The sequence below is a fragment of the Saccopteryx bilineata genome, chromosome 2 (genome assembly GCF_036850765.1).
Source record: "Saccopteryx bilineata isolate mSacBil1 chromosome 2, mSacBil1_pri_phased_curated, whole genome shotgun sequence".
NCBI classification, from domain to species: domain Eukaryota; kingdom Metazoa; phylum Chordata; class Mammalia; order Chiroptera; family Emballonuridae; genus Saccopteryx; species Saccopteryx bilineata.
Genome location: NC_089491.1, coordinates 117,398,031 through 117,458,978, shown reverse-complemented (window position 1 = coordinate 117,458,978; position 60,948 = coordinate 117,398,031). Strand labels below are relative to the sequence as shown.

Sequence of the window (60,948 nt, the reverse complement as noted above, 5' to 3'; positions counted from 1 at the left end):
ATAAAACCATTGAAAACTGGAACCAGGAGTGTCTCAGAATGTGGGATAGGTTGTATTGTTGAAGGAATATTAGGATATGAGATCATATGCCATTTTTTCTTGCCGATGCCCTTTGTATGGATCAGACAGAAATAACAGTCACTGCTGTGGTCCTTAGGTTCACACCAAACCATGGAAATATCAAAAGGCATTCCTTTGCGTTTTCCTTTTGTCCAGTCACGAAACATTTCCTCACAATTATAACACACAATATGAGGAGCCCAATTCTTGTCTTGATCGCCAAGGGGAACTTGAAAATAGGCAATATATGCACGTGTCACAAATGATGAAATATTGTGCCTTTGATGTTGAAGTGTGTAACATCCATATATATAACAGAAAGTGTCAGGACTATTCTTACATTTATGCCTACTCAAAGAAGCCATGATTTAATCTTAAAACAAAATAAGAGGGTGTTTTTATCAGATAATAATTTTTTACATTTAAAAACAACTACAATTATGTAAAAGCGATGTTTGTAAAACATTAATTGCCTTGTGGGTATGTTCAGTCCAAGAGTCATTGCCCTTTAACTCCAATTTAAAAACCAATGCATGCCATTAACTGTAACAAAAAGAAATTAAAATTGCATAGAAACTGGAGCATGCACCAAGAAACATTTCAGATTTGGAATCAGTGATGCAGAAATATATAGAAACAGTTCTAAAACCTCATGCAACAGAAAATGAAAAAAAAATTGTTCCCCAGTGTATTTTATGACCTTCCTTTTATTATTTGACATTTCAAAGCCATATTTTAATTAACTTTCTTAAAACATAATTTACATAAAGTAAAATATAGTTATTTTAATTATACTGTTTCATAAGTTTTGAAAAATGTGCATCTTTGGCCCTGGCTGGTTGGCTCAGTGGATAGAGTGTCAGTCTGTCATATCGATGTCCCAGGTTTGATTTCTTGTCAGGATACACATAAAAAGTGACCATCTGCTTCTCTCCCTCTCCTTCTCCCCCTTCTCTTACTCTTCCACTCCTGCAGCCAGTGACTTGGCTGGTTTGAGCGTCAGGCCAGTTGCTGAAAATAGCTTGGTAGGTCCAAGTGTTGGTCTCAGACGCTAAAAACTGCTTGATTGATTCGAGCATTGGTCCCAGACAGGAGTTGCAGGGTGGATCCCGGTTGGGGTGCATGTGAGAGTATGTCTCACTATCTCCCCTCCTCTCACTTAAATTTTTTAAAAAAAGAAAAAAACTGCAACCTCCACCACAGTCAAGACAGAGAACATTGCCATCCCCTCAAAATGTCCCCTCATGCCCCTTTGCAGTCACTCTTCATCACTCCTGGCTCAGGGCACTACTGATCTGCTTTCTAATTGTTATTATTTGCATTTTACTTAAAATATGGAATCATAAAATATATGTGAATTTCCTGCCTACCACACCCATGGCCGGTTCCAGCACCATTTGTTGAACTGCCTTGGTGTCTTTGCCGGAATCAGTTGTTTGTGTATGTGTGGATCCACTCCTGGTCTCTATTCAGCTCATTAATCTATATATCTGTCTTGTCCCAATACCTCATCCTCTTGATTTCTGCGGCTTTATACAAGTCTTGAAGTCAAGTAATGTAAGTTTCCAGCTTTGTTCTTTCCTTTCAAAAATTTTTTGCTATTCTAGGACCTTTGTATTTTATATAAATTTTAGAGGCAAATCATTAATTTCTATGAAAAGCCCTCCTATTTTTGAACAGCTTTACTAAGATGCCATTTGCTATCATAAATTTTACCCATAAGTATGAAATTCAAAGACTTTTAGCAGCTTACAGAATTGTGCAGCCATCACCACGATTCAATTTTAGAACATTTCATCACCCCCAGAAGATCCTTCATGTGCACTTGCATTGATGCCTCTTTCCCACTCCCCAGCCCAGCACAACAGCTAATCACTCCCTGTCTCTATAATCTGCCTTTTAGATACATTTCAGGTAAATAGAATCTTATAATATGTGATCTCTTCTGTCTGGCTTCTTTCATTTAGCAGGCTTCTGAGATGCTATCTTGTAGCCTGTATTAGTACTTTGTAACGCTTTGTCATACTAGGGACAAATAGCATTTCATTGTAAGAATAGACCACATTTTGTTCAGGCATTTCATCAGTTGATGGATATTTGATTGCTTCCATTTTGGGCTTACTATGAATGTTACTGCTATGAGTATTCATATACAAATGTTTTTATGGACATATGTTTTCATTTATCTTTATATTAAACTTTCTGATGATCTGCCAAACTTTTTTTAAAAAATTGGTTTGAGAGAGAGAGGAAGAGAGAGAGAGACAGGAACACTTATCTGTTTCTGCATGTGCCCTGACCAGGGATCAAACTAGGTTCTCAAACCAACTGAGTTATCCGGCCAGGGCCCAAACTGTTTTTTAAAGGTTACATTATTTTACATTTCCACCAGCAGTGTATGAGTCTAAATTCTGGTCACCTAATTCCAACATATGGAGGGGGTGTAGTTTTGCCTCACCACCAAGCATTTCTCAGTTACTAACTGGCTGTTCTACAACTCAACTCAATTCTGACACTATCTCCCTAGACATAGGGTCAGATCCCACAGGTTAAGTACTACAAGACGGTCCCCATGCAACTTCCCCAACACATATACATGCCCTTCAGCTGCCAATTGCAAACCCAGGTTGTCACCTGGGCTTCTGGCTGAATGGTTATAAATCAGAGGTTCTAGCTACTCCCCAGCCAGGTTCAATTAATTTGCTAGAGTGACTCACAGAACTCTGAGGAACTTTTTATTTACTAGATTACTGGTTCATTCTAAAGGGGCATAACTCAGGAACAAGCCAGATGGAAGAGATGCGTAGGGCAAGGTTAGAGAAAGGGCTCAGAGCTTCTATACCCTCTCCCCAAATCTCCAAGTGTTCACCAACTTGAAAACTCTCTTGATGTTTACGGAGGCTTCATTACATAGACATGATTGATTGAATCATTGGTCATTGATGATTGAATTCAATCACCAGCCCCTCCTCATTCCCCAGAGATCATATGGGTATCACATGGTTGGCTCTCCTGGCAACCAGCAATCATCCTTTGACTCAGTCCCTAACTCACCTCATTCACATAACAAAAGACACCTTTGCTGCTATTGTCACTTAGGAAATTCAAAAGGATTTAGGAAGTGTGCCAAAAATGGGACGAAGACCAAATACAAATATTTTTTATTATAAATAACAATATCAAGTGAGGTTTCCAGTTGCTCCATAGTATCACAGACCTTTGTTATTTTTTTGTCCTTTTCATTGTAGTGTTATCCTGGTGGATATGAATGGGTTTTAATTTGCATTTTTCTCATGAATAATAATCTTGAACATGTTTTCATTTGCTTCTTGGCTATTCCTATATCTTCTTCAGTAACATGTCTACCAATATCATTTGGCTATTTTTTTATTATAGAAATTTTGCTTGTTTTTTAAAATTGTGTTATTTGTATTCTTATTGGGTTATTTGTCTCTGACCTTTGTAAAAGTTTTTAATATATTCTGGGTATAAGTCATTTATCAGATATATGATTTGTAAATATTTCCTCCCAGTCTGTGGCTACTTTTAGTTTCTTAATGGTGTCTTTTTAAACACAAAGTTTTACTTTTGATGGATTTCAGTTAATCAGCTCTTTAAAGTTAATTTTTGCGTATGATGTGAGGTAAAAGTCTAAATCTATGTTCTCACATGTGAACATCAAATTGTCTCAGAAACATCTGTTGAAAAGATGATCCCCTCACCACCATTGAATTTCTTTGACAGTTTTGTCTAAATTTAACTGGCCATAAATATATAAATTTATTTCTAGACTTTCAATTCTATCTTATTGATTTATATGTCTATCTTTATGATGCAATGTATCTGGGAAAAAAACCTTAATAAAAAGCTCATCTTGTTATCAAGATGGTAAGTTTTTGGTAAAGGAGAGGTTTTATTACTTTTATGTACAGAAAACTCAACAGTGTACACTTAGCCCAATTTGGTGGTCAGTTCTTTAGCCTTTGCCCTTCCAGCTTGGCAATACAAGGCATCATCCTTGAACCCAGGATGTTGCCTCTGCAGTTGAGGCAGATCTCACCTTACCTGTCTCTATAATTGATCCAGAGTGCTTCCATTAGCTTAGCTAGAGCTCCTTGTCTTCCGAGTTAATCAGTGTGAAGGTGACGGTGGTGCAGGTCTCCCTGTGCACTAGCTGCCCCAGCCAGCCTTCCCCTGGATAGTGCAGTAGGGAACCCCCATCTCCAGCACAGGGCAGGCAAGAAGATGACCAGCTCAATGGGAACCAGACCGTGTGCAGTCACCACCAGCTGTGCCTCCTTGTTCTCCACCAGGGTGGTGACAGTATTAGCACCTGCTCGAAGGACAGATGGCCTCTTGGTGGGGACATCCCCTTTGCCGGCAGCTGTTTTCTCAGCCTGGGCCAACAGCCTCTGCTTCTTCTCTTGCTTTGTCTCTGGTCTGTGCTTGTGGGCCAGCTTATGCAGTTGAAGAGCTGTTTGGCGGTCCAAGGCCTGGGTGACCTGGTTAATGTCAGGAGGCACTTTCAGAGGCTTACCCAGAACAGCCCATTGCCGCTGCAGCTGAATGCAGCGGGGCCATCTGACAAAGCAGGTGGTCCCTTTTGGGCTGGACGTCCTGCCCAATGCCAGACCTCTTGGGCCTTTCCTCAGTCAGGGGATCTACCACCCTCTTCGCCTCCTACTTCTTCACAACAGCAGGGCAGGCACTGCCTTCTTCCCTGTAGCCTTCTTTCCTTTCAGCATCTTGGGTAAGTCTCAAAATCAAGAAGTCCTTCAATTTTGTTCTTTCTAAAAAATTTTATTGATTACGTGGGTCTTTTGGATTTTCATTAGTTCAAAGCACTTTTTAATTTCCCTTTGGATTTACTCTTTTACACTTTGATTATTTAGAAATGGGTCATTTACTTTTCAAACATTTGGAAATTACCCATATATTTTCCTGTTACAGATTTCTAATTATATGGTCAGAGAACATGCATTTTTTTTGTTTTGTTTTGTTTTAGCTTTCCATCAAAGTGCAAAATACAGAGTGTAAAGATTAAGAGATTAAGAGTGAACCTTGGCCAGTGGCTCAGTGGATAGAGTGTCCGTCCAGCATGTGGATGTTTCAGGTTTGATGCCCGGTCAGGTCACACAAGAGAAGCAGCCATCTACTTCTCTCCCCATCCCGCTCCCCTTCTTTTTCCTTTCCCCTCTCACAGCCAGTCGCTCGATTGGTTCAAGCATATCCCTGGGCACTGAGGATAGCTTAGTTGGTCTGAGTATGTCAGCCTCAGGCACTAAAAATAGCTCAGTTGATTTGAGCACCAGCCTCAAATGGGGGTTACTGGGTGGATCTCACTAGGAGCACATGCAGGAGTCTATCTCACTATCTCCCCTTCTGTCACTTAAAAAGGGGATTAAGAGTGAATTTAAGGCGAGAGATGTTGGAGTCTGGACCTGCCTTTGACCAAAGACAGAGAAAAAACATCTCCCCTGTATTCCAAACCACCTGGCACTAAGAAGAGCACATTAAAGTGTCTTTGTCAATATGTACAGCCACAGCAATGACATTGGAGAGAGGAAGGCAGTCCATTCCAGATAAATGCGCTCTAAAATGGTTCTGAGAATTGGACTTCCACAGCTTTGATTCTCCTCCAGCAGTTTGGTCCCCCAGTATTAGGGGGTAAAAAGAATGAAAGCTGGTAGCACCCTGCTCTTCTGCATACCTTCACATCCTACTTACAGAACTAACGCTAGTACACCCAGGACTTCTGTCTCCCTTGCCAAACATCCAGTAACTAAAGCTCAGATTCCATTTTGGGGCTCTGTAGGAAAGGTGGTGGCTCTCAAGAGGAAATCTGTACTGAGCACATTTATGTATAAGAGCAGGCCAGAGATAGTAAAGGCAAAGATAGTCAAGGCAAGCATAGGCAAGGATAATCAAGTTCATCAAGTCACCGTGGGTGGAGAACTAAGGAACGTACTACCAGATTCCACTTCAAGGAAAGAGAATATACTTTATATGACTCAAATCCCATCAAGGTTTGTTTTCTAGCCCACAATATAATCTATCTTGGTAAATGTACCATGTGTCATTGAAAATAATGGGAAGTCTGCTATCTTTGGATGGATAGTTTTATAAATGTCAACTAGGTCAGGCTGATTGATAGTGTTGTTCAGGTCTTCTCCTGACTTACTGACTTTCAGTCTACTTGCTTCATGAACTGTTGAGATAGGGTATTGAAATCTCTGTAATTATAGATTTGTCTATTTTTACTTGTAGTAATATCAATTTTTGATTCATGTTTTCTGAAATTCTAATTCCAGGTACATAATTATTTATGATTGATATGTCCTCTTAATTAATTGTTCCTTTTCCATTATGAAATAAATGCTTTCATTGTTTATACTATTCTTTGATGTGAAATTTATTTTTTCTGATATCAATATAGGCATTCGAGTATTGATTTATTTTTATTGTACTTGTATTTTTATATTTGCAGTGGGTTTTTTTTTCCAGGCAGGACACATTGAGCCATGCTTTTTTATCCAGTATGACAATTTCTCTCTGTTAATGGACATATTTAGACAATTTGTATTTAATAATCACATTAAACACAGGTTAAATCTAGTATCCTACTACTTGTTTGCTTTGCTATATTTTTGCTTTTTCTTCCTTCTTTTGAGCTAACTCAGTGTGCTTTTCAGGATTCTCTCAAGCATTTGTCAACTCATTTGTTAGCTTGTTAGTTATAACTCTTTGATTTTCTTCTTTTAGTGGTTACTTTAAGGTTTATAGAGTACATTTTTTTAACTTAATATACTCTGCCTTCCAGTGATGTTATCCTACCTCATGTATAGCAAAAGAACTTGGCAACATTTCTCTCCTACTCTTTAGCTGTGTTGTCACACATTTTATTTCTGCATATATTGTTATAAACCCTACACTACATTGTTATTGTGTGTAATCAGTCAATTATCTTTTAAAGATATTTAAATAAGTTAAAAATCATCTATTTACCAACATATTCGCCATTTCCAGCACTCCTCAATTCTGTAGGAAGATTCATACTTCCATATGGTATCATTTTTCTTTTTTCCTCAGAGATTTACTTTAACATTTCTTGTAGTGTGAGTCTGTTGGAAAAAAATTCTTTCAGCTTTTGTTGACTGAAAATGATATTATTTTGCCTTTTATTCTAAAAAAAAATGTATATTTACTGACTATAGAATTCTAGATTGCCCTGGCCGGTTGGCTCAGCGGTAGAGCATCGGCCTGGTGTGCGGGGAACCCGGGTTCGATTCCCGGCCAGGGCACATAGGAGAAGCGCCCATTTGCTTCTCCACCCCCCCCCCTTCCTCTCTGTCTCTCTCTTCCCCACCCGCGGCCAAGGCTCCATTGGAGCAAAGATGGCCCGGGCGCTGGGGATGGCTTCTTGGCCTCTGCCCCAGGCACTAGAGTGGCTCTGGTCGCGGCAGAGCGACGCCATGGAGGGGCAGAGCATCGCCCCCTGGTGGGCAGAGTGTCGCCCCTGGTGGGCGTGCCAGGTGGATCCCGGTCGGGCGCATGCGGGAGTCTGTCTGACTGTCTCTTCCCGTTTCCAGCTTCAGAAAAATACAAAAAAAAAAAAAAGAATTCTAGATTGATAGTGTTTCCTTTCAGTATTTTAAAGATATTGGTTCACTGTCCTCTCATTTGCAATATTTTCTACAAAAAAAAAATCTGCTGGCATTCTTACCTTTCTTTGTGCATATGTGCTTTCTTTCCCCTTTGGCTACCTTTCACCCCCTCTTGTCGTGGTCTTTATTTTTTTAATATTTTTTTCAATTTTTAAATTATAATTTATATTCAATATTATTTTGTACTGGTTTCAGATTTACAGCAAGGTGGCTAGGTAATCATATACTTTATAAAGTGTTTCGCCTGATATTTTCAGTATCCAATGGGCAATTCTTGGCTGATTTCAAGATTTTCTATTTGCTACTGTTTTCCAGTAATTTGATTAATATTGCTTTGTAGTTTTTTGTTTGTTTGTTTGTTTTTTGTATTTTTCTGAAGTTGGAAACGGGGAGGCAGTCAGAAAGACTCCTGCATGCGCCCGACTGGGATCCACCCAGCACGCCCACCAGGGGGTGATGCTCTGCCCATCTGGGGCATTGCTCTGTTGTGACCAGAGCCATTCTAGCACCTGAGGCAGAGGCCAAGGAGCCATCCCCAGTGCCTGGGGCCAACTTTGCTCCAGTGGAGCCTTGGCTGCAGGAGGGGAAGAGAGAGACAGAGAGGAAGGAGAGGGGGAGGGGTGGAGAAGCAGATGGGCGCTTCTCCTGTGTCCCCTGGCCGGGAAGCAAACCCGGGACTCCTGCACGCCAGGCAGACGCTCTACCACTGAGCAACCAGCCAGGGCCTGTAGTTTTCTTTATATTGGGGTTTATTGAGCTTCTTGGGTTTGTGACTTTATAGTTTTCCTCAAATTTGGAATAATTTTAGTCATTTTTTTCTCAAAAATATTTTTTTGTCTCTTCCCCTTAATTAGAGACTCCAATTATACATATCTTAGGTTGCTTGAATGATACCTTTTTTAAATAATTATTTTATCTCTCTGTGATTCATTTTATATAGTTTCCATTGTTATGTCTTCAGTTTTACTCATCTTTTCTTCTGCAATGTCTAATCTGTTACTAATACTATCTAGTGTACTTTGCCTCTCAAGCAGTGTGGTTTTCATCGCTAGAAGTTCAATAGCCTCTATGTCTCTACTTAACAGGACTGATATTTCCTATAGCTTTTTGAAGGTATAAAATACAATTATAGTAAGTGCCTTAATGTCCTTGTTTTATGAGTCTAACATCCATGTCAGTTTCCAGGGTGGTTTCAACTTTTTAAGTTTTTCTCCTTAACATGATTCATATTCATTTTCTTTTCTGTATTACTGGTAATTTTTTATTGTATATCAGTCATTTAAATTTTGCCCTATTGCTGTCTGGATGTTTTTGTATTTTTATGAATATTTTTTTTATTGATTTTTAGAGAGAGGAAAGAAGAGAGAGAGAAACATCCATTTATTATTTCATTTATTCATACTGTCATTAATTGATTCTTTTTTTTTTCTGAGTGTCCTAAATTGTTTATTAGGTAAGAATTTTACAAGCATTACTTATATTAGCGATAATGGTGGAGCTGGAGAGGATTGTGCCTTCTCCATGCCGCAGGGCGAGAACCACCAATAGTGTGGTGGGACTTGTGGCCCTTTCTAAGGTCATGGCTCTTGTGGTCTGCAGATGTCTAGCCTCATATCTCTCTGTGCTTGTGGAGCGGTTTAGTGATCCATTAGGTGTCAGGATTCCTTCTGACAGCCTTATGGATCAATGAGGATGACCTCAAAGAATCTTCACCAACCCCATAGGAATTCAAGTCTCTCAGGACCCCACTGTGGCGTCCAGCTCGTTCCTTGGCAACAGAATGAAGGCTTCCAGCAAACTTTAACTGGTTAACATCATGATGGACAAGCTTGCCATAGACCACACTCTTAGGAACAGGGTGTTTGTGGCCACCAAGGTGCACAAGAATCTGATGTATGACCTAACCTTGCTTGGCCTTCTATCCCAGCCTTCATGCTATATCAGGAATATGGGGTGAAGGCCTTGAGGAGCACAGAGAGCTGGAAGCACTGCCAGCAGCTTATCCTGAGAAAGAAGCACATCACATCGGACTGTTTCTTCCTCCATAACCCCTGGATGTATTTCTGTCTATTCACAGCCTTCAGGTAAGCCAAAAGTACCCATTTTGGCTTACCTGAAGGTTGTGAACAGACAGAAAGAGAAATGGTTAATTGTTGTTTGTGCCCTGACAGGAGATCAAACCTGCAACCTCAGCATGTAGGGATGACACTCTAAACAATGAGCTACCTGGTCAAGGCCATGAATATTCTTGAGTTTTTACCCCCAGTGACTTTATTTTTTATTTATTATTTATATATAATAAATAAAAAATTATTTATTTATTAATTATTATTATTATTATTATTTATTTTGCATTTCTCTGAAGCGAGAAGCAGGGAGGCAGAGAGACAGACTCCTATATGCGTCTGACCGGGTCCATCCAGCATGCCCACCAGGGGGTGATGCTCTGCCCATCTGGGGTGTTGCTCTGCTGCAATTGGAGCCATTCTAGCACCAGAGGCGGAGGCCATGGAGCCATCCTCAGTGCCAGGGCCAACTTTGCTTCAATGGAGCCTGGGCTGTGGGAGGGGAAGAGAGAGATACAGAGAAAGGAGAGGGAGAAGGGTGGAGAAGCAGATGGGCACTTCTCCTGTGTACCCTGACCAGGAATCAAACCTGGGACTTCCGCACGCTGGGCCAGTGCTCTACTGCTGAGACAACTGGCCACGGCTGCAAACAGACTGAAACTTTTGGGTTTTTCTTTTAATATTTTTAGATGGGACCAAAGCAGCATATGATCTGAGGATAATTATTCCCCACTCTTAAAGCAAGACCCTTCTGAGTATTCAACTGAATGTCTATGAATTATTATATTTTTCGGTATGTGCAGTGGCAACAAGCACTGTTTCCAGTCCTGGGTGAGTACCGTTCTCTCTAATTGCTTGGGTAATTCCTTCCCCAGCCTCAGGCAGCTTACATATGTGCTGACACAGACTCTGCTCACCACTCAAGGAGGTCGTCCCCCTGCACATCTCTGAGTTCTCTCTCTGGGCAGCTCTCTCTTCTCTGGTGCTCCGACCTGACAACTTGACCCGGCAAGACTTGAGTTTCCCCTTGTCAGCCTCATACTAAATTCAAGGTGCTTACCTAAATTTCTGCTTCCTATGTCAAAACTGAAAACTCTCTTAAGACAAGAAGCTAAGGCAGTCGTATGATTTACTTTGTTAATTTTTCATTTCTCAGGAATCACTGTCTTTGGTTGCCTGATGTCTAATGTCTCAAAAATTTGTTTGATATATATTTTCCAGTTTTTAAGTTGTTTCAAGCAGACAGGTAAAACTACTTCCTGTTATTGCACTTAGGTGGGAAGTGGAAGTCTTAAAGCTGAGAGGGAGAGGAGCGGAGCCTTACTCCGGGCCTTCCATATTGCCGTTACTAAGGCGTCACTCTCTAGTGGTTGCTGCTGCTCGTCCTGTACTGAGAAAGTCTCATTCTCTCCATTCTGACCAGTCTGAACCCAAACCAACCTGTGGGAGTTCTGCGAATTGTTCAACTCCCAGGTCCCGGGCTGCGGTTTTCCTGGTCCTGTGAAGTGTCGCCCTGTGTGGTGTGGTTAGTATTCAACAACTGACTTGAGGACAAACTTACAGGTTTTGGGGGCTCTTTTTTTACATACACCCTCTTCTTTGGTACTCGACCCTACAAATTCTGGCTGCCTTTGTCTCCTCAAACTTTGTGTCCTTAACTGCTTGTGACCTTTGGCCACCACTTGAGTCCTCCTTTCTTGCTCTGTGTTCTGGAAGCGCATCCAGGAAAGGATCACAGGGTCCACTTCATTTGTTTCCTTCCTCTCAGAGGTCACAGTGCTGCCTGGTACCCAGTATCTAAAGCAAGTCGTTCTATCTAATTGTCCGGTTTTGTTGTTGTTAGTTATGGGAGTATGGATCCAGTACAAGTTGTTGCTGTTAGTTATGGGAGTACGGATCCAGTACAAGTTTCTCCAGTGTGGTGGAAACAGAAGTCACCAATGCAGCTATTTTTTTGAATGACAAAATGCAAATTATAATATTATATAAAAGAGGGTTTTTTTAAAATTAATATGCCCACCCCCACCAAAATTCTGATCACACCTTAACAGAGGGTTTGGCTCTTATTTAAGAATCACTTATCTAATGAAATCCATACATTTACATTTACTCAAACTTTTTTTCTTTTTTTTCTTTTTTTTTTTGAGAGGCAGGGAGAGAGAGACAGGAACATGGAGCTGCTCCTGTATGTGCCCTGACCGGGGAATTGAACTGGCAACCTCCGCGCTCTGGGATGATGTTCAAACCAACTGAGCTATCCGGCCAGGGTTTAATTTTTTTTTTCTTTTTATGCATTGATAGAGACAGAGAGAGGGAAAAGGAGGAAAGGAAGCATCCATTTGTTGTTCCACTTAGTCGTGTATTCATTGGTTGCTTCCCATGTGTGCCCTGACCATGGGATAGAACTCACAACCTTGTCATTTCGGGATGAGGCTCTTAGCTGACTGAGCTAACCAGCCAGGGCCTACTGAAACATCCCATATACCTTATTCTGTGGCAGGAGCTGTGCTAGGTTTTGAACATACAGAAATGAATAAGACACCACTGCTGCCTCAAAGATTTTGCTCTCAGAATGACAACCGAATCAGATTATTATCCTCTAACCTGCTAAGGGTAGTGATAGAGATATGCACAGAACATTAATGAGGTAAGGTAAGGAGGGAAGACAGGGACACCAGACCCAGCTTAGAGATAGCTGGAAGGTTGACAGAGATTGCTTCCGGAGGTGACATTTAAGCTTTAAGTCTTTAAAGATGGGAAGCAATTCACCAGGCAAAGAGAGGACAGAGCAGAGACGCGAAGGCAGAAGCAGCCCAGAGCCTGCCTGAGAACGGCAGACCACGTGAGTTTGCTGAAGCAAACATTCCCCGAGAGGGAGAGGCCGTGGATGGAGCTGGAGAGGATGGCAGAGGTCAGGACACGGAGGGCCTGTCATGCCACACTGGGGAGCCTGCCATTAGGGCTGAGTCTTTTACATAACTCTGCATGGTGGCTGGCAGGGTGCATGACTGCCTCAGCATGCAGTAGGTATTATTAGATGATGATCATGAAAGGCAAATCTGAGAAACTGAAAAACTCTGAGCAGAGCCAAAGTCTCTTATGTTCTGAGACTCCAGAAAGTTATCTGACTCCTCCGCCCCTTTGCAAATTCAGCTGAGATGTGTGGCCATGGTGATCGGCTAAACCCGAGATGCTGCTTCCTTGGCAGTTAGCTAACCCTCTAGGTGTGTCTCCATGGCTGGAGAACAGTGAGGGGAGGAAGGGGAGAGGGTGGGGAGAGGAGAGAGCGAGCAAGACAGAAAGAGAAGACAGCTGGGAGACAGGAAGTCACACTGAGACAGCCAGATTGGGGGATCAGATTGAAGAAATAGATCACAAAGAACTTTAAACCAAGATGATTTCTGGGGTGGAGAGGAGAATATGGCCTCCTCCCAGCAGCAGATTCTGCAAATCCTTGGAGGCCCAGGCCACAAAGCTGATTGGCCAGGGCCTCCCCTCCTGCTCACTAGAAGGACTCCTGGGAGTGCAACAGGCTCTCTGTTCTGAACTTGTGCCAGGATTCACCCATACTAGACAGCCCATGGTTTCCCCAAGTGGAAGTCTATTTGCCTAGAAGTGAGGAGCTACTGCAAAAAAACCCAACCTGAAGGCAGAGGGAATCCAACTTGATGGCCTTGACTCATTGCAAAGACTTAATCTTCTGCAGGCAAAAGTCTAAAGTAAAATCCGAATGAGTAAATCACCAGGGCACAAAGAGTACTGGTCAGACATTTCTTTAACAAGCATCACTATGGGAAGGGACTAAAATATTCATCCTTGCTTTGAAACAGAACACAAGGCAGCTTTGGCTCCTCAAGGTCTTCAGGTCCTGAGCTATCATGAGAAACATAACAAAGTAGTTCCCCCTTATCCACGCGAGATGCATTCCAAGACTCCCAGTGGATGCCTGAATCCGCAGATAGTACTGAACCCTAATTCACTTAGACTCTGCCAAAATTATGGCAGGCGCATCTTCATCGGCAGAGACAGCCTCTCACTAATTTTTATATTTCTCAGTCCAGATCTATCCCTGAGTCTGTGTGACCATCCCTTACCTGCAGTAAATGGTTTGCTGTCACTTGTTCGGGGGGTCCCCTGCAGAAGTCTTGCACAGGCTCAGTGCTTTCCGGCACAGCACGCTGCCATCAGTCGGAACACGTTTTCCGCTTGTGTTTCCCACCCACACATTGTATGCCTTTTCTGTCCTAACTAAGCACTTGTCATGCACTATCACATTTGCAGTCAGAGGTGTGGCAGCAAAATTAGCACAAATTTCTTTTTCCTTTTTTAGAATTTCACAGAAGATTTGTCTTTACTGTAGATCTTAGCAATCTCAGCTTTAAAATGTTTTCTTTCTTTATTAAATCAAGAGCTTCCACCTATTCACGTAACAGAAGCACTTTACGGCTGCTCTCTGGCCTGTCTGAATTGCCAGCATCACTACGCTTGTGCTTTCAGGCTGTTGTTGAGCGACAGAAAGATTATTTAAACATCAGCACTGTGACGTCTCGACAGTTGACTCAATCACCAAGATGGCTGCTCAGTGACTAAGGGCTGACACTGTGGATTCACTTGTCAAAGGGATGATTCACATCCTGGATGGGACGGAGTGGGATGGCATGAGATTTCATTATACTATTCAGAACGGTGTGCAGTTTAAAACTTACGAACTATTTCTAAAACTTTCATTTAGTATATTTGGACGGCACTTGCCCACAGGTAACTGAAATTACAGAAAGTAAAATTGCTTATAGGGAGCACTGCTGGACCTGTCTGCTGCCCAGGAGGAGTAGGAAGCTGGGGGACAGGGCGGTCCACGCAGCTTCCCCGCGGCGGTCCCACGCAGGGGAAGTCGCACACTCACCAACACAGGCGAGACGTGCTCTGGGACTCCAGAAACCACGCGGGGGTAACTTAGAGCAGGAAGACGTTCCACAGGAGCTGGTCGAGGCAGAAACGAGGGAGATTTGAGTTAAGATGCTAATGGCTCCCACTGGTACGGGTGAGACCCGGGGAGAGTTGACGTTCACCAGGAAAGTATGAAGTATGAATTCCTCCAGCTAGCAAAATCATTCCTGATCCTCCTCGGAGATCTTTGTCGTAGTAGAAATTTTTTCCCTTGAATCTTCCCGCGTAAGGTTTCGTGGGCCCTAAATGCCCCTCTTTGCTCAGCTCTCGAGCCTCTCCTCTGCACAGGCCCGTCTCCTGCCCATCAAGGTCCCTGAGAAAACTCTGCCACCAAACACCCGTGTCGCCGCCCAGGTGCCTGTCTGAGCAGGAGGGAGGGCCAGACCAAGGGCGGCAGCCAGGCCCCTGTGCCAGGAGAGCTCAAAGAAAGCCCAGGATAGAAGGATAACGCTAAGCACAGGTGCTATTTTATTCTCTACCTTATCATTTCCTGTATTTTACCAGATTATCTGTAGAAAAAAGCAAATGCTTTTCGAAATCAAGTGTAAAAAGTGTAAAAAGAAAGCACAGCTTCCCACAGTCTGCACGAGCTTGGTGTGTTCTCCCTGTGGTCACTGTGGAGGCATTCGACCTTTATTATGTAATGAACAGCCCTCACAGAAGGCAACCTGCCTGGCCGGGACAGGGGCAGTACCACTGTACAGGTAGAATTTGGCCGACATGGACTGCAGGGTGCCCCACTCGGGGACAAGGACCCCGTCATGGAAGGAGACAAACGTTAACATTTTTCCCATTCACCTCCACTAACTCTTGGCTCATCCAGAGAAAGTGATTGACAACCCCACAGGCTGCTGGACAACTATTTGAAAGAGGGGTCCACGGAGAGGCCTCCTCCACCTGTTACTCTTTTCTTTATCACTTCACATCCATAGGGGTCCCTAAGCCCCAAGAGAGGGGTCAAGTGCAAATCTGGTAAACCAAGAAGCCCTAGCAGTTGTCAACTTAATTAGCCTCCAGGAAAAATATATGGCTATCTGAGCACAATGGAGTTGCTATAGAGACAAGCCCAGGAGGCGCATTTAGAACAGGGCCTCATCACATCACCCGATAAAAATAAGACCTAGGCTTTTTAATAGAATGAATTACTTAAGTTTTATATTTAACAGGGGACGATACCAAGGCTATTACTGGTTTTCAGAATATTTTAGGAATCTAGGCTGCCTGCTTCTACATATGTTAACAGCCATCACAACATATGGTCTGGTGGCTGGCAGTTAAGAACTAGAAGCTTATGTGTCTCTCACCCCATGAGATGAGAGAAGGTCCTTCTCACTTTGGGTTTGTCCTTCTTTAATTGGTTAAAAGGTTTTCACAACATTTCAGGGAAAGATGGGGAAGAGCTCTATGTATTGTGTTTTGCAGCAGGATATTTGCATATATTATTGATAATGCCTATAACAGCCCTATGAAATGATGATCTCACTTTGCAGATGAAAAACCTGAGGCTCAGAGAGGTTCAACATTTTCCCAAGGTCACACAGCTAATAAATGTGTAGCAGAGTAAGAACTCAAATCCAAGTATCCCCCGTTCCAAAGCCCATTGCTTTATGACACCAACCAATCTCTGCACAGAAAGGGATCTGGCATGAGGTGAATTTAAAGAGATTTAACATTTTATTAATATATAGCATGGACTCTGTTATTGTTTAATCTCTCCTCTAGGGAGGCCCCAAAGTGGATGGGCTTCAAGAAGAATTCCAGAGATCCTAACCTCTGCTGATGCACGTCGCCCCATTTATCCAAGGCAAGTGTTCATATCAGACCAACATTTCTGATCATCCAGCATGCTTCAGGGGAGCCTCCTCCCTAGGTCATTCCAGCAAGTGTAGTTGACACAAGATTCCAAAGTAAACCTCATCGATGGAGTGTCTCCCCTGCTCTTGCATACATGAAAGCTTAAACATAGGAAATCAAGCTGGGAATCCAAAGTGAAGGGTTTGGTTTTTATTTCATTTTTTAAATGACAGTTTTGTGATTGCATTATTCACGACTCTCTTACTCTACATAGAGATGCTTGCTTGCTTTCTGTTTATGTATTTATTTACCATTTTCCTAGAAAGGCCTACACAGTAGACTCAATCTGTGCCCGCAAGGTGCCAGTCCTTCCTTGTGGTGGGAAGTGGTGGTGTTGGTGATGCTAAGGCTGGGCATAAGGCCATGGATGGGACGGGGAGGGGAAAGGTGGTCAAAGCGAGCCCAATAGGGAGAATAATACTAAGCAGGGGTACACATGACCCTCCCTGCTGTCCACTCAGTTTATCGGCTAAAAGTAGGGACAGAAGATGTCTGGGTTCCAGGGCACCTGAGAGAACTTATCAAGGGCAGCACTGTCATGTGTGGCTTGGCGGAAAGCTAACCCAAGCATCACTCTGCATGAATGAGGCAGAGAGGCAGAAGGTAGGTAGAAGCCTCAGACTGGAGAGTGAGACCCAAGCCAGAGCAGAAGACTTGGAATCAGAGAGCAGGGAGTGGTGTCTCAGAAGAGTCACTGAGCAGTGGCCTCACCCTGGGAGCTTTCTCCAAGCTGCCTGCAGCCCCCAGTCTGTGTATATGAGTGGATTATTTTGTTGAAATACTCCTGTGATGTACTCAGCATGTCATGAGCTCAGGAGTCCCTGTGGGCCAGCCTGGAAATCTAACTTCTATCATGGGCAATCACACAGAGGTTAAAGGAACATAAGCTTTCGATTCAGCCCAACTTTATGTTCCAGCTTTGCCACTTAGGAGCTATGGCGACTCAGGCAAGACATTTGAGTTCTCTATGCTTGAACTTTCTTGTCTGTAAAACGGAAGTAACATCAATCAGATATCAAATGGCCAGGTAGGAAAATGGCCAGTGGGCTATGTCAGGGGCCAGAGACCACTTCTCCTCCATTGGCTGGGTCAATGCCATGGCCAGGACAGTGAGCCGACACCAGATTCTAGCCTCCCCCACACTGTGACCCTCACACTCCCTGGATAGTCCTCTACCCACTGCTGCCAATCTCTGTCTTCTCCTCCTACAACGGTCCAGACTTTCGATGTCCCCTGAGCCTCTCTTGCCATCAACTGTGAGCTCTTTCCATGAAAAGTTCTCTAGGGTAACTCATAGGCCCTGGTCATCACCTGCCACCGAGCCTTCCCCTATCCCTGTCTTTACCCTTTGCCCTCTAAATAAGGAAGCTAGCCCTGCCAGGCCAAGAACTTCTGCCCAATTTGGGTTCTGGGTAGCCTCTTGCCTCCGTCTTTTCCCGGGCCCCCAGCCAATTCCTCCCTCCCTCAGAGATGCTCCCTGGTCACTTCATTCCTGCCTCATAGTTGGAATGACAGCGGCTCCCAGAATCCCTGGGGCACGGGGAGGGTGATGGGGGTCTGGGGAGGCAGCCAGCTCAGGAGCAGGTTAATGTTACAGCCCTGGATAAGTGAGCTGGGCCAGTTGACGTCAGGGTGATGATGGGTGGAGGGGAGGGCCAGGCTGCTGCACTATAAAGATAGGTCAAATCAAATATAATCAACCCGGGACAGAGCTAGCGGGCGAGCTAGACAGCGTCCCCAAGCCATGGTCCCTACCAGCCACGGCTCAGCCTGGGTCCCTCTGCTCCCAACCCGAGCATCCGAAGCAGGCTTTGGTTTTATGTCAGCAGCCTTCATCTGCCTTCCAAAAATAAGCCCCTGCCGCCATGCCGAGGGGAGAAAAACAAGAAGGGCGGTATTTTTAGGGCCATTAATTCTGACCACGTGCCTGAGAGGCAAGGTGGATGGCCCTGGGACAGAGGCTGTTCATCGCTATGTCCCGGGGAGCAGGACGTCTTCAGGGCACGCTGCAGGCTCTCATCTTTCTAGGCGTCCTAGTGGGCATGGTGGTGCCCTCACCTGCAGGCACCCACGCCAACAGCACGCTGCTGGACTCAAGGGGCTGGGGCACCTTGCTGTCCAGGTCCCGAGCTGGGCTAGCTGGAGAGATTGCTGGGGTGAATTGGAAAAGTGGCTATTTGGTGGGGATCAAGCGGCAGCGGAGGCTCTACTGCAACGTGGGCATCGGCTTTCACCTCCAGGTGCCCCCCGACGGCCGGATCAGCGGGACCCACGAGGAGAACCCCTACAGTGAGTGCCAGTTGCAGCCAGTTGGGAAGCTGGGAACTTGAGACCAAGCAGGGCTGAAAGATGGAGGGGCCTTGCTCTAATGTGTGGGGTCCTATATAAAGGGGAGAGAAATGCTGCTGTCCATTTGGACGCCCGTAACGGAGCCACCCCTCCCAGAGTCGCTTTGACCCTTCCTAGGTGCAGGCTCAGTATGCTGAGGCCCAAGCATCCCGGTGTGCTTTGTCATTACCCCATGGAGCCCCTGTGGCACTCGCTACTTCAGCATGACAGGGCCATCTGTGGCCATATAAGATCCCTGGGAGCCATCAGCCTGAGAAGACGTAAAGTGAGGATGGGGAGAATGAGCGAAGATACTTGGACCAAATTAGACACGGCTTCTTTTTATTTAGCTTTCCCCTTTGAGAAGGAAAGGCAACTGGTTTGCACAATTTCCAGCTGAAGCACATCCTTCTTTTTATTTCACCCTGCTCCCTCTGTCCCCAAGTCTGCAAGTTGATGGGTTGCTGCATAGATAGGTTGTGCCACCCAAGAGTGGGGCAGGGGCAGGGGCTGCAGGACCCAGGCCCACCGTCAGCCTCTGCTGATGATGCATTTGCAAGATTGAATGGGCTGAGATTTGTTGAAACAAGTTGAGTATACTTTTTTAACAAAACTAGTCAGAGGTCATTTTTTTACTCACCTCAAGGGTTTAAGTCAGTAAAAGCCCATATTCAAAGCTCATCTGAAATAGATACCTGAGTGGACGCTGTGACCCCTAACTCTGAAGTCAGAGCTTCCCTTGCAGAACTGAATTTTTGACAGTACAGTGGCAAGACCTGCTGGGTCTAGCTGCCGGACTTCCTGAAAGGAGAGTGCTTGGGGACAGAGCTGATGGGGGGGTCTGTCTTTCTAGGGGCAGGGGGGTGGGCCGAGGTGCCCTGCAGGGTCACCTTAGGTGGAGGTCCCACACCAGCCTCAAGTAACACAGCCCGCATTTCCTTGTCAGGCCTGCTGGAGATTTCCACAGTGGAGCGAGGTGTGGTGAGTCTCTTCGGAGTGCGAAGTGGCCTCTTCATTGCCATGAACAGTAAAGGAAGATTATACACAACGGTGAGTTCATCAGGCCAGGCTGTGGGAGACCTGAAGCTTACACAGCTGAAGAAATCAATACAAAATATTGAGCATAGAAATGAATATGTATCTAGAAGGTGAAGGAAGGGAGGCCGTGGGAGGAGCCTGGGAAGGTGAGAGGCCTTGAAGCTCAGGCTTTGTTTGGAAGCTTCACGGTACATCGGCCTCTGCACTGGGCCGTGGTTTCCCTGACCCTACCCACCAGAGCCTTTGTAATTCAGCAGGGCTGTGGGTCAGAGGAAAGCCTGCATTCTGGCCTACAGCCGTCATCCAGGCGCTGGTGGGTCCACCCCTGGCCGGGAGAGGCCCACAGAAGCAAGCCTGTAGAGTGCTCCACGCTTTGCTCCACGGCCCATCCTCCAGGAGGCGCCCGCAGCCTCAGAGCGGTTGAGGGAGGAGAAATGGATGCTCTTTCCCTCACCTCCATCAGGGCAGGGACACTTTGGTTTAGGTTTTAAGTCTTCTAGTCCTAGATCCCAGAGGCTGGAGAAGCATCTTCCTAGGCGGGTACAGGCCCACCCCCTACTCACTAGCACAGAGTACCCCCTGCAAGGTTTACCTTGCCCACCGACCCCTGAGCACAGTCACCAAAACTCTGCCCTCTGAAGCCCTTCACCCAGGGTCTCAGCCACAATTCAGCCGACTTCCACATACAGGCTGGGGAAGCGTCCCCATGATGCGCAAGAAACGAGGAGTGTTTTTGACAGAACTAAGCGGGCTAAAGAGGAAGAACTCCGAGCAATCAGCAAGGAATAGCGGGGTTACTTGTGGGAAGGATGTGAAGGGCTGCTCTGCCTCTCCTTGGAGACAGACTGAGGACCAGGACGTGAACAGAGAGATCTGGGACTGGTGCCGGCTTCCGGGGAGACTGTCCCAACAGAGGAGGTCTGTTAAATATCTGAACAGGATGCTCCGGCCCTTGAACTTGAGCACTAGCACCTCTCAGTCTGGGCTGGTTTGCATGGAGACGGGGCATGGGTTAAATTCAGTGGGTCTCTGAGATGAAACGAGACACAGAGGGTCCATGGGGCTGGAGCTGGAACACAGGTCTCGGTCTGCACACCTCATGTCCTTCTGCGGTGGGCCTTGTGTGCATTGCCTGCCGCGTTCTGAGGCGGTCCACACACAGCCATGACTGACACAAGGCCTGGGAGGCCTGGTCTCTCAGCTGTAAAGTGAGGATGAAGATCCAATGCGCCTCCCAGGGTGCTGGGGGGTAATGCTCAGAAAGCACTCTGCAGGGCACCCACAAACAGTAGGTGCTCAGCATGGGGAAGCTATTTATATTGTCTGAGGACTCCTCTGAGGAGGGCAAGGCACCTGCCGAGGCTGGAGGCTCTGCACCCCTCCTTCCTAGAGATGAGATGCAAGGGAGGACTATTTGCATTCACATCACCTTGGTAACTTGTTAAAGGCACAGATTTCCAGCGACCTCCCTGATGCTTTATCCTGTAGGGGTGACTGAGGGCCTGGAAATCAGCTTGTTTGTTTTGTTTGTTAAGTTGTTGTGTTTTGTTTTATTTTGTTTTGGTGTTTCTGAGGCAGAGGGAGGCTTCGGGGCCACCAAGCTCCACGGCCTCTCCCCTGATCCAGGGTCACCCCAGCCTGAGAGCTGGAGGGCTGGGAGGTGACGGCAGCATGGGGTCCTCAGATGCCCTCCGTGACTCTCTGCAAAGGTGATGGAGAGGACCGGAGGCGGCTAGGACCAACCTGGGTTTCAGTGGAGTAGGTCCCCCCTCTGTGAGTGAGTCATCCCCAAAGCCCTTCTCAGCAGCCAGCACGGTGCTTGGAGTCCCACCCGCTGGAGCGCGGCTCTCAGGGTGTTAGCCACGGGACCCAACTCAAGGGCTCTTTGGCAAGTACATGTTCTGGGAGTCAAGTACACCTTTATTAACAAACTGTTCAGTATTTCTCCTTACCCAGAAAGGAATTCACTTGTGAGGCGGGGAAACGGTACAAATATAGCGTGTGTTTATCCACTTCCCACTTTAAGTCCACGATCGGTAGGGAGAAGCCAGGGAGGGCTGGGAACGTGAGCTCTGGCAGGAGAGGAAGTGCTGCAAAGGGGCAAAGCGCTCAGAGTAACGGGGAAGGGCGCCATCTCTCTGAAGTGCGGACTGACTCCTCAGGTAGGAGACACGCCCGGCCCTCACCCTAGGCACAGGACTTCAAAGGGGCCAAACGGGGCTCACTAAGTGAACAGAGTTTAGGAAGAAAGGGACTTTTCTGAGAACAGACAGGTCCCCCAGCCCCGCACACCCCAGGAGCATTTGGCCAGGTCGTACCTCCAAGGAGGGAGAGTCCCCTCCGTGGAGCCCAGGGCCAGGCAGGAGTGGGGCTAGACAGGGGCGTCGCTGCGCTGTGCCCCAAGCCAGGGCACCTGGAGCTGTGTGTGGCCAGCACCCCTCCTGAGCACCCCTCCTGCTCCAGCAGGGCCGGTGGGGCCAGTTATCACACTCTAAAAAAACAATGACCAACTGATCCCGGAGCCAGGAAGACTCCTGCTGGGTGGTGATTTCATTCACACTATTTCCCTTTAAGCCCCCAGAGCTGCCTTATCCCTGTGGCTCAGCTGCTACTGCCCATAAATGGGACTCTTCATGGGGGGAGGAGAACCACACTGGGCAGGAGACAGGGGACAGTCCGTGGTGGGAGAGTAACTGCCAAAAAACCCACTGAGGAAAAGCAACATCCCAGGCACCTCATCTCTAGGAAAAAGGGGTGCCGGGCCTCGGCAGGGTGCCTCGCCCTCCTCAGACAACATAAGTAGTTATCCCATACTGAGCACCTACTGTTTGTGGGTGCCCTGCAGAGTGCTTTCTGAGCATTACCCCCTGCACCCCGGGAGGCGCATTGGATCTCCATCCTCACTTTACAGCTGAGAGGCCAGGCCTCCAATGCCTTGTGTCAGTCATGGCTGTGTGTGGACCGCCTCAGAACTCGGCAGGCAATGCACACAAGGCCCACCGCAGAAGGGTATTAGGTGTGCAGACGGGGACTCGTGTTTGAATGAGGCAGAATAAGTGAATTCCAATCTCCTTTAAAATTAAAATCAAACAAAAGACACAGCTCTTCACCTGACAGTGGTTCTATTAGAATTCCTTGGCTAAAAAAAAAAAAATTACTGTCAATGAAAGAAAGTCTTGTAAGAGTTTATTTGAGCCAAACTGAGGACCATTGCTGGGAAGCAAAATCTCAATGAATTGAGAAAATGCTCCAGAGAAGGACAGTTTTGCAGCTTACTTTATGCATTAGAATCAAAGGAAGAGACTGTGGGTAGGGGATGTTACATGAAATTCATTGTGGTTGATTCCAGAAGCAGGGAAAACTCTAGGATTGGATGAAGAGTAAAACGAAAACACAGATACCTCTTGTACATGGTGGGTAGAGGATAGTGAGCAACCAACACGTACAGCCCATAGAGGTGGTTTCAGGGAGCAAGAGGACGGTGAGGGGTCTGGGGTCTCACGCGCTGGTGCCCGCGGTGGTGCCTGAGGGGTCTGGACACGGGTGGTGCCCTGAGGGGTCTGGACACGGAGGGACTCGGACATTCCAAAGATATGTATGGTAAATGCCAAAGACAATGGGCAGGCTCACTGAAGCAAAGACTGACCTTTGTCAAGGAAACCACAGGCCTAGGATGTGGCTACCCGCCATAACTCACTTCTAGTTAGAAATTTCTATGTGCAGACCACCCTGTGTGGGTTACTTTTGGCCTCTGAGTTTGTTGAGCCCACCATGCAGGCCGCCCTGAGCCTGTCAGTTCTGGAAAGTGACCCCTTCTCATCCATAGCATACAGTGACAAAAAAGGGACTAGAAATTCAGTTATGCTTTCAAGTGATTTCAGTTTTATTAATTATAACTGCATCTTTTAAATCAATAGTAGCATGGCTATGTGCAAAACACTCTACCCAGAGAGGCCTTTGAGAAGGACACAGGGGAGGGGAGGGCTGTACCTATCCCTCAGTCAGGGCTCTGCTGCTGATCCTCCGGCCGATCCTCCGGCCGATCCTCTCAGCTCAGGTAGCCGAGTCCGGGGTCCTGAGGGGAGGAGAGGGAGGACCTGTCAGCCTCAACCCAGGTGCAGGTTCTGGGCGGTGGGACTGGAGTGCAGGGGAGGCCGGGCTGCGACCAGGGACCTGGAGAGCCTGCAGACAGCCTCACCAACGGCCTTTGCCTGCTACAAAGAGCTACCAGGAATGAGAAGAGGGATGTGCCTGGTGAAAACATTTTCAAACACTTCTAAATTCCCAGTGCGAGTGTGTGTCAGAAATGAGGGCTAACGAACACAGACCTTTCTTCAGAGCTGCGTGATGTTATTTTGTCTTTTCAGCTAAGGACAGGAAGAGAAGCGGTCAAGGGCTGCCGAGGAAGGGGTCTTAGGACAAGCAGTTTTCTTTCTTGTTTCTTACTCCCTACACCACGCACCCCCACCTCCACACACACAACCAGGAATAACAGGGACAAGTGGCCACGGGCAGCCGTGGGAGGAAGAACTGTACAGACAGACCAGACCTCCATCAGCCCAGGTGGCTTAGCTCTGCCTGAAGGCAAGAGATGACTGGTCCACTCCAGACTTTGAGGGGCGTTTTTGCCAGAGGGATCTCATGCTGATACACCCACACATCTACCCCTCTGCTGACGGCCTTCTCCATAGCGAGACCTAAATGCTTTAGAGTTTGGTTCACAGAAGTCTGATTAGACCTAGATGGAATGTAAGGCATTGTCACATTGGGCCTTGAGGCCCGGCAGGCCCAAGAAATGTGAGCTGGTGGAATTATTTTCATTTGTTCAAGTAATGATATATGGGAGCTGCTTTTATTACCACGACATTCACTTGGTATGAGTGCTTTTCTTCTCAGAGCTGAGGAGCCGGTTTTTCTGAGCCCAGAGAACTCAGAGCACAGGGAAATGGTGCAGGTACCTGAATTAAGGGGCTAGGTCCTGGCACCAGTCTGAGCATCAGTCATGGCCGCAGGAAAATCCCACCAGTCTGAAGCATCAGCTGCACCCAGGGGTTCAGGGAAGCTACCCACAGGCCTGTAGCCACCTGAACCCCGAGCACAGGTGGGGGTTGCTCAAAGGAAAGGGTGAGGGAAGGGTAGAGAGGCTTCCAAAACGAACTTCATCCGTTTCCCTTTTCTCGCTTTAGATTCGTGCAGAGTTCTGGGGAAAGCTGGTGATAGGTGATAAGCTAGATAAAAGGGACAGAGTGGAAAAACAACAGAAGTCAGAAACTTTATAAAGAAGGAGGGGGAATGTGAACACTCAAAATCTGACGAGCAGACAATAAAATACAGTGTATAAACCACTATCACACGCATGTAAAGGAATATGTTTTAGGAGACCCGGACACTAAGGAAAGGCTAGATTCTTAAGTTGGACACAGTAGAGTGGGGGATCTGAGCGAATGCCCTCAGAGCTTCTTGCCAGAGCGGCTCAGTTCCATCCCCTTCTCCTCCTCTTTCCCCACCCTCTGCCTCAAGATTTGATTCCCTCTCGGGAGCTTGCAAACCACACATGAAACCTCTCCCCTAACCACCATCCAGCTCAGAAAATGAATTCTCCTGAAAATCAATGGGGCGGTTACTCTCCAGGGACAAAGTCAGAACAGAGGGGAAAGCAGTGGGCGGAGACGCAGCTGTGACAGGAGGACAGGGAGGAGACCACCAGAGTCCGATACCAATGTTTTCTCCACTTCCTGGCCCACCTTCTATCCTGAGTCCCTTTTCCATTTTAAGTAACCTGTTTATATGACTAGGGAATGCACGAACATGGTCTAAAGCGGAAAGCAAATATAGAAGGATATACAGTACCATGGAAATGGTCTCATTCTCACTGCTGTCCTAACACCACCTAACTTCCTCCCCAGAGACGCCACTGTTAGCAGTTTCACGGGTACCATTCCAGGAAGGACCTGTGTCCGTGTCCGTGTGTGTGCACGCGCACCTGCGGGTGTGCACATGCTGGGATCATTGTTTTAAATCACATGGACAGGAGTATACTATAGATACCGTTTGAACCTTATTTCTTTACTTAACAATCCCTCTCTGAGGCCATTTTAAGTCAGTGCACAAGGAGGTTTCTTATATTCTCATGGTTTCTAGTATTCTACGGTGTAGATTGACCACACCTGAGTTAACCACCCCCTCCTAAGAGACACTAAAGCTGATGTAGGTCTCTTATGATTGTAGCAAACCCTGCAATAACTTTCGAACACTTGTGGGAGTGTACTGGTAAGATGAATTTCTAGAAGCAGAATGACTAATCAAAGCTATAATACATTTTAATTTTGATACTGTCAAATTGCTCTTTTTTTTTTTGTATTTTTTGTATTTTTCTGAAGCTGGAAATGGGGAGAGACAGTCAGACAGACTCCCGCATGCGCCCGACGATCCACCCGGCACGCCCACCAGGGGCAAACACTCTGCCCACCAGGGGGCGATGCTCTGCCCCTCTGGGGCGTCATTCTGCCGCGACCAGAGCCACTCCAGTGCCTGGGGCAGAGGCCAAGGAGCCATCCCCAGTGCCTGGGCCATCTTTGCTCCAATGGAGCCTTGGCTACGGGAGGGGAAGAGAGAGACAGAGAGGAAGGAGGGGTGGGAGTGGAGAAGCAAATGGGCACTTCTCCTATGTGCCCTGGCCGGGAATCAAACCAGGGTCCCCTGCACGCCAGGCCGACGCTCTACCACTGAGCCAACCGGCCAGGGCCAATTGCTCTTGATAGTTTGTAACAATTTACACAGCAGCAGATATTAAGTGAGAATTCTTAGTCTCTTGCCCTCAACCAATGAAAGTATATTATCAAATATTGTTCTTTTTTTGTCATCTGACATTAAAAATGGGATCTCACGTTTTTGTGTGATTTATTTTTTTCTACAGGCATTTTTCTTATGTTTAAATGCTGTTTGTATTTCCTTTTTTGTGAGTTGTCTGTTCATTAACATCCATTTTTCAGCAAGTTAAGGGTACTGAACACGGTAACAAAAGTCCTTTTTGCAATATATCACAAAATATATTACAAAATATAACATTGGAATATTTCTTATTCAGTTTGTTATTTATATTTTTATTTTGTTTAAGGTTTTTCAACTTTTTTTCCCAAGATGAGTAGAATGTATTTATTTATTTTTATGGCTTTTAGGGGTTTTTTTGTGTGTGTGTGTGTCCTGCTTAGAAAGCTTTTCCTGACTTAAAAAAATTTTTTTCCTGGATTTTTAAAGTTCTTCTTTTTTACAATTAAATCTTTGCTCCTTTTAGAAATTCCTTTAATATAACGAATGAAGTCATGCATCAAACTATTATTGTCATTGTTATTATTGTTACCAACACCATGTTTTTGCCAGTGATTTGAAATCCTACTTTTATTTTTAGATCTACTTTTAATTGATATTCATTTCAGATCCATTTTTATTATATATTCATGCACTTTGGGCTTGACTTCTTGACTTTCTATTTTGTTCATTGAGCTGCACCTGACTTTTCATCAGTGTAGCTTTGCTTCTCTTTAACTTTTATAATCAGCACTGAGTTTACCTTCTCTTGGTGTTGTTGCTCCAGAACTTGGCCCATCAACAGACTCAGATCTTGTGACTGACTCTACACCGCATGACAGGTACAGAATCCACTGTCTAGAGAGGCCCTGAGGAGGCGGGACCTGAGTCAGCCTCAGCCTCCACTCATGCTCATCCTGGCCCTGCGCCTGCTCACGCAGACTCACCGCCTGCCAGTTCTTCAGGCAGTAATTCCAGAGCTTAAAAACTAAGTTCTCCAATAACCCACAGCAAGTTTTGCAGAAATGGTGATCTAGGGTAAGGCAAAGTCTCTTAGGACTTTTAAGGTTGAGTAACTCATGATTCATTTGGAAAAGCATAATGATAGACATACCAATTTTTTTTTAATTTTACTATGTGCCAGGCATTATACCAAGGACTTTTCATGCATTATCTCAATGAATGCTTACTCCAATTCTACAACATAATTATTCATACTGCTCCCACTTTACAGATGAGGCAACTGAGGTTTAGGAAGTTAGTTTGTCCAAGTTCGCATGGCTAAGTAAGAGGTGAATCATCATCAGTCTAACCGCAAAGCTATTGCTCAAGTACGTTCTTTACCTACTTTGATTTATTTTCCCTATTTGGGGGATGTTCCTTCCTTCACTCATTCCACACATACTTATCAGGCACCCATAAAGAGGGAAAGGAAAGCTTGTGGGGACTCCCCTGAGGATACCAAAGAGCCATTTGATGGTGGCTGGTGAGAGCTTTCACATTTGTCTCAAACAAGTTAACATAAAGTGAAATGCTTTGTAAACTAGGGGCAAGGGAGGGGAAGGGAAATGCATTTGACAGTGGGCCCACCACACCCTCCTGCTCACTCCCATCCTGCATGCAAACAGCCATCCACGTGGGGGTACCTGTGCATTTCAGTGTTGTTTCTATTAAGTCATCATTCATTCAGCACCATCATTCATTCAGCACCATGTCCTCAACAAGGCACAATTCTAGTCTGGAGGAACTTGAAGTCTACTGGGAAAAGAAAGAAACCAGGGCATAGGGATCACACATTGTTTTAAATGCTGTCTGAGAGGTGAACTCAAATGGCTGGGGGAGTCTGGGAGGCCTTATGAGCAAGCTCGTCACCATATGTTCATAACAGGAAGAGGCTCTCCTCCATTGCCCACTGCCAGCCAGGTCAGGGAGTTCATAGTACAATTTCTTTTGAGAAGGTCAGACGACACCCTGGCACAGCCAGTCAGCCATTGAGTGAGGTGTTTTTTTTTTTATAGCTGAGGGCCCCAGTCAGCAGGAAGGAGTCAGAAATTATACTCCACCTATTTCTCTCTATTTCGTTCTTATTATTATTATTTTTTGAATTCTCAGGTCTCCTGAGCCCCACCTCACTCTCTTCCTCTAGCACCCTCCCCCCAGAGTTCTTATTTACCAAAGCACGCAAACCCTTGCAACTACTTTCAGGACAGGAGCTCAGGCAGGCGTGGGGAGCAGAGGGCTCTCTCTTCTAGGAATATAGGACGACTTGGGTGATTTATTGGCAGTGTACTTGCTGATTTGTGACAGGAAGTCCAGAACTCATTTTCTAAATAGGTGGGCCACACACAGTCTTCTACCAAATTAGCAATTTATCGCTGGCCCCAGACTCCATGGCACCACCTGTCACTCAGAGAACCAAGTTCTTTTCCCCATGAAAGCACTGCTCCTCACCACCTCGCTGTTCCCGCACTTCTCTGGAGAATTGTGAATGTCTAGGTGGCAAAGGGCATCTTCTGGACTCAAAGTCAAAATGTCTTTTTTTAAGGGCTAGCAAACTTGGGACTTCAAGTGGGAAAGACAGAGGGAAGAAACACAAGTGGAGAGAGTGAGTTACCATATTCAACAGACAGGATTGGGAAGGACTTTGGGAACTATGTCTCGACCCCTCCACTAGGCATCCCCCAGCACACAGCTTGCACAAAAGGGACCCTGGGACTTCAAGGGGAGGAGTCTGCTCCAGGTCACACAACGAGGAAGTGGAAGAGCCACTAACTAGAACCCTCTCAATCCTGTTCCACTGAACCACCTCTCGCAGGACTGGAAAAAACAGCCTATTCTTCCTCCTTTTCTGGCCCTGGAATAAATGATCATCTAGGTGTGCAATAGAAAATGCTCTGAAAAAAGGAACCCTCATACACTGTTGGTGGGAATGTAAAGTAGTACAACCATTATGGAAGAAAGTATGGTGGTTCCTCAAAAAACTGAAAATAGAACTACCTTATGACCCAGCAATCCCTCTACTGGGTATATACCCCAAAAACTCAGAAACATTGATACGTAAAGACACATGTAGCCCCATGTTTATTGCAGCATTGTTCACAGTGGCCAGAACATGGAAACAACCAAAAAGCCCGTCAATAGATGACTGGATAAAGAAGATGTGGCACATATACACTATGGAATACTACTCAGCCATAAGAAATGATGACATCGGAACATTTACAGCAAAATGGTGGGATCGTGATAACATGATACGAAGCGAAATAAGTAAATCAGAAAAAACCAGGAACTGCATTATTCCATACGTAGGTGGGATATAAAAGTGAAACTAAGAGACATTGATAAGAGTGTGGTGGTTATGGGGGGAGGGGGGAATGGGAGAGGGAAAGGGGGAGGGGGAGGGGCACAAAGAAAACAAGATAGAAGGTGACAGAGGACAATCTGACTTTGGGTGATGGGTATGCAACATAATTGAACGACAAGATAACCTGGACTTGTTATCTTTGAATATATGTATCCTGATTTATTGATGTCACCCCATTAAAAAAATAAAATTAAAAAAATAAATAAATAAATAAATGAAAAGGAAAAAAAAAAAAAAGAAAAGAAAATGCTCTGAACTGAAAGTCAGGAGACTCACCCCATGTGACACCAACCATCCACCTATGTCCCTGAACCTTGGTTTCGTCCTTGTAAAGGTGAGAGGGGACCATGGGAGTTCTGACGTCTCTTGCTGTTCAGACCTTTCATGATTGTGTCCACCTAGGCTGGCTTACATCCCACAGCGGTCGTCGTACAGAGGGCAGGGGAAGGGCTCCTGGCAGAGGGGTCTGCTGTGCCTTGTTTATAATTGACCTTCCGCTGTTTGTCCACTCCTCTGCAGCCCAGCTTCCAGGAGGAATGCAAGTTCAGAGAAACACTCCTGCCCAACAATTACAACGCCTACGAGTCAGACCTGTACCGAGGGACCTACATCGCACTGAGCAAATACGGACGAGTAAAGCGGGGCAGCAAGGTGTCCCCAATCATGACCGTCACTCACTTCCTGCCCAGGCTATAAGGACCCTGAAAGAAGCCTCACAGGTGGAAAGTGACATTTATTTTTCTATTGGAATTTTGCACAAGTGAACAATTCTCCTTACCCCCCATAACTCCTGAGTCAGGTTTTTTCTTGTGCTTGGTGAGACCTGAATTGGTTCCCTTGGCCACTAGACCCCATGACATGTAACCCACACAGTGGGGTTGCTGCCAGCATTCTGGAGTGGCAATAGAGCACATGCTCTGACTGCGCCCAAGGGAAGAAGGTGCAGGTGACACTTGTGGAGTGGGACCTTGTGCCCAAGCACAGGCCAGGGTGGAAACGTGTGTGTGTTGATGTATGTCCATACATCTTTGTACATGTTGTCAGGGCAAAGGCATTTCAGAGCATCAGGTTTCGTTCTTCCAAGATCATCGCTGCCTGCAAGAATGTCACGTATCAGCAGGATGGATGTGCACTCCCACTGCCTCTTTCCAGTCATTTTTCCATTCAGAGGCCCCTGCCTGCATGGGTGGCACGGGTGGCACAGGCGGCACGGGAGGCACGGGAGGCGGGGAGCAGCAGGGTGAGCGGGAGGAAGATTTAACTGCAAACCGGAAAGGAAGTGAGCAGCCCCTGCAGTCTTCCTGCTCTTGAGGGCTCTGGGGACACTGCATTGTCAGGGTGGCTACAGGAGAAGGAATCCCCTTCTTGGAGGAAAGCGGTACGGCCGTTTCTCAAGCAGTCAGGGAAGGCCTGCTGGAGGCAGCAGGAGGGACTGGCCGTGTGGAGAGCCGTCCTGCCTGGAGGGTTCAGTGCTGTGTGGCTCCAAGAACTAGTGGGGCCAGGCTGCCTGCCCGTAACTTTTCCTCACTGTGAACCGGGTCTTATTTTAACCTCAGATGACAAGGATCCTAATAATGGCAACCTCTTTGGCAAGCCGTGAGAGGGTGCAGAATAGGGCACGGAGGAAGTAGAGAGGCTTTGGACTGCAGATGATAATTCCTTTCCAGCGATGTCCAGGAAACTCACCCAAGTTCTCATCTGATACCCGCACTTCCTTCTTGGGCTTCCTCACCTCACATACACGCCGGTGCCTGCATGCAGCAGAACACCACCATGGCGTCCTGGGTATGCCCCCTCTGACCCCCTACAGTCAGAGAAGAGTGTTAATCCTGTAAAATCAAGCGGCCACACTGAAGCAGCTCCTTGCTATTTAATGTCTTCTTGCCTCCTGCCCTTTGAGAGTATTTAAAGCAGAGGTTCCCCAAGTGACTATAAATGTTGTCTGTCCAGAGCCTTCAGATTCCTGAGCCATTGGAACGTTCCTAAATCTGAAACCAGAGAGAGCCATGTCAGAGTGCAAATATTTTCAGCGTACGTGAACCGTGGAGTTACAAAATGACCTGACCCTCTCTGCTACTGTCAGGGGCCCCTGCTTGCAAGACAGCGCCTCATCTGCTGCCAATGCCTTCGTCTTTGGCATACCTCTCTACGTGCAGATGCGCCCCGTCTATACATAGATCTGATCCGAACGACTGTGAGCTGGAGACGGGCGTGGGCAGTCCAAGGGAGAGATGCCATCCTGGCCGCCTCCTCAATTCCAGGACGTGTGCTAGATGAGGAGGAAAAGTCCACACCAAGGTGAGCGAAGATGGAACACACAGTAAGAGCTCAGGAGCAAGAGTGGACGCGGCCAGCCCTTGGATAGAAACTGGAAGGAGCTGAGGTCCTGGTTCAAGTGGAAGGGAGAGAAAATCGGCCCATCTCGACTGGACTACTGGAAGCGCTGGTCTGCTTGGAGGCAGGAACAAAGCTGATTGCTTTTCAGGAGGTTGTCCAGAGTAATCTGTCTCTGTAACGGTTCCTCAGGAACGGACACTTTCAGAACCTGAGGCACGGAGCCGTTCCCGATGGAACGTGGTGGGAGTGGAGGAAGGTCGGGCGGATGGGTGGCCTGGCTGACCTGGAGAGCAGGAGAAAGTGTGAGGTCCCAGATCGCTAGTTCCCTCTGCCTAGAGCTGGGAGCTAACTTGACCTGAGAGGGAGGGGGCTCCGACTGCTGACCTCACCTGCATCTCCCCAGTGGCTCGGGAAAGGGCTCAAGTCCTGACAAGGAGCTTTCCCAAACGCCTGCTCCCATCTTTCATGCTGGGAGTGAGATGCAGAAGCTGTGAAGTGCTGAGGGTCGGGCAGGGTGGACAGTCACTGCCTGGCGGCCACTGCACACTCACTGCCTGTAACTAGAGTCAGTGACAAGCAGCTGGTGTCTGTTCTAACTGGTACCAGGACCAGGCTGCACTAGGAGCTCAGCATTTTGAATATCACTTCTAGAATTCTTCCCATCCAAAGGAATTCTTCCAAGGGCTTTCTCTTTGACCTATAAGTGACCTAGACATAAGAAAAAGCAGTCCCCGTTCACAGAAGGGGGTTAAGGGGGTGGGCAGGGTAAGATCCTCAAGGGCTGCCCGTCCCCGCTCTCCCGCTGCTGTGCCTGTGCCTGGGTGCCCAGAGTCATCGCCTAGCTGACCACCATGTCTGCTGAGTCCCAAATTGGCTCTCAGCCCATCGTATCCAAAAGGCTGCAGAAGACATTCTTACAGAGGCAGGGAACAGGGTCCTCACCTTCCTGCTGACAATGTACTGAGAATGACTGGGTCATCTCTCCCCCAAATCTTGGGCTGTGACCCTGATTTAGAGAGTTTGTACCTAATCAGTCTCTCTTCTAACCTGAACCTTCTCTGGCAGCTCCATGCAAACTCGGGGTCCCGGGAGCCCTGAGACTGCCTTATCCCCTCTTGCAGAGTAGAGGAGAAAGGCAGCAGAATACTGAACTCCTTTGAAGACAGACTCCTCAGACGGGGAGAGGTTAGCTCAGAAACAATGGGGGAGCCACCAGCCCACGTAAAATCTGCACCCTTTCCAGGGGAATGGACAGATCTCCGAAGACACCGGAGACACTGCCTTGCTCCAGCTGTCGGTTATGTCTGCGGCGTCCCTCGCTGCCTTCTTATCTCCCTTCCTCCCCAGCTCCCCTACATTCTGGAACCTCCTTTGGAAAGCAGCATATAATTATGTAATTAATACCCTATCATCATCCTTTGCAGCCTTCCTCCTCCGCCAGCACATCCCACGGTGCCTCCCACACACACTCCAAGCCCCCGGGCAGGGCCCCGGTCCTATGACTTAAGAAAGGGAATATTTTCCCATCCTCTGATCCAGGCTATAAACCTCTCTCCTTTTGAGACATGTAGATTTCTCATCAGGTCAATAATCCTGGCCTGAGATTCTCTTCTGATCCCCATCCTGTCCTGGGCAGTTTGGGAGACTCCTGCCCACGTGGGCTCTGGACCCTTGTCTCGTCCTACGCCGCAGATCCTCGGGTTCTTGGGTATGCAGGTCCTGAGGAGGAAGGAAGGACAAGAGCCCGTGAGCTGGGGTTCTGTCTCCCAGGGCTGTAGGTCACCGCCAACGTCCGGTGCAGCTATAGCTGCCACAGGCTGTCCCCAGGCTGTCCTCTCTGCCCTCTTTTTCCTTCTGTCCCCTTTCATGTGGACACACACTAGAAAACGCCTGCATCTTTCCATCCCAATGCTTGTCCCCAAAGACTCGGAGGGGGTTTGATTGCCACTGGCCACTCCCGTGCCTGCCAAGCAGGTCTCTACTCTGTGTCCCCCTGCCTCCCAGCCAGCACCCAGCCACTCAATCTGCTACCTCCCAGGAAAACTCCAAGGGTCGGAATGCCTGGGCCAAGGCCGGAGAATAGACAGAAACACTCCAGTCTGCATTTGCACCTGAGTTGGGGTTCCTCTTCCCAAAATAATAGGGGTCTGATGCCACCTCAAAGAGACCCCAAATCTAGTCCATCACGCAGATAGGCAACACGGAACCATGTTTGTATACCTCATGAAAGACTGAAATGCCAGCATTCAGACAGCTGTGTCCCCATGTGGTTTTCCCTTTCAATAAGTCAATAAGTACCTCAGGCTGGATCCCAATGCAGGGCTGTCCTCAAGCTTGGGTCTAGTGAGCAGGAAAGCTCAGCATTTTTTCCGCCATGTGCTTGTAAAATATGATGCTTCTATTTTGTTACTATGTATGTGCTATGCACAAACCGTATCATGTTCCAGCAAGAAGTAAAAGGTCTTTTTATACGTTCCTCTAAACTGACTCCACCCTTCCTATTAAAACAGACAACGAATCTCTGGGATGTGGTTGATTTTCATCTTGATTCCTTTTCCTCCCCTCAGGGAGGCAGCAAGGGGAGACAGAAAGCACAGATTCAGGCTGTCGGTATTAACGATTCCTGGTGCTGTGGATTATTAAGGCAGGAAGAAGTTGTGTGGGTCACTTAGTCCCGTTGCTCTGTGTTAGAAAGGGGGAATCTGGCCCAGAAGAGGGAAGAAAGCTACACAGACCACACCGAGGCAGCTGCCCTCTTCCTCTGCTGCGTTGGCCAAAGCCAGGTGCCCACATTTCTGTGACCAAAGCATCCACTCATTCACTTGCCCACCCATCAGGGAATATCCTGATTCTTCAGTCATAGTAGATAAAGTGTTGAGCCTCCCGTCTCCGCTGCACTGGCTAGGTCTTGGGATACGTGGATGAACAAGGTAGACAAAGTCCCCATCCTCTTACAAACACGCATTACAAAAGTCACCCAGGACCATGTTAAAAATGTAGATTCCCCAGCCACACGGCACAGATTTAGATGCACAGTTCTGGTGGAGTCAGGGATCTAGCTTTGTAACACCCTCCCCCCCAGACGACGCTGACACCGATAAGCCCTGTCCTCGCAGGATAACTGGAACTCTGGAGCATCTGAGCTGAGAAAGACTCGAACTTATAGAAAACTCTTCATAGGTTAAAAGAAGAAGATTAGGGAGTTTCAGTGTCTTACCCAGGACCATGCAGCCAGAACCAGAATCCACGACAGCTGTGTGCACCGCCCCTCCTCACGCCTCCCATCATGGGGGTAGGAGGCTGTCATTTTCCCACGATGCTCTGGCACCTTCAGCCCACATCCCTCTTCTACTTCCTCATCCAGTCTCGAGGAGATTAAAATATGCCTTCAGTGGAGCAGTGTGGGTTCTGAATAAATCTATGCGCCCTTGGGAAGAGCTGCCTGCTCCTGGCGCTCCTGCACCAATTTCTTGTGTTTATTAACACAGTATTTCTGGGATCCTGCTGTATGCCAGACACCGTGTTGGGTCCCTGGAATTTCACTGTGATAAATTATTTATGGGTTTATATACTGGCAAAGAAGACAAACACTAAACAAATAATCAGAGCAAAACTTGATGAATGAAAAGATAAAGCTCAGGTGTCCTGTGGGGACACAGAGCGGGGTCTCCACCTGGCCCGCATGGATAAGCGGACATGTCTCAGAGAAAGCTAAGCTCTAAGGTGGTCAACCAGAGTTAGGGCCGACGGGTAGGCTTGCGGGCGTGAGAGGAGGAGTGTTCTGGGGAAGGGGGCACAGGAGGTGCCTGAAGGTACAGGTGGGGGCCGATAAAGAGAACATGGCACCTTGGAGGAGCTGAATGAGGTATAAAGAGTGAGGGATTGCTGGGCAAGATGGGGCTTGAGACAGTCTGTTAACAAGTGTATCATGGAGCACCTGGTAAGTATGGTCAGGTGCTTGAATACTTACAATATTTTTTCCTGTTATACTGTAAAATCTATTATTTTCAAATGTGCAAGTCAGTGATTTTTCAGGCAAAGCTACCTGTTGTACAACCATCACCATAAACCAGTTTTAGAGTATTTTCATTCCTCCAATAAGCTCCTTCATGCTCATACTCTCTTTCTCTCTCTTTTTTTTTATAAGTGAGAGGAGGGTAGGTAGTGAGGCAGATTCCCACATGCACCCCGACCAGGATTCACCCGGCAACCCCTGTCTGGGGCTGATATTTGAGTACTGTTCTATTTGCAGCACCAACCAAGCTATGTTTCAACCAAGCTATCCTCAATGCTCAGGGCCACACTCAAACCAATTGAGCCACTGGCTGCAAGAGAAGTAGAGAGAGAGAAGGGGGAGAGGGAGGAGTAGAAGTAGATGGTCACTTCTCTTGTGTGCCCTGACCAGGAATCGAACTCAGGATGTCCATATGTCGGGCCAATGTTCTATCCACTGAGCCACTGGCAAAGGCCATGCACATACTCATTCCCCACCTCCCACTTCCACCTCGGGCAACTGTTAATCTACTTTCTGTTTGCAGAGTTTGCCTTTTCTGGGTGTTTCATGTCAGGTAGTCACACAATGTGTAGTTTTTTCATTTGGCTTTTTCACTGAAGAAGCTTTTATTTCAACCTTAAAACAATGAGAGGTCCTTGCTTAGTTTAAGAAGTAATAGGGCCAGCCTGACTGGTGGTGGTGGTTCAGTAGATAAAGTGCCAACCCAGAATACATGTACTGGGGTCGCTGGTTCGAAGCCCTGAGGTCACCAGCTCATCAGGGTAGGTTCACTGGCTTGAGCTATCCCAAAGCTCGCCATCTTGAGCCCGAAGGTGGCTGGCATGAATCCCAAGGTTGTTGGTTTGAACAAGGAGACACAGGCTCAGCCCTTGTCAAGGCACATACGAGACACAATCAATGCACAACTAAAGTGAAAGCAACTACAAGTTGATGCTTCTCACCCTCCCTCTCCTTTCCTGTCTCTTTCTCTCACTCTCTCTCTCTCTCAAAAAACAAAAAATTGTCCAGAGTTGACAGTTGGCAGAACCATAGAACCTGGTATCAGATAAGAGTTCTGAGAAAACGGAGCAGCATGGGGGTAGATGACTAAGATCAAAGGGAAATGACATGAAGAAACTTAACAGGCACTCATTCTTCTTTCTCACCAAAATCTTTCAGCTTCTCACACCTGGATCAGGGCTCCAACCCCACGCCCACCCCTCACTAGAGCCAAGCAGGACTCCTCTTCAGAACTTTGGCCATAATTTATTTTTACCTATATAATCTTAACTTTTTTTTATTTTTTCAGAGAATACTGTTTATCTTCATTTTTTAAAGATTATAAAATTAAAACATGTTTATTGTAGAAAATTTCAAAAACCCAGGAAATTTTAAAAATCATCTCTCATCATTCATCATCTCACCACCCAAAGACCACTGAGGTTAAGATTTTATTGTATCTCAGTCTTTCGTGTATAAAACAAACTATGAGTAACAGGCAGAGCTTATGAGATGCTACTGCAAAGTGATTTCAGTTTTGACTCTCCTTGACCTTTTATTTGGCTCCATGGAGGAAAACTCAGGCACTCCCGAGACCTTTCTGGCTACTCTTAGCTAATACAAAAGCATATGGTCATTTAAAGTTGCAAAACATAGCCACAGTTCAGAAATTATAACATCAGGTAACACAAAAATAATCTGCAATTTGGACCTCATTCAAATGTAAGACTTCAACCCTGGTCAGTGGCTCAGTGGATGGAACGTTGGCCGGGGGTATGGACGTCCTGGATTCGATTCCCAGGTCAGGCCCTTGGATTTTCTTACACGGATGCCAACAAGAACAAAGGCATCACCTGGGGAGAGGCTAACTGATGGAGTATTTGGAGAATCCCAAGAAATACATCCCTGGAACAAACGGGATCTTCACTGGTTCAGAAAGGGCAGAACTGATAGATTACCTCAAAAAAGCTATAATAAGTACTAGTTGGCCACTGCCTTCTTTATTACAAAACAAATGTTTAATGACTTTTTTTACGTGTATCATATTTAAATTGATCTCATACTAGATTTCAGATCATGAATGGCTGATGGAACATTTCTTTTGGGCAGTCCAGATTTAAATAAGATTGGCTTGTGATTAAATGAATATGATCAGGCCCTGGCCGATTAGTTTAGTGGTAGTGTCAGAGCATCAGATCAGCATGTGGAAATCCTGGGTTCAATTCCCGGTCAAGACACACAGGAGCAGCAACCATCTGCTTTTCTACCTTCTCTCCCCCCCCCCCTCCTGCAACCATGACTTGAATGGTTTGATCAAAAGTTGGCCCTGGGCGATAAGAATGGCTCCATGGCCTCTGCCTCAGGTACTAAAATAGCTTGGTTGCAATGGAGCAGTGGCTCCAAATGGACAGAGCATCACCCCTGTAGGGGCTTGCTAGGTGGATCCTAGTCGGGGCACATGCAGGAGTCTGTCTCTCTGCCTCCCTGCCTCTCACTTAATTAAAAAAAAATGATCAGTTTTTTGAACTTTGATGCTAAAAATGCGATTGGACTTGATTTGTAATGTTCAGCTTTTCACAGAGATGGTGAACGCCATCTTAAAACCTGTAGGGGATTGGTTTTGTATTTAGATTTATATGATTGGTTATATTGATATGTTTACAAACTGAGGAAGCCCCTTCATGTCTCTTTGAACAGCAAGAGTCACTTGTGTTCCGAGTTGTGTTCATTAACCTGTGACAAGGCGAGGGCTGAAGACACACTGGCAGTGTCCATTTCACCTTTTTAGTTCTAGCTATGCCAATTTAATTAAAACTCCCTGTATCTAATTATCTGTTAAGGGAAGGCATTTTAGTGTGGCTTGTGTATAAAATCAAATAAAGAATATTTAACACTTCTCACATTTTATAGATTATCTATAAAGTCAGATGGCTTTAAAATTGAGCGTGACAAGATTTAGTAGCACACTCTGTGAATTCTTAAAGTCAGACTAAGTTGTAATTGAGGATTGTCTTGAACAACTATTTAAAAACATCTATAGAATTACTACACATGTGTGTGATTGGTAATGGTGCTTTTGCCAACTCACTAGAAGGATTCAAGTAGAGGAGAATCGATCATCAATACAAAATTACAAATTATGTCTTCATAAGGCTTAAGAGAATTAAAAAGAAAATCACAGATTAAAAAATATATATTCAGCAAAATAAGCTATTTCCCCGTTTTCCAAATTTTTGGAAAATTTCAAAAATTAAAACTTTCAAAAAATTATTCTTTTTCTAACTTCTAACTTTCCTCCCATACTTCACATCGTTGTTTACTTTTCTTGACTAAGCATGTTTTAACTATTTTATATCCTGAATTATAAAATAACTCTTCTACAGGGTCTCTTACACAGAATGTTTTACACAGAACAGCAATCTCCCAGAAGGAAGTCAGGGCAATCCATTATCAAGACCTTTGATACTGCCCCCTTGTGGTTACTTCCTTAATAATGATGATTTTTATCATGGGATTTCATCCCAAGCTGTTCAAGAAAGAACCACTTAATGTCCACTGTGAGTTGAAATTTGGATGCTGATTCTACAAATGAAGAGACCACAGTCCTTGCCTAGAAAGAGCTCACAGTCTTGAACGGAGGATAATCACCTGCCCAGCTGATGCTGGTCTTAAATCAAAATATGTTAGAGGTTGTTGAGGAAAAAGTGACTCACTGGATTGGTCGGGATGAGAAGACTCATGGAAGAAAGGCCATGATATGGGATTGCAAGGATGAAAGGCACATGGAGAAGAAGAAGGGATGTTCTAGGCTGGAAAGAGCATGAGAACAGGCCCCAACAGATATAAAAGCATAAGTTAGGTTCAGCTTAGTGTGGGGGTGAAGAGTATAGATTTGGGTGGCGCACAGGTGGGAGGTAGTCTTGGATGTCCATTTAAGAGCTGCATTGTCGGTCAGAGTAATGGCAGGGTAGGAAGCGATACCGATAAATCTCCCCCAAAACTCAACAAGATCTTCAACCAGAAACAGAAAAACCTATACTTGGAGCTTCCAGATGCTTCGCAATACACCCAAAGGTATGATTGAGTGAAAAATTGGCTAAATATATAACCAAACCCCGAAGGAAATAGGGAGTAAGAAATGCTCCTCCTTCCTCACTAACCTAAACAGGGCGGCTTTCTCTGGTAACTGTGAATATAGAAACTGAGGCGGGCAAAGGGGGTGAATAGATCCAGGCCGCCGCAGCACAAACGGCCGAACCAGGCTGTGGCACGGAGATCCTAGCGGAGGAAAATCTGATCCTGTGGCAACCCGGGCAATACAAGCTAACACTTGCACCAAACCCAAACAAAGAAAGAAAAGCAGAGCGGCCATTTTACCCGGTCTCCTGGTCGGTGCGCAGTTAGTGGGCGAGAATTTCTTCCTGGGAAAGCCACGCACGGGAGGGAGTGAGAACTAATTCCAACGGTGGAGATTTTCCGTGCTGGAGGGTGTTTCACTCAGAGGGAACCGCGGCCGGCCTCATATCCTGGTTTGCGCACGCAGATAAGGAGTGAGCAATTCCTCCGAGTGCCTCGGCAGTGCGCGCCCGTGTTATCGCACAGAGGGGCAGAGTCAGGGGCCTTTGTGTGGGCCAAAGCGGAATCTCGAGCCGCCCCAGCACCTTGCAAAAGCCGCGCACGGGGACGGAGCGAGACTCAATTCCAACGGTGGAGATTTTCCGTGCTGGAGGGTGTTTCACTCAGAGGGAACCACGGCCGGCCTCATATCCTGGTTTGCGCGCGCAGATAGTGAGCGAGAGATTCCTCCGAGTGCCTCGGCAGTGCGCGCCCGTGTTATCGCACAGAGGGGCAGAGTCAGGGGCCTTTGTGTGGGCCAAAGTGGAATCTCGAGCCGCTCCAGCGCCTTGCAAAAGCCGTGCACGGGGACGGAGTGAGACTCAATTCCAATGCTACAACTTTTCCCTGCGGTTGGGGGTTTGACTCAGAGCGTGAGACTGCTGGCCGGATATCCTGGTCGCAGACAGTGAGTGAGAGTTTCCTCCAAGCGCCCCAGAAGTGGGCGCCCGCTTGTGTTACCGGACAGAGTGGCAGAGCCAGAGGTCTTTGAGTGGGCAGAAAGCCCGCCTGATTATGCTAGCAGCTCTGACTGACTGAGCCTTACCCAGAGCCCTGTGCTGAGTGGAAATAGAGTGGGGAGTTGCCAGCTCTTTGAGCCTCTTACTATCCAGGCAGAGGCAGCAGCAACCCCATAGCTGGATTATCAGGCTACTAATTAAGGAAGGAAAGACTAGGAGAAAGGCTCCAGGAACATGGACTCTCTCACTGTCGGAGCCTATAAATGCTATTGAGCTTCGACTGCCAACGAGACTAAAGCACAATACATGACATTGCCATAGAGACTTATCAACTGCAAACCTCTACCTGAGCGTGCCAAAGGGGCAGAACCCGGGGTACAGAGTCACCGACCAGGAAGAGGGAGAGAAAAGAAAAAAGCAAGAAGATAACCTCTCAAAATCAAGAATAATCTGCTGACTTTATAACCTATCCCATTTTATTATATTTGTTCGTTTGTTTCTCTTATCTTCATTCTTGATACTTTTTTTTCCTCCTCCAATTTGGCCGATTAACTCTCTACCGGTCTTACTCTCTCCTCTCCTTGAACTACACTACCCATAAGTGTTACATCTCCCATTATCTTTTCTCTTCTCTTCCTTTCTCTCTATGAGGGTTGCACTCCAAAACCCTTAACTCTCTCTCTCTCTCTCTCTCCTTTCTTTTTTCTTCTTTTAGTGGTTCCCTCTTTTTTTCTCTCTCTCTCTTTCTTTTCTCCCTCTATATTAGTTTCTTCCTTTCTCCTTTACATCTCCTCTCATTCAAACCTCAATAACAAACAAATTATCTTATCTGGGACTCAAACCTATGTTTGTGGCATTTTGGGGGGTTTTTACTTCACCTTTTTAACTCACTAGCAGTGCTCTCATCCCTGGTTCTCCATATTATCTAGTTCTTGTTCCACTAAATACAATAGTAATTTTTTAATTTGTCCCCCCATTTTTCCATTTTCCTCTTATTCCTCTCATCATAACTCTTAGACAACCAACACCTAAAAGCAAATCATTTCATTCTTGTCCCAAATTTTTTCCTTATTTGCTTTTTGTGGGTCCATACGCTCTTTTTTTTTCTTTTTTCTTTCCTTTTTTTTTTTTTTTTTGCCCCTTTATTACTTTTCTCCAATTCAGGCCCTCCATCACAGGCATTGTTTGTTATAATTCACAGTCCACCACAAGATTTTCTCAAAAAAGAGGGGAGAAGAGAGGAGAGGAAAAAAAGGAGGGGGGGGAATAATTTCCTTTTTTTTAATTTTTATTTTATTTTTCTTTATTTCATTATTAATTTTTTTAAAAAAAAACAACTCTTTTCCATTTTTTTTATTGTTATTTTTTAAACTTTTTATTCTTTATTAAATCTCATTAATACTATCAACAAAACCACCCTCAGATGCCATTAAGGAAGAGAAAATCGAATATCATGGATACAAAAGAAAGAGAGGTAACACAGCTAGATGAGGAAAAATCTATGGAGAAAAAATTTAATATATTGGAAACCTTGGAGCTAAATGACAGAGAATTCAAGATAGAAATACTAAAAATCCTCCGAGATATACAAGAAAACACAGAAAGGCAATTTAGGGAGCTCAGAAAACAACTCAATGAACACAAAGAATATATGTCCAAGGAAATTGAAACTATAAAAACAAATCAAACAGAGATGAAAAACTCAATTCATGAGCTGAAAAACGAAATAACAAGCTTAGCTAATAGAACAGGTCAGATAGAAGAGAGGATTAGTGAAATAGAAGACAAGCAACTTGAGGCACAACAGAGAGAAGAAGAAAGAGACTCAAAAATTTAAAAAAATGAGATAGCCCTACAAGAATTATCTGACTCCATCAAAAAGAATAACATAAGAATAATAGGTATATCAGAGGGAGAAGAGAGAGAAAATGGAATGGAGAACATACTCAAACAAATAATAGATGAGAACTTCCCAAGCCTGTGGAAAGAACTAAAGCCTCAAGTTCAAGAAGCAAACAGAACTCCGAGTTTTCTTAACCCCAACAAACCTACTCCAAGGCATATCATAATGAAATTGACACAAACCAACAGCAAAGAAAAAATTCTCAAGGCAGCCAGGGAAAAGAAGAATACAACATATAAAGGAAGGCCCATTAGATTATCATCAGATTTCTCAGCAGAAACTCTACAAGCTAGAAGAGAGTGGACCCCAATATTTAAAGTCCTGAAAGAGAGGAACTTTCAGCCACGAATACTATACCCATCAAAGCTATCCTTCAAATACGAAGGAGAAATAAAAACATTCACAGATACAGAAAAGATGAGGGAATTTATCATCAGAAAACCCCCACTCCAGGAATTACTAAAGGGGGTTCTCCAATCAGATACAAAGAACAAAAAAAAACAGAGCCACAAGTAAAAGCTCCAAGAAGAACACAATAAAACCAAATTTAAACTGTGACAACAACAAAAAGAAAGAGGGGGAGAAGATGGAGATTAACAGTAGCAAAGGACGATGGAGTGCAAAAGTACTCACAAAATAGTTCGCTACAATGAACAGGATAGGGACCCTTTTCATTACTCAAAGGTAACCACCATTGAAAAAACCACCACAGAAGCACATGAGATAAAAAAGATAGCAACAGAGGAAAGATGTATGGAATACAACCAAATAAAAACAAAAGATAGAAAAACGAAAGAGAAGGATCAAACAAGACACAAAACTAACAGAAAGCAAGATATAAAATGGCAATAGGGAACTCACAAGTATCAATAATTACACTAAATGTAAACGGATTAAACTCACCAATAAAAAGGCACAGAGTAGCAGAATGGATTAAAAAAGAAAATCCAACTGTATGCTGCCTACAGGAAACACATCTAAGTAACAAGGATAAAAACAAATTCAAAGTGAAAGGCTGGAAAACAATACTCCAAGCAAATAACATCCAAAAAAAAGCAGGTGTAGCAATACTCATATCGGATAATGCTGACTACAAGACAGGAAAAGTACTCAGAGACAAAAATGGCCATTTCATAATGGCTAAGGGGACACTGAATCAAGAAGACATAACAATTCTTAATATATATGCACCAAACCAAGGAGCACCAAAATATATAAAACAGCTACTTATTGATCTTAAAACAAAAACTGACAAAAATACAATCATTCTTGGAGACCTCAATACACCGCTGACGGCTCTAGATCGGTCATCCAAACAGAGAATCAACAAAGACATAGTGGCCTTAAACAAAACACTAGAGCACCTGGATATGATAGACATCTACAGGACATTTCATCCCAAAGTGACTGAGTATACATTTTTCTCCAGTGTACATGGATCATTCTCAAGAATTGACCATATGTTGGGCCACAAAAACAACATCAGCAAATTCAGAAAAATTGAAGTTGTACCAAGCATATTTTCTGATCATAAAGCCTTGAAACTAGAATTCAACTGCAAAAAAAAGGAAAAAAATCCCACAAAAATGTGGAAACTAAACAATATACTTTTAAAAATGAATGGGTCAAAGAAGAAATAAGTGCAGAGATCAAAAGATATATACAGACTAATGAAAATGACAATACGACATATCAGAATCTATGGGATGCAGCAAAAGCAGTGATAAGAGGGAAGTTCATATCACTTCAGGCATATATGAACAAACAAGAGAGAGCCCAAGTGAACCACTTAACTTCTCACCTTAAGGAACTAGAAAAAGAAGAACAAAGACAACCCAAAAGCAGCCGAAGAAAGGAGATAATAAAAATCAGAGCAGAAATAAATGAATTAGAGAACAGAAAAACTATAGAAAAAATTAATAGAACAAGGAGCTGGTTCTTTGAAAAGATCAACAAAATTGACAAACCTTGGCAAGACTTACCAAGGAAAAAAGAGAAAGAACTCATATAAACAAAATCCAAAATGAAAGAGGAGAAATCACCACGGACACCGTAGATATACAAAGAATTATTGTAGAATACTATGAAAAACTTTATGCCACTAAATTCAACAACCTAGAAGAAATGGATAAATTCCTAGAAAAATACAACCTTCCTAGACTGAGTCAAGAAGAAGCAGAAAGCCTAAACAGACCTATCAGTAGAGAAGAAATAGAAAAAACCATTAAAAACCTCCCCAAAAATAAAAGTCCAGGCCCTGACGGCTATACCAGCGAATTTTATCAAACATTCAAAGAAGACTTGGTTCCTATTCTACTCAAAGTCTTCCAAAAAATTGAAGAAGAAGCAATACTTCCAAACACATTTTATGAGGCCAACATAACCCTCATACCAAAACCAGGCAAGGATGGCACAAAAAAAGAAAACTACAGACCATTATCTCTAATGAATACAGAAGAGCTGCATTGTCTTAGGTGAGTTAGTCAAACCTCAGTTTTCTCTTTCACAAAAAAATAGGGCTAATAATATTGCCTATTTCATAGAGTCCTTGTGAAGATGAAATGAAATGATAAACATAAAGTGCTTTGCACAGTACTTGGTCTACATAGGTGTGCAATAAATGTTACTTGCTAAAGGCAAGTAGTTCCAGGTGTTTTAGAGTGTGAGTGACACAGTTGGGTGTGGAGGAGAACGCAAGTTGAAGCCAGATCTTGAACGCCAAACTAAGGAGCTCAAAATTGTCTTGTAGATGGTGGTGAACCACTGCAGGCTTCTGCAAGGGAACTGCTGTAATGAGATCCTATTGTAGGAGGGGAATTCTGTGAAAAGGATGAAAGATTAGAAGCAAGTTAGCTACTAATTCATTTATTAAACAAATACCTATTTTAAACCCATTAGTTCTAAGTAACCGTGCTAGCGCTTGTAAAGATCAATGAACTGGAGGTAGAGGGCTCCTGCCTACTGGGGACTTCCATTCCAGTGGAAACTAGACAGTTCACTAAGTCTCCACACAACGTATAGCATCATTACATGTCATGGGAGGGCTGGCAAGGAAACAAACATAAGACTAAGACAGAGGGTAACCTTGGGTCAGTGAATCGCTTATACTCTCTGTTCCTCAGTTTCTTCATCACTTAAATGCTGCTTACAACCCTGCCTTCCCTACCATACAAAATTAGTGTGTAGGTTCAAATGAAATGGCATGCTGGAAAGAGTTGTGTGAAGCGTAATCACTATAGAAGTAGAAATGAAATCCTTTTTTCCTTGCTGGTGATGGCTTCTTGGGAAGATCTTTGAGGACTTTGCCTTCAGGTTCCGGCAGTTGACTCATCTCGTCCTTCCTTAGCCATTCGACATAACAAGGTAGATACGGTTCTTATTTCCCTTTGTCCCTGCTCTCACTTCTTGGAATCATATGGGAAGAGAAAAGGAGGAAAAGGAAAGGAAATGAAGGGAGGGCAGTAATGTTTCTTTAAATGCCAGACACCTTCAGTCCTGTTATGTTCATGTTATTAATGGGAGATTTTTGGCAATTTCGGAGGATGTTTTCTTATAAAAATGATTAGGGATGCTATTAGCATTATTGGGCAAAGGCCATTGATGAGAGACATCTGCAACATGTAGGATGTCCCCATCACAATGGACTGTCCTGCACTTTACTCAACTATAAAATATCTATAGTACTACGTCAAAAATATAACTAAACTACAAAACAACCATCATTCAGAACCACCTGAAATCTAGCTGAATAGAAGTCCTACCACTAAGGATATAAAGAAGAAGCCTCATCGAGACTGGTAGGAAGGGCAGAGGTGCGGAATGGGCTGGTCCACCCCCATATTTAGTGGATAAAAATTAGGAGGGATATCTCAGCTGGAGGAGTCCTCCCAAGGACCGAGGGGGTCTTAAGCCTACACCCCCCCACCCCAGTCCAGGATTCCAGTGCTGGGAAGAGAAGGAAGTCTCCATAACATCTGACAGTAAAAACTAGCTGGGATTGTGGATAACTGAGACAGAGGGCTGGAATTCTAGGCAGTTCCTCTTAAAAGGCCCACACATGTACTTATTCGGATTCACTCCCTCTGAGCTCCAGCACCAGGGCAGCAGCTTGAAAGGCAACCGGGACATACGAGGAGGAACTGAATTGTCTGGCATCAGAATAAGAACTAGAGGGGCAGCTTTCTTGCAGACAGAAGTGCTAGCAGAGGTTACTGTTCCTTTTCTAAACCCTTCCTCCACAGAGCTGGCAGGCAAGCACTGTATCTGAATCTCCATCAATCTAGGTCAGTAGTCGGCAAACTCACTAGTCAACAGAGCTAAATATCAACAGTACAACAATTGAAATTTCTTTTGAGAGTCAAGTTTTTAAAACTTAAACTATAGAGGTAGGTACATTGTTATTAACTTAATAGAATACTCCTAAGCTGGCATTTGAGCCACACTCAGGGGCTAAAAAGCCGCATGTGGCTCGCGAGCCGCAGTTTGCCTACCACTGACCTAGGTAACCTGGTTCACCTAGTGACCCCCTGAAACCTTGCTTCACTAACTTGAGGGCCCACCCAAGCTGTTTCTAGTGGCTTTTCCATGGCTTTTCTTGGATAATACTTTAATTTTCCTAAAATCTTTCAAATAGGCAGTATCTGGCCTTGGCATGCCCTGTACCTCTTGCTAAGTGGCCCGAGGTCTGGCACTAGCAGCAGCTGGCCTTGATTCACAGCTTGGCCTCTCTGGGCACCTCTAAGCCCAGCACAAGTAGCAGCCATCTGCAGATTGCTTCAGAGCTCATGCCAGGTGGCCTGGGAAGAACACAGGAGGTGGCTGGCCTTGGCCTGCACCCTCTTGGAAGGCTCCCGAACCAGCACATCAGTGAACAGCTTCAGACCACATTGAAGCACCATCCAACCACCTCCACAAGTGACATACTTAAGAAGCAGACTCAGAGGCACCAGATTCCTGCTGGGGTGGACCCCCTCACGGCTTATCTTCTACAGTGGTTGTAGTCAGTCCTTGTAGCCTATCAGCCTGAGGGTAAATACCTCTCATTGATTGGCCAAGAGCAATCAAAGTTCAACTACAACAGGAGGGTGCACACAGCTCACACTGGGGGTGGGGTGCACACAGAGTGCCCAGCTCAGGTGAATGAAGATGTTGTGTCACTAGACCTTATTGGATACCTACTATGTTAGGCTACTCTACCAAACCTGGGAGATGTAGCAGTTCTACCTAATACTTAGAAACAAACAGGCCCTGACTGGTTGGCTCAGCATTAGAGTTTCGGCCTGGCATGTAGATGTCCTGAGTTTCATTCCTGGTCAGAGCACACAGGAGAAGTGACCATCTGTTCTCAGCTTCTCCAACCCTCCCCTTCTCCTTTCTCTTTCTCTATTTCTGTCTCCCCCTCTCACAGCCATGGCTTGGTTGGAGCAAGTTGGCTGTGGGTACTGAGGATGGCTCTATGGCCTCTGCCTTGGGTGCTAAAATAGCTCGATTGCTGAGCAATGGAGCAACAGCCCCAGATGGATAAAGCATCATCCCATAGGGGACTTGCTAGGTGGATCCTGGTTGGGGTGCATGTGGGAATTGGTTTCTCTCCTCCTCGATTCTCACTTAAGGAAACAATAAAAAGAAACAAACCAACATAAGGAGGCAGCCAAAATGAGGAGACAAGAAACACGTCCCAAATGAAAGAACAGAACAAAACTCCAGAAAAAGAACTAAACAAACTGGAGACAAGCAATCTACTAGATGCAGAGTTTAAAACAATCATTACAAGGATGCTTAATGAACTTATGGGAAGAGTAGATAAATTTAGAGAGAACTTCAACAACATAAAAAGGGACATGGAAACCATAAAAAAGAACCAGTAAGAAATGAAGGATACACTAACCAAAATAATTTATAGGGAATCTATAGTAGACGAAACCAAGATTTAAAACAGCAATTTAGAATATAAGGAAGCAACAAATAGCCCATCAGAAAGGCAAAAAAACAAACAAAAAAAACCCCCAAAAATATTAGGATATTATAAGGAGCCTCTGGAACAACTTCAAACATTTCAACATTTGCATCATGGGGGTTCTGAAAAGAAAAGAGAGAGAGCAAGAAATAGAAAACCTATTTTAAAAAATAATTATGGAAAACTTCCTGACCTGGCAAAGAAGATTCAGGAAACTCAGAGAATCCCAAACAAGAGGAACCTAAACAGGCCCCACACCAGACACATCATAATTAAAAAGCAGAAGGGTAAAGACAAAGAGAACATCTTAAAAACAGCAAGAGAAAAGCAGTTAGTTACCCACAAGGGAGCTCCCATAAGACTGTCAGCTGAATTCTCAACAGAAACTCTGCAGGCTAGAAGGGAGTGGTAAGAAACATTCAAAGTGATGAGAAGTGAAGACCTACAGCCAAGTTGCTCTACCCAGCAAAGCTACCATTTGGAATCAAAGGACAGATAAAGAGCTTCCCAGACAAGAAAAAGCTGAAGGAGTGCATCACCACCAAACCAGTATTACGTGAAATGGTAAAGGGTCTTCTTTAAGAGGAAGAAGAAGAAAAGATAAAACAATAAACATTGAACAATAAACATATGAACAATAAAATGGCAATAAATACATATCTATCAACAGTTGACACTAAGAAACAAAATAAATGAACAAGAAGAACAAAAACAGACTCGTAGATACAGAGTACATTCTGACGGTTGCCAAATGGGAGGGTTGTTAAGGGTTTGGGTAAAAACGATGAAGGGATTGAGAAGCACGAATTAACAGGTACAGAATAGTCATGGGGATGTAAAGTACAGCATTTGGAACACAGTCAATAATATTTTGTTTGCTATCAGATGGGTATAAGATTTGGTGAGATGATCACTTAGTAAGGTATATAATGTCTAATTACCAGGGTGTACACCTGAAACTAATATAATACTGTAACTGAGAAAAAAATAGTTTGAAAAATTAAATAAAATAAAATCTCATGTAAGTGAAACACTTGTTTATAACTCTGAGACTGGAATCAAACTGTTTTACTTATGCAAAAAGTGTTTTTCCCATGAATTCAATATACACTGAATTTTCCACTAGGGTGTAAGTCTGAGAAAGACTACTGTTTTTGTTTGGAATTTTTCAATAGCAGTTTATCATTTTAGAAAATCATGTCATGATCATGCTGTCAGAGGTGCTGAATCACCAGTACTCTGCGTCTGTAGCTCCCACATTCATAGTGTATCATATACACACACAGGTACATATATAAGTGTATAGGTACATATACATGTGTACCTATATGCAGATATATGTATTTAACCCTATTCTAATGTCAAAAAGACACATAAATTTTTTTTTCTGTATTTTTCTGAAGTGAGAAGCGGGGAGGCAGAGACAAACTCCCGCATGCGCCTGACCAGGATCCACCCGGTGAGCCCAGCAGGGGGCAATGTTCTGCCCATCTGGGGCATTGCTCCATTGCAACTGGAGCCATTCTAGTGCCTGAGACAGAGGCCATGGGGCCATCCACAATGCCCAGGCCAACTTTGCTCCAGTGGAGCCTTGGCTGCAGGAGGGGAAGAGAGAGAGAGAGAAGAAGAAGAGGCAGAAGGATGGAGAAGCAGATGGGCATCTCTCCTGTATGCCCTGGCCGGGAATCGAACCGGGGACTTCCACACGCTAGGCTGATGCTCACCGCTGAGCCAACCAGCCAGGGCCCATATTGATGTTTTTAATGCTGCATCTATGTTAATTATAAATTTCACTTTAAGATAGTGAAGATGAAGTTATAAAATATTCGTTGTTAAATGTACTGTTTTGTATGATAGGGTAGAGAACTACTCTGAGTTTATTTAACCGGAAAAGGTACTGCTATATCTCCCAGAGTCCCCTGGCAAGCCAAGGCTATTGCAGAATAACTGTCACTATTTAGCTTGTGCCTCCCTGGCCTTGAAGCTTTCTTGTCAGATCTGTCTGAGCAGCAACTCTGTCTGGCCTGAATTTAGCAGAACCTGGGAACCTTTCAGCAAGGACCAGGAAGATGTCCAAATGCCTGCTCATAAAAATTTGTACTCTGTATCCAAAACCCCATGTTAATCCCATTATCGGCCGACGCCGAGCCGCCGCCACGAGCAGCCACGCGCGCGCCCGGTCCAGTTGAGCACCGCTAACGTTCCCAGCGGCCCGCACAATGCGAGTGGGGGTCGCCGGCCACCGGTGCCCGGAGCGCCCCATTCGCGCGCGTGCCTTGGGCATTCCACGCGCCCAGGGCGCCCTGCTGGCTCGCACACCCAGGGGGCCCCATTATCCTGCGCCTGGTGCGGTCCAGCCGCCAGCGGCCGGGCGAGCAGGAGAGGCTTGGGAGATTCTCTCCGTGGGCGGGGCACCTCACCCAGCCATTCAAGCTAACAATCAAGCGTTGGCGGAGGGGCGCGCGCAGGCAGCCTAAAATACCTTCGGAAGCACAGCTGCGACCCAATCACTGAAATTAGCTTAACCCATGAAATCTGCGCACCCTCGGTTCTAATTGATAAGATCTCTCAGTTCAGCGATCCAAGACAAGAGGCATGATATTTTTTAGTGCCTCTCGCTAAAGGGGCGGGGGCAACTTCTGATTGATAGAGCCTCCATATTCAGGGATAAACGCTAACAAGAAGGACTTGGCAGATAATAAGGTCTATACTACACTAGTCGTAAGCAGAGACTAGTGCCTCTTCTACCCTGCAAAAACAGGCTACAAAGTGTGGAAAGCCTGGGTTGAGAGGTCCAACTAAATGCTAGGCACTGAACAGTCACCTTGACAACAATTGACTCCCACCCCCGCCTGATTACACTGGAGGCCCTGACTCTCAGAGCCTTTCCCAAAGCCTTGCACTGAGTGGGGATAGAGTGGGGATTTCCCAGCTCTTTGAGCCTCTTACTCCCCAGGCAGAAGCAGTTGCAGCCTTATAGCTGGATCACCAGGCTGCTAATTCAGAAAGGGGGGACTAGGAGAGGGAATCCAGGAAAGCAAACTCTCTCATCGTTGGACCCTGCAAACGCCAACAAGCCTTTACTTCCAGCAAGACTAAAGCCAAATATATGACATTGCCATAGAATCCCATCAACTGCAAATCCCTACCTAAGAGTGACACAGGGGCAGAGCCTGGGGTACAGAGTCACCGACCAGGAAGAGGGAGAGAAAAGAAAAAGGAAGAAGTTAACCTCTCAAAATCAAGAAAAACCCACAGACTTTACAACTTGATCCATTAATTTTTTGTTGTTGTTGTTGTTGTTTGTTTCTTCTATCTTTTTGCCTTTATTTCCTCCACCTCGGTCCTTCTATTCTCTGCCCATCTTATGCTTCCCCTTTCTTGAACTACACTACCCATGAGTGTTGCATTTTATTTTTCTTCTTCATCCTCACCCTCCTTTAAGGTTATACTCCAAAACACTTAACTCTCACTCTCTCCTCTTTTGTTTTTTTTTTTGTTTTTTTTTTGTCTTGCTTTATTTTGTTTTTTTCTCTTCCTATTTTATTTCTTCCTTCGTTTTTCTCTTTTTCTTATTTTTTCCTTTCTATTCGTTTTTTCTTTTCTCATTTTACTTTCCTCCCATATAATCCTCAATCACGAACAAATTAGTTAATTTGGGACTCAAGACTTTTTTTTGGCTTTATTTCTCTTTTTTGCTTTTGTTTTTATTTTTTTTTCTTGTTTGTTTATTTTTGTGGCATTTTGGGTCCTCCCAACCCAAGGTCTCCATTGTATTTAGTCTTCGCTCCACTTAATACAACAGATTTTTACTTATTATTTTTATTTTTTCTTCTTTATTATTCTTTTTTGGTCCCTTTTTCTGGTTCCCTCTTATCCCTCTCATTATATCTCTTAGTTGACCATCACTTACAAGCAAATCATCTTATGCTTGTCTAAGATTTTCTTCCTTTTTTTTTTTTTTTTGCATTTAGTAGGTCCCTACTCCCTTTTTTTTGACCCTTGAACTCTTCACCCCAAATCAGGCCCTCCATTATAGGCACGATATTTCCCTGAGGAGGGGAGAGGAGGGAAAGAGAAGAGAGAAAAAAGGGGGAAATAATAAATTATTACTGGTTTTTTTTGTGGGGTATTTTACCCTTTTTTTTTTTCTTTTTTTTTTTTTTTTTTACTTTTTACTTTTTATTAATTCTAATTAGTGCTATCAATAAGACCACCCTCAGATGCCGATAAGAAAGAGGAAATCGAATATTATGGATACAAAAGAAACAGAGGTAACACAAATAGATGGGGAAAAATCTATGGAGAAAAGACTTAACATATTGGAAGCCTTGGAGCTAAATGACAGAGAATTTAAAATAGAAATCTTAAAAATACTCAGAGATATACAAGAAAACACAGAAAGGCAATATAGGGAGATCAGAAAACAACTCAATGAACACAAAGAATATATTACCAAGGAAATTGAAACTATAAAAACAAATCAAACAGAAATGAAAAACTCAATCCACGAGCTGAAAAACGAGGTAACAAGCTTAGCTAACAGAACAGCCCAGATTGAAGATAGGATTAGTGAAATAGAAGACAAACAACTTGAGGCACAACAGAGAGAAGAAGAAAGAGACTCAAAATAATAAAAAACGAAAAAGCCCTACAGGAATTGTCTGACTCCATCAGAAAGAATAACATAAGAATAATAGGTATATCAGAGGGAGAAGAGAAAGAAAATGGAATGGAGAATATACTCAAACAAATAATAGATGAGAACTTCCCAAGCCTGTGGAAGGAACTAAAGCCTCAAATTCAAGAAGCAAACAGAACACCAAGTTTTCTTAACCCCAACAAACCCACTCCAAGGTACATCATAATAAAGATGACACAAACCAATGACAAAGAAAAAATTCTCAAGGCAGCCAGGGAAAAGAAGAGTACAACATATAAAGGAAGGCCTATTAGATTATCATCAGATTTCTCAGCAGAAACTCTACAAGCTAGAAGAGAGTGGACCCCAATATTTAAAGCCCTGAAAGAGAGGAACTTTCAGCCAAGAATACTATACCCATCAAAGCTATCCTTCAAGTATGAAGGAGATATAAAAACATTCACAAATACAGAAAAGATGAGAGAATTTATCAACAGAAAGCCCCCACTCCAGGAAATACTAAGGGGGGTTTTCCAACCAGATTCAAAGAACAAAAGAAAACAACACCACAAGTAACAGCTCCACCAAGAACACAATAAAACCAAACTTAAACTGTGACAACAAAGGAAAAAAAGGGGGGAGAGGATGGAGATTAACAGTAGCAAAGGATGATGAAGTGCAGAAATACTTATAAGATAGGGTACTACAATGAATATGGTAGGTACCCTTTTCATTACTTAATGGTAACCACCCTTAAAAAAACCACCACAAAAACACTTGACTTAAAAAAGGTAGCAACAGAGGAAAGAAGTATGGAACACAAACAAACAAAAACAAATGATAGAAAAACAAAAGAGAAGAATCAAACTAGATACAAAACTAACAGAAAGCAATTTATAAAATGGCAGTAGGGAACCCACAAGTGTCAATAATTACACTAAATGTAAATGGATTAAACTTACCAATAAAAAGACACAGAGTAGCAGAATGGATTAAAAAAGAAAATCCAACTATATGCTGCCTACAAGAAACACATCTAAGCAACAAGGATAAAAACAATTCAAAGTGAAAGGCTGGAAAACAATACTCCAAGCAAACAACACCCAAAAAAAAGCAGGCGTAGCAATACTCATATCTAATAATGCTGACTACAAGACAGAAAAAGTACTGAGACAAAAATGGTCATTTCATAATGATTAAGGGGAAGTTGAATCAAGAAGACATAACAATCCTTAATATATATGCACCAAACCAAGGAGCACCAAAATATATAAGACAGCTACTTATTGACCTTAAAACAAAACTAACAAAAATACAATCATACTTGGAGACCTCAATACACCGCTGACGGCTCTAGATCGGTCATCCAAACAGAGAATCAATAAAGATATAGTGGCCTTAAACGAAATACTAGAACACCTGGATATGATAGACATCTACAGGACACTTCATCCCAAAGCGACAGAGTATACATTTTTCTCTAGTGTACATGGAACATTCTCAAGAATTGACCATATGTTGGGCCACAAAGACAATATCAGCAAATTTAGAAAAATTGAAATTGTACCAAGCATATTTTCTGATCATAAAGCCTTGAAACTAGAATTCAACTGCAAAAAAGAGGGGGAAAAACCCACAAAAATGTGGAAACTAAACAACATACTTCTAAAAAATGAATGGGTCAAAGAAGAAATAAGCGCAGAAATCAAAAGATATATACAGACAAATGAAAATGAAAATACGACATATCAGAATCTCTGGGATGCAGCAAAAGCAGTAATAAGAGAAAAGTTCATATCACTTCAGGCCTATATGAACAAACAAGAGAGAGCCCAAGTAAACCACTTAACTTCACACCTTAAGGAACTAGAAAAAGAAGAACAAAGACAACCCAAAACCAGCCGAAGAAAGGAGATAATAAAAATCAGAGCAGAAATAAATGAAATAGAGAACAGAAAAACTATAGAAAAAATCAATAAAACAAGGAGCTGGTTCTTTGAAAAGATCAACAAAATTGACAAACCCTTGGCAAGACTCACCAAGGAAAAAAGACACAGGACTCAAATAAATAAAATCCAAAATGAAAGAGGAGAGATCATCACAGACATCATAGATATACAAAGAATTATTGTAGAATACTATGAAAAACTATATGCCACCAAATACAACAATCTAGAAGAAATGGATAAATTCCTAGAACAATACAACCTTCCTAGACTGAGTCATGAAGAAGCAGAAAGCCTAAACAGACCAATCAGCAGGGAGGAAATAGAAAAAACTATTAAAAACCTCCCCAAAAATAAAAGTCCAGGCCCAGACGGTTATACTAGTGAATTCTATCAAACATTCAAAGAAGACTTGGTTCCTATTCTACTCAAAGTCTTCCAAAAAATTGAAGAAGAAGCAATACTTCCAAACACATTTTATGAGGCCAACATAACCCTCATACCAAAACCTGGCAAGGATGGCACAAAGAAGGAAAACTACAGACCAATATCTCTAATGAATACAGATGCTAAAATACTAAACAAAATACTGGCAAACCGAATACAAAACATATTAAAAAAATAATACATCATGATCAAGTGGGATTCATCCCAGAATCTCAAGGATGGTTCAACATACGCAAAACGGTTAACGTAATACACTATATCAACAAAACAAAGAACAAAAACCACATGATCTTATCAATAGATGCAGAAAAGGCTTTTGATAAAATACAACACAATTTTATGTTTAAGACTCTCAACAAAATGGGTATAGAAGGAAAATATCTCAACATGATAAAGGCCATATATGATAAACCATCAGCCAACATCCTATTAAACGGCATAAAACTGAGGACTTTCTACCTTAAATCAGGAACAAGACAGGGTTGTCCACTCTCTCCACTCTTATTCAACGTGGCTAGAAGTTCTGGCCAGAGCAATCAGACAAGACAAAGAAATAAAAGGCATCCATATCGGAAAAGAAGAAGTAAAGCTATCACTTTTTGCTGATGATATGATCCTATACATCGAAAACCCGAAGGACTCCACAAAAAGATTATTAGAAACAATAAACCAATACAGTAAGGTCGCAGGATACAAAATTAACATACAAAAGTCCATAGCCTTTCTATATGCCAACAATGAAATATTAGAAAACGAACTCAAAAAAATAATCCCCTTCACGATTGCAACAAAAAAAATAAAATACCTAGGAATAAACATAACAAAGAACGTAAAGGACCTATATAATGAAAATTACAAAGCATTGTTAAGGGAAATCGAAAAAGATACAATGAGATGGAAAAATATTCCTTGTTCTTGGATAGGAAGAATAAATATAATCAAAATGGCCATATTACCCAAAGCAATATACAAATTTAATGCAATTCCCATCAAAATCCCTATGAGATTTTTTAAAGAAATGGAACAAAAAATCATCAGATTTATATGGAACTATAAAAAACCCCGAATAGCCAAAACAATCCTAAGGAAAAAGAATGAAGCTGGGGGCATTACAATACCTGACTTTAAACTATATTATAGGGCCACGATAATCAAAACAGCATGGTATTGGCAAAAAAATAGACACTCAGACCAATGGAACAGAATAGAAAGCCCAGAAATAAAACCACATATATGGTCAAATAATCTTTGATAAAGGGGCCAACAACACACAATGGAGAAAAGAAAGCCTCTTCAACAAATGGTGTTGGGAAAACTGGAAAGCCACATGCAAAAGAATGAAACTCGACTACAGCCTGTCCCCGTGTACTAAAATTAATTCAAATGGATCAAAGACCTAAATATAAGACCTGAAACAATAAAGTACATAGAAGAAGACATAGGTACTAAAATCATGGACCTGGGTTTTAAAGAACATTTTATGAACTTGACTCCAATGGCAAGAGAAGTGAAGGCAAAGATAAATGAATGGGACTACATCAGAATTAAAAGTTTTTGCTCAGCAAGAGAAACTGATATCAAAATAAACAGACAGCCAACTATATGGGAACTGATATTTTCAAACGACAGCTCAGATAAGGGCCTAATATCCAAAATTTACAAAGAACTCATAAAACTCAACAACAAACAAACAATCCAATAAAAAAATGGGAAGAGGACATGAACAGACACTTCTCCCAGGAAGAGATACAAATGGCCAACAGATATATGAAAAGATGCTCAGCTTCATTAGTTATTAGAGAAATGCAAATCAAAACTACAGTGAGATACCACCTCACTCCTGTTAGATTCGCTATTATCAACAAGACGGGTAATAGCAAATGTTGGAGAGGCTGTGGAGAAAAAGGAACCCTCATTCACTGTTGGTGGGACTGTAAAGTAGTACAACCATTATGGAGGAAAGTATGGTGGTTCCTCAAAAAACTGCAAATAGAACTACCTTATGACCCAGCAATCCCTCTACTGGGTATATACCCCAAAACCTCAGAAACATTGATACGTGAAGACACATGTAGCCCCATGTTCATTGCAGCACTGTTCACAGTGGCCAAGACATGGAAACAACCAAAAAGCCCTTCAATAGAAGACTGGATAAAGAAGATGTGGCACATATACACTATAGAATACTACTCAGCCATAAGAAATGATGACATCAGATCATTTACAGCAAAATGGTGGGATCTTGATAACATTATAAGGAGTGAAATAAGTAAATCAGAAAAAAGAAGAACTACATGATTCCATACATTGGTGGAACATAAAAATGAGACTAAGAGACATGGACAAGAGTGTGGTGGTTACCAAGGGTGGGGGGGGGGAGGACATGGGAGGGAGGGAGGGAGAGAGTTAGGGGGAGGGGGAGGGGCACAGAGAACTAGATAGAGGGTGACGGAGGACAATCTGACTTTGGGCGAGGGGTTTGCAACATAATTTGATGACAAAATAACCTAGACATGTTTTCTTTGAATATATGTACCCTGATTTATTAATGTCATCCCATTACCATTAATAAAAATCTACTAAAAAAAAATCCATTATGCTCTCAGGCTGGGAACAGGGGAAGCCCCCAAATTACAAAGAATAAACAATATTCTCCTGATGTTCCCTCCTAGGAGCAGTGCCTAGGGCTGTCAGAGCCCATGACCTGTGCTGAGTTGCCTGGGCTAAATTTAAGTCCCCCAGAGACCCTCCCCTTTCTGGTGATCTGACTGTGACCCCTGGAATCCCGATTAGCATGAAGATGCTGTATTTATAGAGCACCCTTCTGAGAAGGCTCTTTTTGGATCTTAGCTCACAGGGACAGGAGTGGAAGAAGGAGAGGCAGCAGCACGGATGTCTCCTCTCCCTGTAAGGCAGAAGAGTGGCCTCCTGTAGGAGGCTGAGAGACGTGGGCTCCCCGAGACTCTGCCCAATGTGACCTTAACTCAGTCACATGAACCTCAGGCTGCAGGAGGGCCCTGAACTCCTGGCCTTGCGGGCTGGATGCTGAGCAGCGGGAAAACCTGCGTGTCATCGTGTCATCCCCATCCAGAGCAACCCAGGGGCCAGAGGCCACATCGCTCTGGAGTTCTTTAAGGACATGGCAGGATCTTGGATTGAATTCTTCTTCTTCTTCCTCTCTTCCTCCTCCTCCTCCTCCTCCTCCTCCTCCTCTACCTCTTCCTCCTCCTCTTCTTCTTCCTCCTTTCCCCTCCTCCTAACCCTCCTCCTTCTCCTCCTCCTCCTTCTCCTCCTCCTCCTCCTTCTCCCCCTCTCCCTCCTCCTCCCCCTCTCCCTCCTCCTCCTTCTCCCCCTCTCCCTCCTCCTCCCCCTCTCCCTCCTCCTCCCCCTCTCCCTCCTCCTCCCCCTCTCCCTCCTCCTCCCTCCTCCTCTTGCTCCTCTTCCTTCTCTTCCTCCTCCCCCTCCTCCTCCTCCTCCTCCTCCTCCTCCTCCTCCTCCTCCTCCTCCTCCTCCTCCTTCTTCTTCTTCTTCTTCTTCTTCTTCTTCTTCTTCTTCTTCTTCTTCTTCTTCTTCTTCTTCTTCTTCTTCTAGCTGTGGTAAAATATACATAACATAAACCTTACCATCTTAGTCATTATTAAGTGTACAGTTCAGTAGTATTTAGTATATTCACACTGTTGGGCCACCATTCATTATCAGAATGTTTTCATCATCTCCAACAGACACTCCTTTTAACTGGACATCCTGCACACATTACCCATTAAACACCAGGTCCTCATTCCTCCCACCCTGTCTCTGGTCAATACCACTCTATTTTCTGTCTCTGTGGCTATGACTTCTATGGGAATTGTATATAGTGCAACACACACTAGTTTCCCTTTATTTCTGGCCTAGTTCACTGAGCACAATGTCATCATGTGATATCATCAGACTCAATTCTTAAGCCTCTCCTTACAAGCCTCCTCTCCCCTCCCCCCCACCTTACCCCTTCCATCCAGGATGTATAGCAGTCCCTCAGCATTTGCATCCACAGTGGCTTATATGCTCATGTCCCTTATATCAAAAGGTATGATATTTGCATAAAGCCTGTGCATATCTATTCTGTATACTTTAAATCATCTCTAGATTATTAATAGCACCTAATAGGAAAATAGTTGTTATACTGTATTGTTTAGGGAATAATGGCAAGGAAATAAAAGTCTGTGCATGTTCACTTCAGATGCAACTATCATAAGTCTAATCAGCACAATGTAATATTTTTTCTAAATGTTTGCAATCTGCAGTTGGTTGAATCCACCAACGCAGAACCTGCAGCCACAGAGGGCCATCTGTATAGCATCCTCTTATACTCGTACATTGACATTGGAGGATAGGATGTGACCTTAGCTTGACCTCAAATTTTATAAAGTCTGTTTTCAGATTCCTGGTCTCCTTATTATGCGTCTTTTCACCTTCCTAATGTATGGCTGCCAGATTGAGCCAAGGGTGACACAGGATGTCCAGTTAAACTCTACTTTCAG

The 60,948-nt window shown here is 44.4% G+C and overlaps 1 protein-coding gene and 1 pseudogene across 1 annotated transcript; one reads left to right on the top strand and one right to left on the bottom strand.

The window, feature by feature from the left end:
• Window positions 1-4,011: 4,011 nt before the first annotated feature.
• Window positions 4,012-4,811, bottom strand: LOC136322929 (large ribosomal subunit protein eL8 pseudogene; annotated as a pseudogene).
• Window positions 4,812-18,534: 13,723 nt separating this feature from the next.
• Window positions 18,535-30,824, top strand: FGF6 (fibroblast growth factor 6). Its single transcript, XM_066254781.1, has 3 exons — window positions 18,535-18,880; window positions 19,866-19,969; window positions 30,648-30,824. The coding sequence occupies exons 1-3, from the start codon at window positions 18,535-18,537 to the stop codon at window positions 30,822-30,824; spliced, it is 627 nt and encodes a 208-aa protein (XP_066110878.1).
• Window positions 30,825-60,948: the final 30,124 nt, after the last annotated feature.

Coding starts and splice junctions, on each gene's coding strand:
- FGF6 (XM_066254781.1), top strand. CDS start 18,535: ATGGCCCTGGGACAGAGGCTGTTCATCGCTATGTCCCGGGGAGCAGGA. Junction 18,881..19,865: donor CCACGAGGAGAACCCCTACA/GTGAGTGCCAGT, acceptor TTTCCTTGTCAG/GCCTGCTGGAGATTTCCACA. Junction 19,970..30,647: donor AAGGAAGATTATACACAACG/GTGAGTTCATCA, acceptor ACTCCTCTGCAG/CCCAGCTTCCAGGAGGAATG.